We start from the raw sequence: 71,695 nt of genomic DNA on the forward strand, positions 1-71,695 counted from the left end.
TAAAAAATCCAAGTTTCTACATTAAGAAGCTACAGAAAGAAGAGCAATTTAAGCCTAAATGCAAGCAGAAAAAAAGAAATAATTAAAATTAGAGAGGTGATTGAGAAATTGGAAACAGAAAATTATAGTGAATACCTATCATCTATCTATTTATTATCTATCTACCTAGCTATCAGGCTGATTGTTTGAAAAGAACAACATAATTGATAAACCTAGAGCCAGGCTAATCAAGAAAAAAAGAGAGAAGACACAAATTACCAATATCAGAAATAAAAGAGGAGTAACCACCACTGATCTATCCCATGGATATTCAAAGGATAATAAAGAAATACTATGATCAACTTTATGCCCATAAATTTGATAACTTTGATGAAATGGACCAATTCCTTGAAAGGCACAAACTACCGAAATTCATATAGGGAACAATAGATAACCTGAATAATCCCGCATCTAATAAATAAATGGCATCAATAATTAATAACCTTTCAAAAAGCAAAGCACCAATGCTAGATGGTTTCATTGGTGAACTCTAAAAGAAAAACATTTGAGGAAAATATAATACTAAATATCCAGAGTTTCTTCCAGAAAATAGAAGTAGAAGGAAGACTTCCTAACCCATTCAATAAGACCAGCATTATCTTAAAACCCAAACTACATAGAGACTTTACAAGAAAGTAAAACTACAACCCAATATCTCTTATAAACATAGATGCAAAAATCCTCAACAAAAAAAGTAACAAATAGAATGAATGCTTTCCCTCTAGTATCTGGATCAAGGCAAGGATGTCCTTCTCATCACTCCTATTCAACATTATACCGAAAGTCCTAGCTACTGCAATAAGAAAGAAAAAGAAAAGAAAAGAAATGCATGTTTAAACTGAAGAGACAAAACTGTTTTTAGGTGCAGATGACATGATTGTCTACCAAAAAAATCTCAAAGAATCTGCCAGAAGCAAAAACAAAAAAATTCCCAAACTAATAAGGGAGTACAATAAGGCAAATATACAAAAGATTGCTTTTATATATGCCAGCCATGTACAAATGAAATTTGAAATTAAAAATACTATTTATAATTGCAACAAAAATACTTAAGTATAAAAATCTAACAAAATATGTATAGGGTCTACATGTGGAAAAGTACAAAATACTGATGAACTAAGTCAAAGATGCTTTAAATAAATGGAGACCTATTCCCCACTCATGAATTAAAACAATAACAATCCAGGCACTGGCTTATGCCTGTAATCCCAGCTACTCAGGAGTCTGAAGTGGGAGGATTACTTCAGGCCAGGAGTTTGACACCAGCCTGGGTAACAGAGTGAGACCCCATGTCTAAGAAATTGAAAAATTAGCGGTGCGTGGTGGCTTATGCCTGGAGTCCCAACTATCCGTTGAGCCCAGGAGTTTGAGGCTGCAGTCAGCTATGATCATACTACAGCACTCCAGCTAGAGCAACAGAACAAGACCGTCTCTAAACCAAGAAAGAAGGCCTGGTGCAATGGCTCACGCCTGTAATCCCAACACTTTGGGAGGCCAAAGTGGAAGAATCGCTTGAAACCAGGAGTTGGAAACCAAGCTGTGAAACAATGTGAGACTCCATCTCCAAAGTTTGAAAAATTAGCCAACTATAGTTCCACCTATTCAGAAGGCTGAGGTGGGAGGATCACTTGAAGCCAAGAGTTCAAGGTTTCAGTGAACTATGATTGCACCAACCACTGCACTCCAGCCTGGACCTTGTATCTAAAGAAGAAAAAAGAAGGAAAGAAAGACTCAATATTACTAAAATATTAATTCTTCCCAACTTGAACTATAGATTCAAAGCAATCCCAATCAGAATCCCAGCAGGCTATTTTGTAGATATCAACAAATAGATTCTAAAGTTTATATGAAAGGTTCGAATAACCAACACAACACTGAAGAATAAATTTGAAGTAGTACTACTACCAATTTCAAGACTTACAATGAAGCTACAGTAATCAAGACAGTGTGATAGTAGTTAAATAAACGTATAAGTCACACAAATATGGTCAACTGATCTTTGACAAATGCACAAAGGCCATTCATTGGAGAAAGGATGATCTTTTCAACAAATAGTGGTAAACAATTTGATGCACAGATGTAAAAAATGAAACTAGATATATACCTTGCACCTTTCACAAAAGTTAACTCAAAATGAATCATATACCTAGTTGTGAAACAATCTGGCTTCTCCCTGTGGCCCTTTATTTTCTTCATAGTACTTACCACACTCTGGACTTATTTTCATACAGTACTTCAAATTTATTAGCTCTATTGCTTATTATTTCTCTTTCCAGCAGCTCTGTAAGCTCCACAGGGATGGCAGTGTCTGGTAAGTGCTCAATAAATAACCATTATTATTTTCAGGTTGCCCCTTGGCTTACTTAGACTTTCTTTGCATAATTATCAAGAAATATGGAGTTCAAAGGAGGGGTGATTTATACAAGATTAAGTGCTAAGTAAACCCCCATAAAAAAACACAAAAAGGAAAAATTTCTGCAGGTTGTGGAAGATCTGATTGTCTAGGCTGACTCTGTATAAGCAGAAACATGGACCTGACCTCAGAATCCCTGCTGTAAGTTCTGCCACAATTAATAACTATCCGTTTCAAATGGTAGTTACAAGGGGCTGGGATGGGAGTGGAAGTTGGGAAAATGTTGGTCAACAGATAGAAAATTTCAGTCAGATTGGAGGAATAAGTTCAGAGATCTGTTGTACAACATGGCGACTATAAAAACAATGTATTGTATACTTGAAAATGGTTAACATTTTTCATGTGAGTGCCACAAAAAATAAGTATGTTAGGTAATGCATATGTTGATTGAGCATGTTGTTTTATATATATATATATATATATATATATATATATATATATATAAAGAATAGTACATACATATTCTTTTTGTTTTATATGTATATATGTGTATATATTTTTATATGTATATATGTCTTTATTTTTATGTAAAATAATATATATATTCTTTTTATTTTATATGGGATTCATAATCTTTATAAAAAACTTTGTGATACAGAAAAGCATGACAAAATACAAATTCAATAGTAATCCTATCACTCAAATGACCACACACACACACACACACACACACACACACACAGTTTTTGGCCAGGGGCGATGTCTCATTCCCGTAATTGCAGCATTTTGGGAAGCTGAGGCAGGTGGATCATCTGAGGTCAGGAGTTCGAGACCAACCTGGCCAAAGCAGTGAAACCCCCATCTCTACTAAAAATACAAAAATTAGTCAGGCATGGTGGCAGGCGCCTGTAATCCCTGCTACTCAGGAGGTTGAGGGAGGAGAATGGCTTGAACCCAAGAGGTGGAGATTGCGGTAAGCCAAGATCGCGCCATTGTACTCCAGCCAGGGCGAAACTGTCTTAAAACTAAAACAAACAAAACAAAACAAAAACAAAATGAAAGACTTAGCTATTTCAGATGAAAGTTTGTGAAGTGCTGGTGCCACCACATGGCTATGGGAGGAAAACCAGCTGGGGCTTTTGTTAATGCAGAGAAAAAAACAGTAGAGGTGGCAGGAAATTGCCCCTTAGCAGCAACAGCTACAACTTTAAAATTACACAGGTCTAGCACAGCAACAATTATGACAGCAGCAGCAGCCGCCAACGCTGATGCCATTGGGGGTCCCTGTGTCCCAGGCACATTAATTCTAGGTGCTCTCTGTGAATTTCCTCATTTAAGTGTCACAGGGAGTAGTGGAAGTTGGGGGTGGATGTTGACGGGTGGGATAACCAGAGACTAACTTCGTGAGTTTGAGATGCGAGAAGGTCTATGCCTGGAAGGAAAGTCAGAAGCATTTAGCTAATGAGTGGTAATAATATCAGTGATCATAATATAGCCATGAGCAATGGCAATGGCAATTACAATAATGATCCAGAGGGCAATTTTGTGACAAGAGAACAGTTTCAGTGGATTGTCCTTCTTGCATTCGAATAGAGTAATAGTTTATTAGGATTATATTCAGATAGATAATCATATAAACTGAAGAATATGGTGGTGTCTCTCATTTCCCTCCAGGAGACTGACTTCCCCACCAAATTGCAGATAGCGAAGTGGCAAATGTGAGCCTCACAAAATACAAGCAGGTTTAAGAGACCAAAGGGAAGGAAAAAAAACCCAAAAGTGTTACATATAATACATTTAGTCTGCCCAGCATGTGAATGCAACCCCAAGAGGAGCAGTCACCTAACAATCTAAACAGAGTGGTCAATTTTCCTCCTAGCCGGAGGACAGGTGGAGAAAACAAGCAGAGTTCCCTCCACTACTCTTCCATCCTGGAGGCTGGCAAGAAAGAATCCCGTTGAAACACAAAAACTATTGGATGGGAATCTAGCACACCATGTAACAGTCACGATGAAAGACAGAGTAACAAATGTACAATTCCTACTTTTAAAAATGAAGAAGTTGAGCTGCCCAGATCCATATTGATAAGTTTTGCTTAAAAAATTAGTTTTTCCCAAATGAAAAACATCTTTATTTCTTTTTATTTTATATGGGATTCATGATCTTTATAAAAAAACTTTGTGATACAGAAAAGCATGACAAAATACAAATTCAATAGTAATCCTATCACTCAAATGACCATCTTTCCTGATAGTTCTCGGTGGATAGACACACCCATACACACATAAACATACTTACCATGATGTTATACATTTGTATCTTTCTACATTATTGCTTTTAATGGATACATAATGGCCACAGTGGAACATATCCGTGATGAATCCCAGTAATGTCTTTTGTTCCATCTACCTATCTATCTGATTTGTATAAGAAATTAAACACAGACATATCTCATTATATTGTGTTTTGCAGATATTGCATTTTGTTTAAATATTAAAGATCTCACCAGGCACGGTGGCTCATGGCTGTAATCCTAGCACTTTGGGAGATTTAGGCGGGCAGATTGCCTGAGCTCAGAAGTTCGAGACCAGCCTGGGCAACATGGCAAAACCCCGTCTCTACTAAAAATACAAAAAATTAGCTGGGTGTAGTGGTGCATGCCTGTAATCCCAGCTACTCCCCAGGCTGAGGCAGAAGAATCTCTTGAACCCGAGAGATGGAAACTGCAGTGAGCTGAGATCGTGCCACTACACTCCAGCCTGGGCAACACAGAGAGACTCTGTCTTAAAAAAAAAAAAAAGTAGCCAGGTGTGGTGATGCACACGCCTGTAATCCCAGCTACTTGGGAGGCTGAGGTACAAGAATCGCTTGAACCTGTGAGGCAGAGGTTGCAGTGAGCCGAGATGGTGCCACTGCATTCAAGCCTGGGTGACAGAGTGAGACTCCACCTCAAAAATAAATAAATAAATGTATGTTAAAGATCTGTGGCAACCTGTGTTGTGCAAGTCTATTGATGCCATTTTTTTTTTCCAACAGCATGTGCTTACTTTGTGTCTCTGTGTCATATTTTGGTAATTCTCACAATATTTCAGACTCATTCACTATTATTATATCTGTTATAGTGATCTGCAATCAGTGATCTCTGATGTTACTTTGTAATTATCTACAATTACCACTCACTTAGGACGGTGAACTCAATCAATAAATACTCGGTGTGTTCTCACTGCTCCGCCCACACACCATTCCCTCATCTCTCCCTCTCCTCCTATTCCCCAAGACACACAGTATTGAAATCAGGCCAATTAATAACTGTACAATGGCCTCTAAATGTTCAAGTGAAGAGTCACAAATCTCTCACTTTAAATCAAGAACTAGTAAGGGGCAGGGCACAGTGGTTCATGCTTGCAATCTTAGCACTTTGAGAGGCTGAGGTGGGCAGATCACTTGAAGCCAGAAGTTTAGACTAGCCTGACCAACATGGTGAAACCCTGTCACTACTAAACAAACAAAAATTAGCTGGACATGGTGGTGTTTGCCTGTAGTCCCAGCTACTCCGGAGACTGAGGCACAAGAATTGCTCAAACCTGGGAGGTGGAGGTTGTGGTGAGCTGAGTTCGCACCACTGCACTCTAGCCTGGGCCACAGAAAGAAACTCGGTCTCAAAAAAAAAAAAAAAAAAGTAATGTTTAGGCTTAGTGAGGAAGGCATGTCAAAAGCCAAGAGAGGCTGAAAGCTAAGCATCTTGTGCTAAACAGACAAGTTGTGCATGCAAAGGAAAGGTTCTTGAAGCAAATTAAAAGTGCTGCTCCAGTGAACATGCAAATTATAAGAAAGCAAAATAACCTTATTGCTGACATGGAGAAAGTTTTAGTGGTCTGGATAGAAGATGAAATCATTCCCTTAAGCCAAAGCCTAATACAAAGCAAGTCTCTACCTCTCTTCAATTCTATAAAGGCTGAGAGATGAAGAAGCTGCAGAAGAAATGTTTGAAGCTAGCAGAGTCTGGTTTACGGAAAGAGGCCATCTCTGTAACATAAAAGTGCAGGGTGAAGCAGCACGTGCTGATGTAGAAGCTGCAACAAGTCATTCAGAAAACAAGTGAAAATAATTATCCTAGGATAAGTGATGATGGTTGCTACACTAAACAACAGGTTTTCAATGTAGATGAAATAACCTTCTGTTGGAAGAAGATGCTATCCAAGACTTTCATAGCTTGAGAGGAGAAGTCGATGCCTGGCTTCAAAGCTTCAAAGTACAGGCTGACTCTCTTGAGCATCTCTCTAATGCATCTGGCGACTGTAAGTTGAAGCCAACATTCATTTATTATTCTGAAAATCCTAGAGGCCTTAAGAAGGATGCTAGATCTACTCTGCCTGTGCACTATCAATGGAGCAACAAAGCCTGGATGATAGCACATCTGTTTATAGCATAGTTTGCTGAACATCTTAAGCCCACTGGTTTTTTTTTAGAAATGGAGTTTTGCTCTTGTTACCCAGGCTGGAGTGCAATGGCACAATCTCGGCTCACCGCAACCTCCGCCTCCTGGGTTCAAGCAATTCTCCTGCCTCAGCCTCCCGAGTAGCTGGGACTACAGGCGTGCGCCACCATGCCCAGCTAATTTTTGTATTTTCAGTAGAGATGGGATTTCACCATGTTGACCAGGATGGTCTCGATCTCTTGACCTCATGATCCACCTGCCTCGGCCTCCCAAAGAAGCCCACTGTTAAAACATACTGCTCAGACAAAAAGGTTTCTTTTTTTTTTTTCTTTTGAAGTGGAGTTTTGCTATTGTTGCCCAGGCTGGAGTGCAATGGCGCCGTGTTGGCTCACTGCAACCTCTGCCTCCCTGGTTCAAGCGATTCTTCTGCCTCAGCCTCCCAAGTAGCTGGGATTATAGGCATGTGCCACCGCGCCAGGATAATTTTTTTGTATTTTTATTAGAGACGGGATTTCACCATGTTGGTCAGGCTGGTCTTGAACTCCCAACCTCAGGTGATCCACCCACCTCAGCCTCCCAAAGTGCTGGGATTACATGCATGAGCCACTGCACCCAGCCAAAAAGATTTCTTTCAAAATATTACTACTCCTTGACAATGCTTCTTGTCACCTGAGCACTCTGGTGAAAATGTACAAGGAGGTAAATGTTGTTATTATGCTTATTAACACAATGTCCATTATGTAGCCCATGGATCAAGGAGTAATTTTGACTTTTAAGTCTTATGATTTAAGAAATACATATTGTAAGGCTATAGCTTCCATAGATAGGGATTCCTCTGATAGAGCCAGACAAAGTAAATGAAAAACCTCTAAAGGTTTCACCATTCCTCATGCCATCCAGAACATTCACGATTCATGAACATTGTGAGCATTGTTGAAATGACAAAGATTTACACTATTCCACAAACTTAGTTGATAAAGCAGTGGCAGTGTGAAAGGATAGGCTCCAATTCTGAAAGAAGTTCTACTGTGGATGAAATGTGGCAAACTTCACTGTTGTCTTATTTAAGCAATTGCCACAGCCACCCCAGCCTTTAGCAGCCACCACCCTGATCAGTTAGCAATCATCAACTCTAAGGCAAGACCCACCACCAGCAAAGAGTTACAATTTGGTGAAGGCTCACATGATTATTAGCATTTTTAAGCAAAAAAGAATTTTTAAATTACATATGCACATTGTTTTTTAACGACATAATGCTATTGCACACTTAATAGCATTAATAGCACACTGCAATATAGTATACATGTAATTTTTACATGTACTGGGAAACCAAAAACTGCGTGACTGGCTTTTTGCCGTATTCACTTCATTGTGGTGAAATTGCAGTATCTCCGAGGTGTGACTGCACCAAATCAAAATATTCTTTTTGTAGTCAGCCCTCAAAATTGTCAGTCCATGTTTGTGTGTTTCTGTTTTTGTTCTGTGAGGTTGTTTTAGGAAATACTCAGATCTTTGTTTTAAGAAAGGTCAGATGCTAAGCAGATTGGAACCTGGAGTAGAAAACCACAGGATTCTGAAGTTCATTCTGCCAGTGATATAAAAGGAAACCCTTAGAGGCAATGTCAGCAGGCAGGGCTTATTAAAGTTCACTGAACCTGGAGCTCCTCCCCTGCACATCTGCCCCTCATCTCTCTGATACTCCTCCCTGGCGGTGAGCAACGGTGGTTGAGATTGGTCTCAGCAACCTCCTGGTATGTCAGTGTTTTCCTTCTCCCTTAGGTACTTAAAGGGTACTATTTAGGCAGGGGCAAATATATCTTTAAAAAGAGAAGCTTGCTTTCTAGTCATGTACTTGTTGAGTCTAATAAAATAGTTTTGTTTTTCTACTTTGTATTTTTTTATTTTTTTGAGACAGTCTTGCTCTGTCACCAGGCTGGAGTGCAGTGGCACAATTTTGGCTCACTGCAACCTCTGCCTCCCAGGTTTAAGTGATTCTCCTGCCTCAGCCTCCCAAGTAGCTGGGACTATAGGTGTGCACCACCAGGCCCAGCTAATTGTTGTATTTTTTGTAGAAATGGGGTTTCACCGTGTTGGCCAGGTTGGTTTCAAACGCCTGACCTCAGGTGATTCTCCTGCCTTGGCTTCTCAAAGTGCTGGGATTACAAGCGTGAGCCACTGCATCCAGTGCATCAGTTTTTTGATTCTTGTTTTGTCTCCATTCTTCATTGAGTGAAGGGGCTACACCTTCTCATTTATCCCTTAGATAGCCTTGTTGTCATCTGCTGTTTTGTCTGGAGTTTCTAAAGTATTTGATGCATATTTAGGCCTGACCGTTTGTTATATTTTTGAATGACAATCTGTTGAAAAATCGCTCCTTAGATAGTTTTGCCATCATTCTCATGTCTAAAGGATATTATTAGTTAGGTGTGGTGGTGTGCACCTGCAGTCCTCAGCTACGTGGGGGTCTGAGGTGGGGAGATCACTTGAGCCTAAGAGGTTGAGGCTGCAGTAAGCCTTGACCACCCACTGCACTCCAGCCTGTCTCTAAAAAAAATTACATCTATCAAGAATATCATTTCCCTATAGTGAAAAAATTAGTTACCTATAGAATAACCACTTTCACGAAGGAATTTGGTTTAAATTCCAGGCAGAGCAACTAAATTTTTATTAACAGCCTCCAGAGCACTTGTCTCTTGTGATGAAACTTGTGAAGTGTGGCTAGATTACTTGATTCCTTCTCCGTGGTACCTGTTCACTGGCTTCAACTCCAACATCTACCTCTCAGAAACATAATTTAGTAAACTTTTTCTCTCAGCTGCCATCTTGTCTCTTAAGGCAGAAATGCTTTGGTAACTTCATTCCTTTTTAAAGGAAAGTCTTTGGGATCAGCCTTGGCTCATCCTGACTGACCTCATTCTTTGACGCTATGGTTTTCATTTTTGTTTGCTGAGATATATCATCTTTGCTAATCTTAGTCTGGAGTTATCTTTGCGAAAACTTCTGAAATGATAATTTTTGAAGCACTAAAGGTAAGCAAATTAAACTCGAAGTGGAGGGATATCAAAGAAAGACTTCCTTCAAAAGCTGTAGCTTGGGTAACACTGAGTGGAGTTCAGTGTTACAATGACATCTGTGGGGATACTTGGCCTGGATTTACTTTACCTTGCTTATCTGTTTTTCCTGAAAAGAGATTAATTGCAATAATATAGCTTGCCTCTGGAGAGGTCATTTCTGCCAGAGAGAAAATGCAGCGCTGGTCTTCCTGATGGGCTGCAGGCATGTGGCATTATAAACTCAGTGTCTGCTCAGCCTTGCTCCAAACTGCTCCTGATTTCAAAGACATTTTGTCTTGGCTGTCTTTCTCTAAAGGTTTTCTTCATTTGGATAGCGTCTGCCAAGGAACTTCACTGAGTTGCATCTTCTCCATAGATTTTCTGACAGCATTTGCTGGGGAGAATTGCCCTGGCTCAAAGTGTTCATTACTTATTCCTCTCCTAAATGATTGCTTGGAAGATTTTTATACTGATGAATCTTATACTTGAAACTTTGTGTCTCCAGATGGCATTATTTGACTAGATATAGATACTATTATTTCTGGTGACATATGCTGAGAATTTTGTTCTTTATTTAGGAGCTTTACCCACGGCAATGAAGATTCTTTGGACATTTTATTTTGAAGGGATCTGGCAATGGATACCAACATGACTGAAGACGTGTTCTTCGGAATAGTATCCTATGGAATCGCTCTGGTAGGCTTGGCTATCCCTGAAGAGTAATCCTAAACTGCACCCTGGGGCTTGCCCTTACACAGTGGTTTAATTCCTCCTCATTTCAAGATTTGCTTAGTTTCATCGCTTCTCATTGAGCCAACATCCTTCAGAATTTGCTTCATTTGAGGTTTTGTTCTGAACATCTTGATCCTTGGTCATTATTTTTCTGCATGAACATCTGCTCTGGCCAATGCAATTGGTGGAAGTTTCTTTTTCTAAGGCCGTTTTCTCAGTAACTACGTTCTAAATGTGGCAATGGAGATGTTTCTTCCAGACCAGAGTTTTTGCGAATTTTCTGTCTGGATTTCTGTCAATTTGACTCATATGTTCCTGAAGAGATTAGTAGGGAACCATGTCTTGTTCAACCCCTCCTTTCTACATAGTAACCCCCTGAAGGGGCTGCTTGGGAAATTGGGTCCCAGTCACATTTGGCTATTGATAGGAAGTCCACTGATGTCACCTAGGGAAATGTTCCCCAATCATCTTTTTAAAAATGAGCTTCAAGGCCGGGCATGGTGGCTCACGTGTGTAATCCCAGCACTTTGGGAGGCTTAGGTGGGTGGATCCTTTGAGGTCAGGAAGTCAAGACCAGCCTGACTAACATAGTGAAACCCTGTCAGTACTAAAAATGCAAAAAAATAAGCTGGGCATGGTGATGAATGTCTGTAGTCCAAGCTACTCAGGAGGCTGAGGCAGGAGAATCACTTCAACCTGGGAGGCAGAGGTTGCAGTGAGCTGAGATTGTGCCATTGTATTCCAGCCTGGGTGACAGGTAGAGACTCCATCTCAAAAGAAATAAATAAAATAAAAATGAGCTATATAAAAAAAGCATTTCTTTTTAAAGAGCCTTGTCTTCAATAGCTTTATCTAAGGATCTTAGACTTCCAAGAGACCCTCCTGGGCTAATTATTTCGTAGCCAATTTTATTCATGGAATCTCTTTCTTCAGCAATTTATTTATTTATATTTGGAGACAGAGTCAAGCTCTGTTGGGTGTGATATCGGCTCACTGCAACCTCCGCCTCCTGGGTTCAAGCAATTCTTGTGCCTCAGCCTCGGAGTAGCTGGGTTACAGGTTTGCACCACCATGTCCAGATGATTTTTGTATTTTAGTAGAGATAGGGTTTCACCATGTTGCCCAGGCTGGTCTCCTGAGCTCAGGCAATCTGCCCACCTTGGCTTCCCGAAGTGCTAGGATTACAGGTATGAGCCACCACTCCCAGCCAGCAATTTATTTTTGAGGGATTTCATGAACACTAATTTTATTCACTGATTGTGACACTTATCAACACAGAGGAATTTTTTCCTGGCTAACATTTCTTATGAAATTGATTTCAATTCTTTAATAAGTAACTTGGCAAACTAAAAAGAAACAAAAACAAATCTTAATTTTGTTTTTTACGACAGAGTCTTGCTCTGTCGCCTAGGCTGGAGTGCAGTGGCACAATGTAAGCTCACTGAAACCTCTGCCTCCTGGATTCAAGCAGTTCTCTGCCTCTGCCTCAGCCTCCAAAGTAGCTGGAACTATAGGGGCATGCCATCATGCCTGGCTAATGTTTGCATTTTTTGTAGAGACAGGGTTTTGCTATGTTGGCCAGGCTGGTCTCAAACTTTTGATCTCCAGTGATCCATCCACCTCAGCCTTCCAAAGTTCTGGATTACAGGTGTGAGCCACCAGGCCCAGCCAAATAACTTAATTTCTATTGGCCATTGCTATGGTCCCCTAAAAATTTGTATGTTGAAACTCAATCCCCAGTGCAATAGTATTAAGAAGTGGGGCCTTTGGGAGGGGATTTAGGCAGGAGGGTTCTGCCTCATGAATGGGATTAGCGCCCCAATTAAAGAGGGTTGAGCGATCCTGTTTGTCTCTTTCACCATGTGAGAACAAACTGAAGACACCATCTATGAGGAAGGCCCTCATCAGACCCTGAATCGGCCTGCACTTTGATCTTAGGCCTCTCAGTCTCCAGACCTGTGAGAAATAAACTTCTGTTTAAAAATTACCCATGCTAAGGTATTCTGTTATAGCAGTCTGGATTGACTGGGATCGCACTCATTATGAGGCTTTTATGTTGGCCAGGCTCACCTATAGAATTTATGTCTCCCGGGATAATGTTTGCAAAGTCTCTCTTCAGCTAGTTGCATCCATGTAGTTAGTTTCTTCAGACACATGATCTGAAAGTGTTTCATCCTGAACCACTGAGGTCCTGGAATGTGTCCCCATAGTGACTTACTGTTGTTGTTGGAATAATTGCAGTCTGGATGATAGTAGCTATGGGTTGCCTCATTAGTGGCCATGACTCCTCATTAATTTATCTCTTCTTGGCATTATAGGTGAACACTTTCTTTTCTGGTGCCTCTTGTGGAACGATTTTTTTTTTTTTTTTTTTTTGGCCTCAACAACCCTTGTCTGTGAACTATATTTCTGCTGATACTTTTTATTGTTTTATTTCATGTTGGATAGATAAACGTATCTACAAGTGAGCCTTTTTTAGACAATGCTACCTCTGCATCCTGTAATTTTATTCCTGGAGATATTTTTTCAACAGTGGTAACTGAGAAATTTTTTCCTTTCTAATGATACTTTGGAATCAATATCTTCTGACCATGAGTCTAAAGGACAGCAGACCTAAGACATCTATGAAGTGCCAGCCTGACTTCTGAACACAGCTCCCAAAGTTCTGCTTTCTGGGAACCTTACTGGAACTCTCTTCCCTCTGTGACATTTGGACTTGCCTTTTGTTGAAAGACACTAAGGTAGTTTCTTCTTGACAACTGAATCTCAAACATCAAAGCGGAAAGACCCAGAGAGCCTTCCCTTAGCCATTGTGACATGCAGTATGCCTCAGCAGTAAGCCACCCTGAAAAACTGTCAGCCGAGCATCCAGCTGTCTTCATACAAATTACAAATTTTCATCCTTCCAGGAAAATTCACCATCATTTCTCTCCTGACGACATCTTCTTATAACCACATTTTCAGTTGATTTAAGCTATTCATTCTCTCTTATATTCTGAAAATGTCAGTTTGTAATATCATGACTTTTGCATTTGTTCCCCCCAAAGTTGTTCTTTATATTCCTTTTCTTTTCTTTTTTTTGAGACAGAGTCTTGCTCTGTTGCCAGCTGTCAGGCTGGAGTACAGTGGTGCAATCCGTACAGTGGGAGGCTCACTGCAATCTCCGCCTCCCAGGTTCAAGCAATTCTCCTGCCTCAGTCTCCCTAGTAGCTGGGATTACAGATGCACGCCACCACGCCCAGCTAATCTTTGTATTTTTTAGTCTAGGCGGTGTTTCACCATGTTGACCAGGATGGTCTCGATCTCTTGACCTCGTGATCCACCCGCCTCGGCCTCCCAAAGTGCTGGGATTATAGGCATGAGCCATCCCACCCAGCCTCTTTTTATTCCTTTTCTTAAGGTAGAAAGGGGTATTTGTTTTTTTCATAGCATATTATTCAACCATTTGAAAATAGATTTGTAATCTGCATAAAAATATAACATGATATCATTCAGTACTAAATAGTCAAAAGGATCTTGTCACAGGGAAATAGTATTCTATCACTGGGAAGAACTTTATAAACTTTATCACTTATATTGTTGTAACAGTGTGTCTAAAGTATCTAATACAAATTTTTGAAGTTTCTTGTTTGGGGCTGTCAATTCTTAGGGAGTTGGTTAATTCTGGCTGGTAATCAAGACAAATAAAATATGCATGAGAAAGCCTAAATGCTTCTGGATAACAATGGTTATTTGAAAGCTCTGTGAATATTTCATTTCAGCTAAGAGGTAAGAAAAAGACTGAAATCAACTTGCAGCAAAATGCCTGTGAACAGGGAAAAAGACTTCCTTTGTCAGAGTGTGTTAATCAGGACAGCCCAGCAGCCAAGTGTGTGGGCCCCTGACAGGCAGACGTCAGTACCACCTGCTGGTGTCTGCCCTTGGCCCAGCCTTTAATCTCTCTGAACCTTAACTGTTTCCTTATCCATAACATGGGGGATGATAAAAGTGTCCAACTCATGGACTGCTGTGAGAATTAAATGAGATAATGCAATTAAGCACTTAGCATAGTGCTTGGTACACATTAAACAGCAAATATGTCAGCTACCATTGCAAACTAAGATAATCTTTTTCTTTTGAGAGACAGAGTCTTCCTCTGTTGCCCAGACTGGAGCAGTGGTGCAATCATGGCTCACTGCAGCCTCGACCTCCTGGGCTCAAGCCATCCTCCCACTTCAGCCTCCTAAGTAGCTGGGACCACAGGTGCATGTCACCACGCCCATCTAATTTTTAAATTTTTTATAGAGACAGGATTTCACTATGTTGCCAAGGCTGGTCTTGAACTCCTGGCCTCAAGTGATCCTCTCACACTGGCCTTTCAAAGTGTTGGGATTACAGGCGTGAGCCACCTTCTAGCTTAAAATAATCCTTTATAATAATGTCTTTTCTTTTCTTTTAATTTCTTTTCTTTTTAAGACGGAGTCTATCCCTGTCTCCCAGTCTGGAGTGCAGTAACACCATCTCAGCACTTAGCATAGTGACCTCTGCCTCCCAGGTTCAAGAGATTCTCCTGCCTCAGCCTCCCCAGTAGCTGGGACTATAGGCATACGCCACCACACCCCGCTAAGTTTTGAATTTTTAGTGATGGGGTTTCACCATGTTGGCCAGGCTGGTCTCAAACTCTTGACGTTAGATGATCTGCCCACCTTGGCCTCAAAAAGTGCTGGGATTACAGGCACTGCGCCCGGCTAATGTCTGTCTCTTTTCCAAAACACATGCAGACAAATCAGCTTCAGTGGCAAGAAGGGGAATTTTCATAATCCCTTTAGAAAAGTATGGCACGTCTGAGGAACATGCACCCTTTGGGGGAAGATGCATTCCAACCAAGACCCTAGCTCTTTGAGAATGGCCTTGATGTTAAACTCATTTCAAAAGCAGCCATTATTTGGGGGCTAAATTTACTTGCTTCTTCAATTTGTCCCTAAACAAATGAAAGCTAGGAGGCATTCTAGACTTCTCCCTCCCCTTGCTATGGATTCTGTGTCTCCAGCACCTCTCAAATCCAGCCCTTCCCCTGCACCTGGAGCCTCTGGGGCAGTTTCTCCACACACCCTGCTTACCGTGCAGTGGTACTTTCTCCTGCCTCTGTGCCTCTGTGCACTCTCCTCCCCACTCTGAAATATTCTTTGTGGTGTGTCACCTGCCTTCTTTTAGGTCATCTCTCCCTGCACAGGGCTCTTTCATGGCCACTGAGGGTACTCCCACACACTCAGTGTTGGGTCTCTTACTTCTCCTGCCCATCACAGCTGCCCTGAAAGGTAGACAGGATTGATAAAGAGGGCTGCCCACCACAGGTATTAGGAGGTGAGGAAAGTAAGATAGTGTCTTTTCAGTTTACCTGGGAGAGCAGTGTAAGCCATGCTAGAGCAGAGGCTCATAATGACACCTTACCAAGAGAGGTGAGAAAGGCTATCATGGGCATTCGTTTCCCTTTAGAAAGAATGTGTCTATTAGAAAGGAACAGTACAAGCATTGCCAGTGACCTCTAAGCACTTCCTGGAGGGGATGGGGAACTGGGCCATTTTTCTTCTCGATTTTCAGTCCTCTGGGCAACACTATCCTTTAGTAGAGTTCTGCTGTTACCATCTTGAAATTCTTTATAGGTTTTGAACAGAGGGGCTCTGTATTTTCATACTACACTGGGCCCTACAAATTATTCAACTATCCTGCTCAATGCTCAAAAAATGGTTGCTAACAAAATGGACACAATGCTCAAAAAATGGTTGCTAACAAAATGGACACAATGCTCAAAAAATGGTTGCTAACAAAAATGATAGAGTATGTCCAACAGAACTGAAGGAAGGGCCGGGTGTGGTGGCTCATGCCTGTAATCCCAGCACTTTGGGAGGCTGAGGTAGGTGGATCACCTGAGGTCAGGGGTTTGAGACCAGCCTGGCCAACATGGTGAAGCCCTGCTTCTACTAAAAATATAAAAATTAGATGGATGTGGTGGTGCACACCTGCAATCCCAGCTACTCGGGAGGCTGAAGTAAGAGAATCGCTTGAAACCAGGAGGCTGAAGTTGCAGTGAGCTGAGATCCTGCCACTGCACTGCAGCCTGGATGACAGAGCGAGACTCTGTCTAAAAGAGAACTAAAGGAGGTACTAAGAAGCTAAGGAATATAAATACTAGGCTTCTGGCCTTGAGTTGAGAGACATTGAGACAGCTATAAGACTCAACCTTTTGATGTTTCTAAGTGGAAACATTCTAAAATCCAGTCTTTACTGAAGGTTTGCTTTCTTTTATTTCTTACATAAGTAATTCATGCTCATTGCAAAGATTGAATTATCAGAAAAATATATAACTGAAAGTCATTGTCTCCCATAATTCCTGCTACTGAGACAATACTGTGTGTGGAGATATATATATATATATATATATATATATATATATATATATAAACTTTTAAGCTCAGGGATGTGTGTGCAGGATGTGCAGGTTTGTTGTGTAGGTAAACCTGCGTCATGGGTGGAGATTATTTCATCACCCATGTATTAAGCCTAGTATCCATTAGTTATTTTTCCCGATCCTCTCCCCGCTCCCACCCACCACCCTCCAACAGGCCCCTGTGTGTGTTGTTCCCCACTGTGAGTCTGTGTGTTCTCATCATTTAGCTCTCACTTATAAGTGAGAACATGTGGTATTTGGTTTTCTGTTCCTGCGTTAGTTTGCTAAGGACAATGGCCTCCAGCTCCATCCATGTCCCTGTAAAGACATGATCTCATTCTTTTTTCTGGCTGCCTAGTATTCCATGGTATATGAGTACCACATTTTCTTTATCCAGTCTATCATTGATGTGCATTTAGGTTGATTCCATGACTTTAGTAATGTGAATAGTGCTGCATTGAACAAATGCCTGCATGTGTCTTTATGGTAGAAAAATGTATATTCCTTTTGATATATACCTAGTAATGGAATTGCTGGGTCTAATGGTATAATATTACTGGTTTTAAGTCTTTTAGGAATCACGATAGTGTCTTCCACAATGGTTGACCTAATTTACACTCCCATCAACAGTATATAAGTGTTCCTTTTCCTCCACAACCTCACCAGCAACTGTTATTTTTTGACTTTTTGATAATAGCCATTTTGGCTGGTGTGAGATGGTATCTCACTGTGGTTTATATTTGCATTTCTTTTTTTTTTGAGACTGAGTTTCGCTTGTTACCCAGGCTTGGAGTGCAATGGCGCCATCTTGGCTCACTGCAACCTCCGCCTCCTGGGTTCAGGTAATTCTCCTGCCTCAGCCTCCTGAGTAGCTGGGATTACAGGCACGTGCCACCATGCCCAGCTAATTTTTTGTATTTTTAGTAGAGACAGAGTTTCACCATGTTGACCAGGTTGGTCTTGATCTCTCGACCTCGTGATCCACCCACCTCGGCCTCCCAAAGTGCTGGGATTACAGGCTTGAGCCACCGCACCTGGCCTATATTTGCATTTCTCTAATGATCAGTGACGAGCTTTTGTCATATGACTGTTGGCCGCATGTATGTCTTCTTTTGAGAAGTGTCTGTTAATGTCCTTTGTCCCACTTCTTTTGGGAAGTGTCTGTTAATATCCCACTAATCTATTCTCCATCTCTATAACGGAGAATTTACTTTTTAATGGGGTTGTTTGAGTTTTTTTTCTTGTAAATTTGTTTAAGTTCCTTATAGATACTGGATATTAAACCTTTGTCAGATGCATAGAGAGGAAGCCTGTCCTGCTCTTCCACAAAAGCCTATTAAAGAATAAACCTCTTTGTGTGTGACCCTGACGCGCTCCCTAATAAGTTAATACCCGAGGCCCACTGAGATTTATTCCTGTAACTTATTCCTGACCTAAAATTTAATACATTTTTACTAGAAACCCAGCAGGTCTGATTTTTTTTAAAATGTGCTTGCATCTCAGGCAGAAAATAAAACAAATTGCTCTTCTATTATCATAATCACACCTGAAGCGAGTTAAAATTTAAACTGAAAGACTGGTTCAGGCCATGAAAAGAAGTTGGGGGAGAAGGGCGGGGCGTGTCAGACATGCCTCATGATACTTCTCTCATTAACGTCAACACAGACTTTAAGTTGGATAAAAAACTTTTTTTTTTTTTTTTCATTTAAGAACAACCGTGCTGGAGGAAAGTCAAACCTTCTAACATGGGTTAATTAGAAACCATTTCTTAAATGGAGTCAATTTGTCATCAAAGTAGGGTGACTAACTGTCAGGGTCTGCCCAAGACCCTCCGGGTTTTAGAACTGTAAGGTCTTTTAGGCTGACTGATGGCACCACAGGTGTTATGACGACCCCCGTGACCCGAGCTGTCACCTCTGGAGGGCCATCCAGAATTAGAAAGCCTGAAGTAGCTGGAAGATCATGAAAAACGATCAACCCCTGCAGTGCCTAACCTGAGACATTCTTCTATTGTTTCTCATTCCAGCCTCAATTGACAAGGCCATTGGACTTTGTAACCAACCTTGGTCAACCTCATGACTCCAGACCCTGTGAGTCTCTCCCAGCTTGCAAAAAAATGCCCTAAACTGTAACTTCTGTAACTTACCATTCCTGGTATTAGGTTTCCAGGACAGTCCATTGCAGCCTGTTCAGTCTATAATGTCTGTGAATGGTGTTTGGGACTCCTTTAGCTCTCTGAGGTTCTGAGGTAAGCTCGTTCCATGTCCCTGACCATGTAGTCTGTGATGGGGTAGCCATCTATACCTATGAGACAAAGAGGGGACACCACAGTAGCAGTGAGTTCCAAAGTTTTGAGTGTTTTCCTTCAGCATGGCTCATGTTGGGCCCTGCATGTGCTAGCCTTGGATGAATTTCTGTATGAGTGTATACTGGGGAAGACCAGTGGAAGATCTGGCCTATCTTTGAGAGCACTGTGGTATGAACTTCAATGTACTTAAGCCGCCCATCCTAAGGCCTGACCTTATAGTTAGGAGGACTTGTGCTATCACAGATCCTGCAGACGGGAAGCAGTTCTGACTGGAGCAGGATAGACGTCATGAGTCTGTGACTTGTAGAGTCCCACAGGGCCCATATGAGGAAGGGCAACATTTTAGTCCATTTGTGCTGCTAAAAGGGAATAACTGAGATGGGATAATTTACAAAGAGAAAAAGTGTATTGGGCTCACAATTCTGCTGACTGGAAGACTGGACATTTGGTGAAAACCTCAGGCTGACCCACTTACAGCAGAAGGTGAAGGGGAGCTGGTATGGTGAGAGAGGGAGCAAGAGAGATGGGAGGGATGCTAGGCCTCTTTTTATCAACCAGCTCTTGGCAAACTCTCATGGGAACTAATAGAGTGAGAACTCACTCCCTCCTCTTCCTCACCCAGGGACATCAATAATCTGTTAATGAGGATTCTGCTCCTATGACCCAAATACTCCCATCAGGCCCCACCTTTAACGCTGGTATCAAATTTCAACAAGAGGCTTGGGAGAGACAAACATCCAACTTATAGCAGGGGGCACATTTGGTTTAATGTTCTGCTGTCACCATCTTGAAATGCCTAATCATTTTGAGTAAGTCAGGTAGCATTTTCATTTTGCACTGTGTTACGTAGCTGGTCTTGGACTGGAGGAAGGGGTGAGCAAGCTAGAATTGCAAACCAATCCTGTGCCAATCAAAACTGGCTAGCTTGCCATTTTTACACCTGTTATGACTTAACAGCCTTGGTATAGGTTCAACTGATTTATTTATTCATTTGGCAAATATTTATTTGGTATCTTCTGTGTACCAGGCACTGTTTTAGGTGCTGGGGTTATAAAAGTGTTAAACAGACAAAATTCCTGCCCTTGCAGAGTTCCCATTTTAATGAAGGAGATTGACTGGGAAGAGGGGCAGGAAATTTTGTGGATGGCAGTGTCAAGTCTAGATACTGTGACCAAAAAAGGCCTCACTGGAAAGGTGACTTTTGAGTAAAGACCTGAGGAAGAAAGAATCTGCAGAAATAGGGGAATGTGGGGAGGAGGGAACATTCCAAGCAGAGAGAGGGGAAAGTGAAAGTTCTGATATGGGACCATGTCTGGTGTGTTTGAAGAACATCAGCATGGCTGAAGTGGGGAGAACAACATGGAGAGTAAAGGTGAGGGGAATCAGATCCTAGAGTCCAGTACGTCATAACAAGGGCGTTGGCTGTTTCTGCAACAGAGTGGGGAGCTGCTTATCACACTTGATCTGGCTTATGTCTTACCAAGACACCCTGGCCTTAATATTGAGGACGGACTAGAGAAAGTCAAGGATAGGAGAAGACTAGTTAACAGGCCACTGCAATCACCTAAAGAAAGTTGAGTGTGGTTTGGGCATTCAAGTGGTTGAATTCTGGCTTTATTTAAATAGAAAGCCAACAAACCAGATGTAGGGTGACAAAAAAGGGTGGAGTCAAAGGAGACACCAAGAGTTTTGGCCTGAGCAAATGGAAGAATGGAGAGAAACTGCTTCACAGAAACTATCAGGGAAAGTCCACTGGGGCAAGTTAAGTTCGAAGTGTCCATTGGTCCTCCAAGTGGAGACATCAAGCAGTCAAGCTCAGGGAATTTTGATCAAAGACATAAATCTGAAGTCCTTAGCATACAGATCATATTTGAATGAATGTAGATAGAAAGTAATTAAAAACATTTTTTTCAAACTTTTAAGGTTTACTGCTATTTAACCTGTTTCAAAATGCCTGTCATCATTACCAACACAGTGAAAAGGCAACATTTCATTTGTGTACAGCATGGGAGAAAATATTTGCAAATAATATATTTGATAGAGGATTAACATCCAGAATATATGTAAAACTTATAAAACTCAAAAGCAAGAAAACCCCAAAAAGTGCAATGAAAAAATGGGCAAAGGACTTGAATAGACATTTTTCCAAAAAAGATATACAAATGGCCAATAAGGACATACCCAACATCACTAATTATAAGGGAAATGCAAATCAAAACTACAATGAGATACCACCTCACAGCCATTAGGATGGTTACTATCAAAACAACAACAAAATATCAAGTGTTGGTGAGGATGTGAAGAAACCGGAACCCTGTGCACTATTGGTGGGAATGTAACATTGTACAGCTGCTACGGAAAACAGAATGGCAGCTTCCCAAAAAATTAAAAACAATTTCCACATGATCCAGCAATTCTACTTCTGGGTACATACTCAAAAGAATTGAAAACAGGGTCTTCAAGAGATATTTGCAGAGTCATGTTCACAGCAGCATTATTCACAATCACTAAAATGTGAAAGTGTCCATTGATAAATGGATGCCCATTCATGGACAATGAATGAATGGATATGCAAAACGTCATATAAACATATAAAAAATATTATTCTACCTTATAAAGGAAGGAAATTCTGACACATGCTACAATATGAATGAATGTCGAGGACATTATGCTAAGTGAAATAAGCCAGTCATAGAAAAGACAAATATATGAGTCTATTGATATGACATAATTATGGAGTACTCTAAATCACAGGCACAGAAAGGAGAATGGTGATTGCCAGGGCCTGGGGAGAGGGAGAAATGGCAAGTTATTTTTTAATGGGTTTAGAGTTTCAGTTTTGCAAGATCAAAGAGTTTTAGAGCTGGGTGGTGGTGATGGTGGCACAAGAATATGAATCTACTTAATATCACTGACCTGTACACTTAAAAATGGTTAAGATGGTAAGTCTTATATGTGTTTTACCACAATTAACAAAAATTGGAAAAAGGTATTTTAAAAATTGGTAATGTAAAACGTTGAAGAAAAATGCCTGCTATCAGTGACATAGGTAGACTCTAGGATATGTGTAAAAAATACCTAAGAACCTGACTGTGAAGTGAAGCAAAAGCTAAGACATGAACACATGAGACAGATGTGTTTTCACTGTGTAGTCTCCAAGACATTGATAAAACAAGAGGGAAAAGTTACACCCATTTAGTTACTTATTTTAAATCATTACTCTGAGTTTAGTTTATCCTAAAACTAGTTCAAATTTTCACATGATTAAGGGTTTTCAGAACAGGAGTAGGCTGGAGAGTCCCTGTAGAACTCTTCTTTCACAGCCCCTTAAATCTTGATTCTAGCTGGCCATTTTCTTGGCTTCCAGCTTTGAGAGAAATAAATCAGAAGCATCTACTTTCTGTTAACCTAATAAGGAGATTTGGAGCCAGAAGGCATTTCATGAGCAACTTCATGCTGAAAAGCCTCCTGGTAATTTATGTCTTCTAACATTTTGAAGTTCCAGTCAATCTGGCCAGCAGACTCTGAAGGAGGAACCTGTTGAGGCATTCCTGGAATCATACTGGAAGGCCTTGTATGGAATTCCTGCTTCAAAGCCGCCTTCTCAAGGGAATCTGTGTCCTCCTGCATGAATATATTCTTCTTCGTGGAAACAGTTTCTGAAGTCAGTTCCTAAACAGAAAACAAAACAGCAAAAAAGTTATTAGAGACTGAGGCACACAAGATGTATGGCAAGAACACAGCATTGCTATTTTCATGCCAGAGACTAAGAACCAAACTGAAATAGACCTGCTTTAACAAAGCATAAAACCAAACCTACAGGATAAGTTGATTCACCAATAATTTAACTGCCTGCCTGAACAAAACCCAACATCTTTTAATGGGAAACAACACAATCTAGACTCCCTATAAAATGTCCTCTACAATGTCCCGAACACAAGTAATAATTACTAGACATGTAAAAAAGTAGAACTATAATCTAGAGGAAAAGTATTCAATAGAAAAAGACCCCAAAATGACACAGATGATGGAATTAACAGACAAGGACTAAAAACAGCCATTATAAATATTTTCACAAATCGAAGGCGGAAGATGGACATAATGTGAAAATTAAGATGTATTAGCAGAGAAAGTGGAAATTATATTTTAGAAACTAAACAGAAATTCTAGAACTGAAAAGTACAATATCTGAAGTGAAAATTTTCACAGAATTCCCAGATAGGCTATTGGGCGTTGCAGAAGAAATGGTCAGTAAACATGAAGATAGATCAGTAGAAATTATCCAAACTGAAGCACACAGGGAGAAAATGATCAGAGCCTCAGTGACCCATGAGACAATATTGAGCAGTGTAATATCCACGTCTCTGGCTGAGGTAGGAATCCTTGGAGATTAGGGTCAACTGACCCCCCCCACTCCAATCTTTGCCTGGAAGGTCCATTCTACGATGAGCCCTATGGGGGGCTCTGCAGGGAGGTTTATGAAATCCTTGTCCACATGGTTTCTGAGACCCTTCTAAACTTCAAAGTATTGGGTCTATGCAGCGAGTATCTGTTGATTCTATAAAGATGTGTTTCTAAAACATTTGTATAGTTTAGATCTTTATAAACAATAGGAGTTTTCTTCTTACTCAGAAAAAAAATTATGGTTTACTTAAAGCTGCGTCTGCTTAATGAAGAGACATCTGTACAAGGATAACCTTTGCCTGATTCAAATTCTACCTCCTCTATGGATAATTTTTTATTCTGATAATTGCATATGATCCCTACCATACATACCAATATGTTTCTATTCCTCTTTTGGCACATCTACTAGATAAGCAGTATTCAATCTGGGGGTACTCAAAGACTTACTAAGGTCTATCCAAGTCACACTGGTTTTTTTTTTTTTAAGCAACTAAGGAAAAAACTGCAAAGCTTTGAGTGTATGCTTATCAGTTCATCAGGTAAACTAGCAGGCCTGCTGAAGTTCCATTCAACCCATCCTGGGTCAGTTTGAAATTGGGTTTCCCAGCACTAGTCACACAAAGTGTGAAAGTGACCAATAGCAAGGAACAGTTTGTAATCCACATGAGTCAGTCAGAAGCCAGAACTTGGAATTGGAATCTTGTCTTTTTGATATACCTCTACCTCTTTGCCCTTTATTTAGCCTTGTTAACGTTTGCTTGGAGAGTAACTCACACCTTAATGTTGTTGCTCTCTCTGGCCAGGTAAACTATTAACCTGGCTTATTTTAGATGGCCCTTGGGTTCTCTTTATTTCCTTCTAACATAGGGAATCAGTTTCCATAAACACAACCTACACATGAGCTCCTTCCTAAGACTGTGAACTTGCACATAGTCTAGGCATTGTACTGGCTGTCATTTCCCATCCTCCCTTACAGTTGCCTACATCGCACACTTGGCAAAAGAATGACATACCATTTGCTTATGTAAATCTTGTTAAGGAATATTGCTGCAGGCTGCAAAACCTCCTCAGTGAAACACAAAAAGTCAATTCAAAATATTGACGTGAGCAAAGTTTTCCTTAACAAAGATACCATAAAACTAGGGTGGAGTTTTGGGAGTCTTCCTTACATATTGTTATTGCCTTATATAGTTCTATTTCTATTAACAGTAAAGCATGGTGTTACAAATAGATTAGCGGTGGGCAGCAAGGTGATGACACATTTTGCTGAATGAGCCTCACCTTTCCCATCTTCAAACAATTGCTTAAAGAATGAATCTTTCCTGAGGGAGAGTTCCCTTAGACTATTGTCAAGCAATAGAATTAAACTATCTTTTGATTTAATTTATTTACAAGACATCCAGACTTTAAAAAGCAAACATAGGGCCTGGCATGGTAGCTCATGCCTATAATCCCAGCACTTTGGGAGGCTGAGGCGGGTGGATCGCGAGGTCAAAAGATCGAGACCATCCTGGTCAACATGGTGAAACCTTGTCTCTACTAAAAATACAAAAATTAGCTGGGCATGGTGGTGCGTGCCTGTAGTCCCAGCTACTCAGGAGACTGAGGCAGGAGAATTGCTTGAACCCAGGAGGTGGAGGCTGTGGTGAGCAGAGATCGTGCCATTGCACTCCAGCCTGGGTAACAAGAGGGAAACTCTGTCTCAAAAAAAAAAAAAAAAAGCAAACATATTATTATGAGGACATTGAGTATATTAGTACAAGTGTAAGTAAGCTTAATATTTTCATATCTTCAAAGTCGGCTTTGGAAGCTAGCAAATGCTAGTGAATTGTAATGGACTGCATTAAAGACTTTAATGCACAGGGTACAGTGACAGTTAAAAAGATGTCAGATGTCAAACCCTACACTGCAATTGAGATAATACTCTATCCAGGTATCTACCACTTTGTAGAAAGCATGGAATGGCATAAGGCATTTTTCAGGAGATTGTGAAAAGAACTGTGGGAGGTAAAAGATATGCTTGTCAGACGGATGAATGCAGAGTTGTCTTCAACTCTTCCAAGTTAACAACTTTCATCTAATATTATACCATCACAGAGGAGGCACCTGAAGTTTCACATAAAAGCAAATAGAATATAATAAATCAAATCCTAAATACTCAGTTAAATATCTGAAGTATGTACTGATAACCATATTTGGTTTCTGAAAAATATTGAATACTACTTAAAAAAGGGCTCAAAGGAGCTTATATAAGAAAATATTTGTTCCAAGTGAATAGATTTTCTTAAAAGTCAGATTTTTAAAACCAGTAACACCAGAGTATTTCCTCAAATCCAGACAAATTTGTCTTTTAACATCTCCTTTTTTCCATTAACAAAGGTTGTCAATAACATAGGTTTATATACAAATACGTGAATATGGAGTGAAAAGTAGGCTACAGGGACCCTTATTGTGCCTTACATTGGGGTTGGGCTAACTTGTGGCCTTCCTGGATTCCATCTTCGGGATGTTTGTGGCTACCCAAAGCTGAGTCCCTTTTCCCTACCTTGTGACACTTTTCACACTTCTGTTGAATCTGATACTCTTCTTGTTTCAGCATTTCTGTCATTTCCATTTCCTTAAGGCTACTGTCATATTCCTCCTGCAGCTGGATCTTCTCTTGCCTATTCTGGGGTGAGGTGACAGAGTCAAATAGGTCAGCACCTGGGGAAGCCTTATAAATGCTGCCCCCCTCACTGGGGACTGACTTGGGTCATGGGTCCTTTGGGTCCGCTGAGTTTCCTCCTGTAACTAGCCTTACTTAGCCTGCTAGTAGCAACAAACCCTTCAACCCCACAGCTCCTCTGAGTTGAAGCCCCACTTCTCTGAGTTAGCCTCCAGGATCCCCACATTTAAGGGATATCTTGCCCTAAGAGCAAGTCAAATAAACCAAGGAACTCCCCGGGCCAGCTCCAGAAACCTGCCTTGTGTCTGGCTTTCAAGGTACTCTGGGAAAGCTGGGCCCTCCCTAAGTCCCAGTGCACATACACACCTCTTCTTTTGCTTTCACTGTTTTCCCATAATGATAAAGCCAGTGAGCCAGGTATTCTATTGGGTCACTTGGCCGAACCTTTGCCACCTCTGCCAGTGCCTGGGCCAGGCAATTTCCAAAGCACCTCTTTAGGTAGTTAGTTTCCATCCTGGGAGCCTGGAAAACATCGAAACAAAGTCACACTATTTTACAAACTTAATCTGATATTAAAAATAGATACATTCTAACCAATTCAGATTTATTTCAGGACAAATATGAGATGTTTCTGGATCATATCATTCCCAAAAGAACCAACAAACACTTACTTGTCAATAGCTCATACATTCAAATGGACTTTTTTTTAAAGCTCTCCAGCTGCACTAGGTCAGACAGTGTGGGTCCTAGGGTTTACCGGGCTTGGGAGGAGTTTGGTACCTTGGTGGTAAGGGTGGCTAAGGCCTCCATTGAACCACACATTTCTGCCCTTGAATAGAGAGAAAATAAATGAGCAGGCAGGAGGTCCAGGGGAGGGGCCCTGAGTACCCAGCAGGCTGTGCTATTATGAGGTTGGAAGCTATAGTCATCTATGACATAGATAAGATAGGCTCATTTATTTCACAGGGGACCATGGAAATGCCCTGGGGAGAAGAGGGAGGGAATATGTTGGCCCTGCAGCTACTACTTGTCAGGAGCTCTGCCAGCACCTGACATGATATTCTATTCTCTATGACTTAAGGATTTGCTATTCATCATATTTCAAGAGCTGGAGGCAAGGTAGCCCAACTCGAGAGTGGCAGGGAATTGTGGCAGTAGGAATGCACATTAAGATAGACCAAGTTCCAGTCCTGATTCTGCCAGTTATTAGCTGTGTGTTCTTCAGCAAGTCATTCAGTCTCTCTTAGCCTTGGTTTCCTCAACTGTAAAACAGAAGTAACAAAAGTATGTAGCTCACAATCATTAGATTAGAGGAGATAATAAACACACATCAGGCACTTAGCCAGGCACAGAGTAAGTGCTTATTACATTATTCTGTGGAGGATTGTGCCATGAAATGACCTAGCACCTGGCCTCCTCCTGGTAAATCCCATATTCCTGAAGTTGACACATTTTAATTCCAAAAGATCCCACCCAGTAATAAAAGCTCAGATCTAGCCTTAAAATTTTCTGGAGGCATTTTTCAATTTGTCTCCTCTAATCCCCATTTCTTAGCTTAAGGAAGAAAAAAACATGTAGACAGATATCCATATCGATGTTATCTGTTCATATCTATCATATGGTTATAGACAAAATATTTCCTAGCTCTCTCCACTGCAAGGGCATAGAAACCAAAACACTTCAGTAGCAATGAGCACACTAAGCATATAAACCTTGCTTGTAAATAGTCTTTGTCACTTAAGAGGAATCAGGACTCCTTGGAGGAATGGCTGATTCCAAGGCTGGGGCAGGACAAGTCTAATGAGCCTGGAACATTTTGTTGTGCCAGAAAGTTAGAACATTCTAAAAAATATAATGGTTGTGGACAGAGGAACCAGCTTAAAGGGCCTCCTATAATCAAATCTGGGGCAGTTTGACCATTAAAATAAATAGCGACTGTAATGGATTATAACTTATGGAAAAAATAAGAATACATGAGTCCATATGAGAATATGTAAGTAGAATAAGAAGGGAGAAGGCAAAGGTCTTTGCTGAAGTAGAATGCCAACTAACAAATGTGGGGAAAATAATGGAGTTTTAAAAAACTGCCATTTCTGGAGGAGGACTCAAGATGGCGCTGTGAGAACAACCCAGGATTGAAGCTCTCGCTGGATGCGCAGAGAGGGTGAGTTGGGGACGCATTTCCAGATGGATCTTAGTTGCCCACAGAACGGGGAAATTCCCAGGTATAAAAGAGACGCGGGACACCAGGCAGAGGCCTAGGCTGGTGTAGCTGGCAGCCGGTGCGGCTGCGGCCCATGCCGGAGCGCAGAGGCGCTCCACAACACTCCATACAAAAGCGCACTGTTACGGGTGCCCTGTTGAACCGGCAAACTGAGACCTGAGAGGGCTGAACTTGAGACTGAACGGGACTTGGACAGTGGGCCAGCCCAGGAAATCCCAGGGAAACAGCGTTTGGGGTAGCGCAGTGCGACAAACAAAACGGCGATTCCAAACGCTCCCAGTGAGGAGGTTTTCTTAAAGCGCAGCTCCGTGGGGGAGGGGCGTCCGCCATTACCAAGGCAATCAGCCCCTACTGAGGTACACGCCCATTGCTGACGCAGCCTGCTGTTGCCGAGGCAACCCGGTACAACAGAGAGACTCCGCCACAGGGCATAGCCCGTGGCAACAAGGCGGAGACCGAAGCAGAAGGGCAGAGCCTGCAGCAACAGGGCAAACCTCACACCAGCAGGGCGGAGCCTCGGCAGGCAAAAAGTGACTAGACTGCCTCCTAGCTGGGCAGGACAGCGAGGCGGACACTCACAAGGAAAGCCCCAACCCCCCCCCAGACAGAGCATCTGAGAAAAAAAGGGTTTTTTTATGAGTTATGTTGCAGCAGAATTAAACATAGCAGCCTAACAGCCCTGAATGAACAACAGAGCTCACAGCTCAGCACTTGAGCTCCTACAAAGGATAGACTGTCTCCTCAAGCAGCTCCCTGACCCCTCTATATCCAAAAGACTGACATTTGGCAGGCATCATTCTTGGACAAAGATAGCAGAAAAAGAAACTGGTAGCATCCCTCACTGTTCCGCAGCTGCTATAGATGTACCCCAGACAAGCAGGGCCTGGAGTGGACCTCAGCAGTCGTACAGCGAAGGGGCTAGACTGGTAGAAGGAAAACCAAGTAACAGAAATAATTCATCATCAACAATCTGGGTGTCCACTCAGAGACCCAATCGAAAAGTCAGCAACTACACAGACGACAGGTGGATAAATCCACAAAGATGGGAAGAAACCAGCGCAAAAAGGAGGAAAACACCCGAAACCAGAACACCTCGCCTCCTAGAAAGGACCAAAACTCCTCACGAGCAAGGGAACAAAGATGGATGGAGAATGACTGTGACGAAATGACGGAATTAGACTTCAGAAGGTGGATAATGAGAAACTTTTGTGAGCTAAAAGAACATGTTTTAAATCAACGTAAAGAAACTAAGAACCTTGAAGAAAGATTTGAGGAAATGATAACAAGCATGGATACCTTAGAGAGGAATATGAATGAATTAAAGGAGCTGAAAAACACAATATGAGAACTTCGTGAAGCATGCACAAGTTTCAATAGCCGAATTGACCAAGCAGAAGAAAGAATATCAGAAGTCGAAGATCAACTCAATGAAATAAAACGAGAAACCATGATCAGAGAAAAAAGCGCAAAAAGGAATGAACAAAGTCTCCAAGAAATGTGGGACTATGTGAAGAGACCTAACCTACGTTTGATAGGCGTACCGGAAAGGGACGAAGAGAATGAATCCAAGCTGGAAAATACTCTTCAGGACATTATCCAGGAAAATTTCCCCCACCTAGCAAGACAGGCCAACACGCAATTGCAGGAAATACAGAGAACACCACAAAGATATTTGGCAAGAAGAGCAACCCCAAGGCACATAATCGTCAGATTCGACAAAGTTGAAATAAAGGAGAAAATTCTAAGGGCAGCCAGAGAGAAAGGTCGGGTCACCCACAAAGGGAAGCCCATCAGACTCACAGCAGATCTCTCGGCAGAAACTCTACAAGCCAGAAGAGAGTGGGGGCCAATATTCAACATCCTTAAAGAAAAGAACTTTCAACCCAGAATTTCATATCCAGCCAAACTGAGCTTCAGAAGTGAAGGAAAAATAAAATCCTTTGCAAACAAGCAAGTACTCAGAGATTTTGTCACCACCAGGCCTGCTTTACAAGAGCTCCTGAAAGAGGCACTACACATAGAAAGGAACAACCAGTACCAGCCATTCCAAAATCACACTAAATGCTAAAGAGCATCAACATAATGAAGAATCTACAACAACTAACAGGCAAAACAGCCAGCTAGCATCAAAATGGCAGTATCAAATTCACACATAACAATATTAACCCTAAATGTAAATGGACTAAATGCACCAATCAAAAGCCACAGACTGGCAAATTGGATAAAAAGCCAAAACCCATCAGTGTGCTGTATCCAGGAAACCCATCTCACATGCAAGGATACACAAAGGCTCAAAATACAGGGATGGAGGAAGATTTACCAAGCAAATGGAGAGCAAAAGAAAGCAGGAGTTGCAATTCTCATCTCTGATAAAATAGACTTTAAAGCAACAAAGATCAAAAGAGACAAAGAAGGCCATTACATAATGGTAAAAGGATCGATACAACAAGAAGAGCTAACGATCCTAAACATATATGGACCCTATACAGGAGCACCCAGATACATAAGGCAAGTTCTTAACGACTTGCAAAGAGACTTAGACTCCCACACAATAATAGTGGGAGACTTTAACACTCCACTGTCAATATTAGACAGATCAACCAGACAGAAAATCAACAAGGATATCCAGGGCTTGAACTCAGACCTGGAGCAAGCAAACCTGATAGACATTTACAGAACTCTCCACCCCAAATCCACAGAATATACATTCTTCTCAGCACCACATCACACCTACTCAAAAATTGACCACATAATTGGAAGTAAAGCACTGCTCAGCAAATGCAAAACAACTGAAATCATAACAAACAGCCTCTCAGACCATAGTGCAAGCAAGTTAGACTCAGAATTCAGAAACCGACACAGAACCACACAGCTTCATGGAAACTGAACAACTGGCTCTTGAATGTTGACTGGATAAACAAGGAAATGAAAGCAGAAATAAAGAAGTTCTTCGAAACCAATGAGAACGAAGACACAACATGCCAGAATCTCTGGGACACATTTAAAGCAGTCTCTAGAGGAAAGTATATAGCAATAAGTGCCCATATGAGAAGAATGGAGAGATCCAAAATTGACACCCTATCGTCAAAATTGAAAGAGCTAGAGGAGCAAGATAAAAAAAAACTCAAAACCCAGCAGAAGACAAGAAATAACTAAGATCAGAGCTGAACTGAAGGAGATTGAGACACGAAAAACCCTCCAAAAAATCAATAAATCCAAGAGCTGGTTTTTTGAAAAGATCAACAAAATAGACAAACCACTAGCCAGATTGATTAAAAAGAAAAGAGAGAACAACCAAATAGAGGCAATAAAACATGATAAAGGGGAAATCACCACAGATTCCACAGAAATTCAAACCATCATCAGAGAATATTACAAACAACTCTATGCACATAAACTAGTAAACTTGGAAGAAATGAATAAATTCCTGGACTCCTGTGTCCTCCCAAGCCTAAACCAGGAGGAAGCTGAAACTATGAATAGACCAATAACAAGGGCAGAAGTTGAGGCAGCAATTAAGAGCCTACCACACAAAAAAAGCCCAGGTCCAGACGGGTTCACAGCCGAATTCTACCAGACACACAAAGAGGAGCTGGTACCATTTCTTCTGAAACTATTCCAAATAATCCAAAAAGAGGGAATCCTTCCCAAATCATTCTATGAGACCAATATCATCCTGATACCAAAACCCGGCAGAGACCCAACAAGAAAAGAAAACTTCAGGCCAATATCCATGATGAACATAGATGCAAAAATCTTCAATAAAATATTGGCAAGCCGATTGCAACAGCAAATCAAAAAACTTATTCATCATGATCAAGTAGGATTCATCCCGGGGATGCAAGGCTGGTTCAACATACGCAAGTCTATAAACGTAATTTACCACATAAACAGAACCAAAAACAAAAACCACATGATTATCTCAATTGATGCAGAGAAGGCATTTGACAAAATTCAACAGCCCTTTATGCTAAAAACCCTCAATAAACTCGGTATCGATGGAATGTATCTCAAAGTAATAAAAACTATTTATGACAAACCAACAGCCAATATCATACTGAATGGGCAAAAACTGGAAGCATTCCCTTTGAAAGCCGGCACTAAACAAGGATGCCCTGTGTCACCACTCCTATTCAATATAGTACTGGAAGTTCTAGACACAGCAATCAGGCAAGAAAAAGAAATAAAGGGTATTCAAATAGGAAAGGTGGAAGCCAAATTGTCTCTATTTGCAGACGACATGATAGTATACCTACAAGACCCCATCGCCTCAGCCCCAAAACTCCTGAAACTGATAAGCAACTTCAGCAAAGTCTCAGGATATAAAATCAATGTGCAAAAATCACAAGCATTCCTCTACACCAATAACAGACTTAAAGAGAACCAAATCAAGAACGAACTGCCATTCACAATTGCTACAAAAAGAATAAAATACCTTGGAATACAACTCACAAGGAACGTAAGGGACCTCTTCAAGGAAAACTACAAACCACTGCTCAACGAAATCAGAGAGGACACAAACAGATGGAGAAACATTCCACGTTCATGGTTAGGAAGAAATATCGTAAAAATGGCTATACTGCCCAAAGTAATTTACAGAATCAATGCTATACCCATCAAACTACCATTGACTTTCTTCACAGAACTGGAAAAAACCACCTTGAACTTCATATGGAACCAAAAGAGAGCCCGCATAGCCAAGTCAATTCTAAGCAAAAAGAACACAGCGGGGGGCATCACACTACCGGATTTCAAACTATACTATAAGGCTACAGTAATCAAAACAGCATGGTACTGGTACCAAAACAGAGATATAGACCAATAGAACAGAACAGAGGCATCAGAGGCAACACAACATAGCTACAACCATACAATCTTTGATAAACCTGACAAAAACAAGCAATGGGGAAAGGATTCCCTGTTCAACAAATGGTGCTGGGAAAACTGGCTAGCCATGTGCAGAAAGCAGAAACTGGACCCCTTCCTGACACCTTACACTAAAATTAACTCCAGATGGATTAAAGACTTAGACATAAGACCTGGCACCATAAAAACCCTAGAAGGAAATCTAGGCAAAACCATCCAGGACATAGGAGTAGGCAAGGACTTCGTGAACAAAACACCAAAAGCATTGGCAACAAAAGCCAAAATAGACAAATGGGACCTAATCAAACTCCACAGCTTCTGCACAGCAAAAGAAACAGTCTCTAGTGTGAATCGGCAACCAACAGAATGGGAAAAAAATTTTGCAGTTTACCCATCTGACAAAGGGCTGATATCCAGAATTTACAAAGAACTCAAACAGATTTACAGGAAAAAAACAACCAAGCCCATTCAAAATTGGGCAAAGGATATGAACAGACACTTTACGAAAGAAGACATATATGAGGCCAACAATCATATGAAAAAATGCTCATCGTCACTGGTCATCAGAGAGATGCAAATCAAAACCACATTGAGATAGCATCTCACGCCAGTTAGAATGGCGATCATTAAAAATATCTGGAGACAACAGATGCTGGAGAGGATGTGGAGAAAAAGGAACACTTTTACACTGTTGGTGGGAGTGTAAATTAGTCCAACGATTGTGGAAGACAGTGTGGCGATTCCTCAAGGCCTTAGAAATAGAAATTCCATTTGACCCAGCAATCCCATTACTGGGTATATATCCAAAGGACTATAAATCGTTCTACTGTAAGGACACATGCACACGAATGTTCATTGCAGCTCTGTTTACAATAGCAAAGACCTGGAATCAACCCAAATGCCCATTGATGATAGACTGGATTGGGAAAATGTGGCACATATACACCATGGAATATTATGCAGCAATCAGAAATGATGAGTTCGTGTCGTTTGTAGGGACATGGATGAATCTGGAGAACATCATTCTCAGCAAACTGACACAAGAACAGAAAATGAAATACCGCATATTCTCACTCATAGGCAGGTGATGAAAAATGAGAACACATGGACACAGGGAGGGGAGTACTGAACACTGGGGTCTATTGGGGGGAAAAGGGGAGGGCCAGTGGGAGGGGGCGGTGGGGAGGGATAGCCTGGGGAGAAATGCCAAATGTGGGTGAAGGGGAGAAAGCAAACAAAACACACTGCCATGTGTGTACCTATGCAACTGTATTGCATGCTCTGCACATGTACCCCAAAACCTAAAATGCAATTAAAAAAAAAACTGCCATTTCCTCATTACCATAGTATAATTGAATCAAGGTGTGAGTCATTGAGTGCTAAACCTCGGTGAACATTTGACAAGGAATAAGATATATGTATAGTCTCAGAGTTTCTTCTCACAAATTAAGTATTTATTCCAAAGGAAATACAGAAATTTTACAGTGGCACAACCTGGCCAACACAACCTTAAACAAGTAATCCAAATAAACATCCAATAAAGGGACAAAGTGACATCAAGTGCCTCCTGATGTGATGCACTTCTTACGGTACATAAAACATTTCTGTGGATTTCTGCCTAAAATGCAGTATTTGAATCTAATTGAGGAAACATCAAATAAATCCAAAGCAAGAGACAGTCTGCAACTACCTTGTACTCTTAAAAATGTTGAGGTTATTTAAAAAAGAGTTAACTGTTATAGATCAAAGGAGAGTGAACAGCTATAATAACTACATGCAACACATGACTCTAGATTGTATCTTGACAAGAAAAAAGAATTTGGCTGGGCATGGTGGTGCACGCATGTAATCCCAGCACTTTGGGAGGCTGAGGCAGGAGGATCACTTGAGCTCAGGGTTTGAGACCAGCCTGGACAACATGGCAAAACCCTGTCTCCACAAAAAATACAAAAATTAGCAAGGCATGATGGTACACACCTGTAGTACTTAGGGGGACTGTACTTAGCAGGGCTGAGGTGAGAGGATAACAAGCCCAGGAGGCTGAGGCTGCAGTGAGTCAAGATCTCGCCACCGCACACCAACCGGTGACAGAGTGAGGCACTGTCTGAAAAAAAAAAGAAAGAAAGAAGGAAAGAAAAGAAAAAAGAATTCTATAAAGGTCATTGTTAGGAAAATTACATGAATTGAATGTGAATTGTAGATTATGTGATATAATTTATCCACATTAAATTTCTTGATTTTGAATAATGGAAATATAAGTAAGAGAATGTCCTTGTTCTAGGGCTGAATAATGGCTCCCAGATGTGTCCATGTCCGAATACCTGGAACCTATGAATATTTCACTTTAAATGGCAAAAGGGACTTTGTAAATGTGATTAAATTATAAGGATCTTGAGGTAGGGGGATTATCTGAGTAGGAACAATGTTATCACAGGCGTCTCTAAGAGGGACACAGTACGGTCAGACAGGGAAGGTGATGACAGAGTCAAGGGAGAAAAGGCGATGTGATTCAGGGCCTTGAGCCAAGGATATCCTCTAGAAGCTGGAAGAGGCAAGAAAACAGATTCTCCCCAGAGCCTCCTGAGGAACTAGCTCTGCTGGCACTTTGGTTTTAGCCCAGTAAGATTCACTTTGGAATTCTGACTCCAAGATCTGTAAGGGAATAAAACAAAAAAGCTGAGTGGGGTAGTGAACGAGGGTGGGGACAGAGGTGGGTGGTGTCTCCTGCCAATCTATGCAGCCCACTTGAACCAATGCACTTGGATAGACAACCTTCTACACTCCTCCTCTTACGCAAACCTGGTCTGATGAGATGACCAGCAGCATTCCATCACCTGGGGACTTGTGGAGATGCAGAATCTCAGGTCCCACCCCACCTCACAGATTTAGAGCCTACATGTTAATAAAATCCCCAAGTGACTTGTAGTTACCGATCTACTTTGCCTGGATCACTGTAGAACTGTCCTTCCCAGAAGGCAGAATCACCAGCTCTGCATTCTCTGGTCATCGGGTGGCTCCCAAAAATGTCACTGCTTGCATGTGGCAAGCCGTATTGGCATACCTACACCTGCTCTAAATTGCCCATTTTCAACAATGATCTGAATGAAATGTGTTGGTCAAACAGTTACTAAGATATGGTGCAGACAGTAGAGCAAGGATACAGCCACAATGTGAGGGCTGGTGGGGAAGAAGTCAAGAGGATGCTTTTTATTTATTTTTTCAAATTTTTGAGACAGAGCCTTGCTCTGTCACCGAGGTTGGTGTGCAGTGGCGCAGTCTTGGCTCACTGTAATCTCTGCCTCCTGGGTTCAAGCGATTCCAAGGAGCTGGAATTACTGTCTTAGCCTCCCAAGGAGCTGGGATTACAGGTGTGTGCTACCACACCCAGCTAATTTTTGTATTTTTAGTAGAGAAGGGGTTTCGCCATGTTGGCCAGGCTTGTCTCGGATTCCTGACCTCAGGTGATCCACTCGCCTCGGCCTACCAAAGTGCTAGGATTACAGGGGTGAGCCTCCGCGCCTGGCCAAAGGGGTGCCTATTAAAGCCCACTCAGACCAACTTAGGGTACACTCACCAGTAGGGGGAGAGGTTATTTTTCTGTGTTTCCCAGAGCTCCCCTGAGAGTGTGCTTACACTGTTCCTGACCTTGCACTCAGTAGGCAAGGTAATAAGGATGGGGTTGTCTTTGTTCACTCTACACCGCTGGTGCTTGGCACACTAGGAGCTCAGTAAATACTTCTTGGCTTCTTCATTAGGGTTCTGACGCCTGTGCTCATGCTTCCCTTTGATTTTTCAGCGTCCACTCTGGCACTTACTATCTCAACTAACGTCTAAGACCTCTCTTGCCTGGCACTGCCCTGCCCATAAGTTGAAACAGAGCACGGGAAAGGTTAGTACATGCACAGACGACTAGGCCAGGGAAGATTGCAAGGGCTTGGACCTGGCGAAGTTTGGACAACATCCCGGAGGTGGGGGGCCCGAGTTGGTTCTGAAAGGAACCCAACAGAGGTCACCAGCAAGAGCAAAGGTACGCCGTTGTGAAACTGCCAGGCTATTAGCAGCTTGCAGTGACGGTCTTCCGGCGACTCTGGAAGGCCCTTCTCCTATTGACTGCCCTTCCTGGCACCTCCTCAAAGCCTCCCCACCCCTTCGTCTCTCCCAGAGCCTGCCGACCAGGGTCCCTTGCTCTTTTCTGCACCCCAACTCCTCCAGGTTTCTGTCTTGCAAATCTCCTCGGCTCACCCACATGCGCGCTGCCGCAAACGCCTTTCCTAGACCCTCGCGCGCACACCCCGCTCCAGCGTCCCCACTTCTCTCTCCTACGCGCCCCCTCCTCCCTGGCCCTGCCTCCTCGAGCAAGCCGCTTCCCTCTGCAGTGCTCCCTTCTTGCATTCCACCTCCTCTCTGCCTGCTGCCCCCTCGTGGGCGCTCTCCCTCCTGCACACCCACTCTTCTCTGCCGCAGGCCACTCTCCTGCACGGCCCCTCCTCTCTGCTGCGCGCCCCCACTCCTGAACACCCGTCCTCTCTGGCCCCCATCCCCTCGCGCGCGCCCCTGCTTCACAACCCCTTCACTCTGCCGCGCGCCCCCCGCACGCCCTGTCCACTCTGCCCCGCGCCCCGACTCCTGCTCGCCCCCTCCTCTCTGCAGCGCGACCCCCCACCCCCAGCCCCCTTCTCTCTGCAGTGCGTTCCCCCTTCTCCGCCCATGCGCGCCCTCAGCTCACCGGTCCGCGCGCCCCTCTCACTTTGCGGCGCCTACCAGGGTTCCTGCGGCACGCGCTCTCGTTGCCCGGCAACGGGACGCGGCTCTCGGGTGGCTAGCAGGCGCGTGCGTCCGGTGCGTGCACCGGGAAGGCACCAACCACTTTTGAGATTTGTTCTCTGGCTTCGCTGGGTCCGGCGGGCAGAGGCGGTTCTGACCGTTGGGACTTGGGCGTCGAGCTGGAGTCACCCGAGGCGGAGAGAGGCAGCTTCGCGCCTGGAGCTCCCGAAAGCGGACGGCTCTCCTCCTCCTGTTCCTGAGTAGGAAGGGCTGCGGCTCCTGAGGGCTGCGGGAGACCCCTTCCACACTCCGGGGTGGGAAAACCCCACTGAGCGCCCCGGGAGGTTCCCAGATACAGTACTGGACTGCATGCCCAGGTAACTGAATTTCAGATAAACGAGCTACTTTTCAGTCCAAATACAGTATCATGCAAAGTTATTCGTTGTTTATCTGAAATTCAGAGTTTCCTGCACGAGCTGGGTTTTGAGTTGAGAAGTCTAACATAGCATCCCTACCCAGGTGCTCCTGCCCAGTCGGCTGGCCGGCTCTCTCCCAGGTGTGGGTAAGGTACCTCGTTACATCTCTGTGACACTTTCTTCAGGCTGGAGGCAGCTGTTTCTTTGGGAAAGAGCTTTCTTATGTTGAGCCAAGATGCCTATTAGTATATCTGAAAAATAACACAGCTTTCAACGAGAGATGGGTATTATCTTCGTTTCACAGACAGGAACCATGCTAAAGGAGTTGACAGGCCTTGCCTGGGTCCCACTGATATGCCCAGAAATCCTAGACAGAGCCTTCCCTGACTTGGCCTGACTGTTAGGCCAGAATTTTTCTCTTTAGGAATAATGGTGCCGTTCCCACTTTCCCACGTTTTATTTTTCCGGAGCAGCAACAGGAGTCTGTTCCCATTTTTATATAACTTCACTTCAAATGACTTTGGGAGGTCTATATAACATTTTGGTCTTTCAAGTCCATCCTACTGAAGAAATACTGTGCAGATACTGTGTTCCAATGTCAGTTGTAATAACTCTTTTCTCTGTGTGGTTAGGACACCAATATCAACCTGATTTGGATTTAGGTTCATTTGTGCCAGTTTTCAGCTTTTTGAGTTTTTATGACTATATTTATGTATATACACATACACATTCCTTTCTCCACCGCTGTTGCTATACAAAAGATGACAGACCAGATACAATTTCTGCACCTCATTTTCTTTATTTTATGTCTTAGAGATCACTCTCTAGTTTCTTCTTTCTCTTGTACATCTGCATAATAACCCATTGTGTTGCTCTTTCTCATTAATCCCCAATTGGATAAACATTTAGGTGGTGCTTCAGTGTGACTGTTGTAAACAATGCTCCAAATAATCATGTGCATATGCCATTTCATGTTTTTTCTTTGAGAGAGGATCCAGGAAGCAAGACTGATGAGTCAAAGAGTGAATGCATATGTGATTTTCTAGATTTTGCCAAATTCTCCTCCATAGAAGTTTTGCCGTTTTGCTCTCCCGTCACTGTGGTATGGCATATGCACATGGTTATGTATACAATTTCAGAGACACTGACATCTTGGGGTCTATCCATGAATAAAGATTGGGGGTTATGGATGAGCCCCAGGATGTCAGTGCCTCTGAAATTTTATGCAAAATGCTGGGTGCATTTGTCTAGGGAAAAGTTTAGACATGGTGGCATTTTATCCCCTGTAATTTGCTCATTCCTATATCAGGGCCTTTCCTCATACCTAGAAGACTCTTGCTTCTCTCCTTTGCCATGTTAATTTTACTTTTTTTTTCTTTCTGGTAATTGTAAGCTTAGCTCAAATGTCACCCTTCAGAGAAGCTTTTTTTGACCTCCCTGACTTGGTGAAACTCTTCGTCCTGTCTGGTCTTTATATTACTTATTTTAACTTCAATTTCATACTTAGCGATTTAAATATGTGGCTAATATTTTTCTTCCCTACTCATCTATAGGCTCCGCGAAGGCAGAGACTGTTTTTGTTTTAGTTTGGGCTGCTGTAGCAAATTACTAAGACTGGGTGGCTTAAAAACATGTGCACATTCTGGAGGCTGGAAAGTTCAAAGTGAAGGCATTGGCATTTCTGGTATATGGTGAGGACCCTCTGCCTGGTTTGCAGGTGGCTGTCTTCTAGTTTTATTCTCAGATGGCAGGCAGCAGAGAGTTAACGCAAGCTCTCTTTTTATAAGGGCAGTAATCCCATGCATGAGGGCTCCACACTTCCCAAAGGCTCTGCCTCCTAATACCATCATATTGGGAGTTGGAATTTCAACATAGGGATTTTTGGGGGACCCAGACATTCAATCCACAATAGTTTTGTATTCCCAGTACCCATCATGGTGGCTGTCCTATAATAGGTATCCTTTTTTTTTTTTTTTTGAGATGAAGTTTCACTCTTGTTGCCCAGGCTGGAGTGCAATGGCACAATCTCAGCTCACTGCAAACTCCACCTCCTGGGTTCAAGTGATTCTCCTGCTTCAGCCTCCCAAGTAGCTGGGATTACAGGCATGTGCCACCATGCCTGGCTAATTTTGTATTTTTAGTAAAGACAGCATTTCACCATTATGGCCAGGCTGATCTCGAACTCCTGACCTCAGGTGATCCACCCGTCTTGGCCTCCCAAAGTGCTAGGATTATAGGTATGAGCCATTGTGCCCAACCAATATTCATTACATATTTGTTCAACAAAGATTACATTTCATCAGATCCTCAGAAAAGTCTGGATTTCTTAAAATATTAAGAGTAACCTGAGGGTGGTCATTTTTTCCAAAGCACTGAAAGAGACTGGTTGCTGCATTTTTCCTTTTCTGTTTTAAAAACAATCCAGTCTATGATTATTCCTGTTTATTTTCATAACTGGAAAGAGTAGGACATAATTGGGAGAGTGGAGCAATTCATTCCCTTGTTACCATGGAGAGACAGCTGTGTCAGCCCTGTGATTAAAACACTCTTCAAGCAGCTAGAGGAGTTTGTCTTCTCGTGGGAGGACAGAAACACACACACGGAGATACTGTAATTTTCAGGTAGTGGGCAAATGCTGTGTAAGCTGCTTGGAGCAAGAAGAACTTCTTTGGGTTGCCTGGGAAGCTTAGGGAATGAGAAATGATTCTCTACCTGGCAGGGGAGGAGATCTTTTCTGAGAGAGAAAGAGTGACAGAGAGAGAGAGGAGAGAGAGTGAGGGGTCATCATGTACAAGAGTCATGGAGATGGAAATGTGCAAGGCGTCATCATCAGAATGGCAGGATGTCCACGGAGTTAGAGAGGCCAGGGTGTGCTGGAGAGATGATGTCTGGAGTTGAACCTCAAAAGAAAATTGGGGCCAGATTGTGAGGAGCTTCATACGTTATTATTTGGAGGTTGAGTTTTTCTTCTTTGGCCTCGGAAAATTAATGGATTTTTTTTTTCAAAAGGTGGACTATTGTGATGCTTTGTAAAAATGGCTCTCATGGTTTAGAAGGAACATTTTAGTATAGTCTTTAGGGTTAGGGTTTTGGAATCAAGAGGTGGGTACAAACCCTATCTCCTTCATCTGCCAGCTGTGTGATCCTGAACTGTGCTCTGATGCTCTTTGTGCCTGGGCTTGCTCATCTTCCCATTGAGATCGTGATACCCACTTTTCAGGTATGTTGCGAGGATTAAATGAGACTCACATTACTTGGCATCAAGTATTCCTGAAATCAATAGTAATAATATCTCTTTTCTGACTCTTGGACTTGAGAGTCCTTCAGGATTTTGAAACCATTTTAGTTGTAGTGACTTCTGTGGAGCCCTTTTGGAAACTACTAGAAGTTTCCTGGGACCAGCTTGCTTTTGGCACCCACAGTGGGAGGGGTCCATGACTGAGGGTAGGGTGTCATGCTTTGTTCACCTCACCGAACTTTAGTCATATAGTGACTTTATTGAAGATACTGCGGTAATGCAAAAACACTTACTTTTTAGGAGTTTTTATTTAGGAGTTAGAAATGGAGTCAATATATCTTCAAAAGCACTTTGGGACGTGTTTAACTCAAGGTCTTGCAGAAGTGGCAAAAGTTCACCCAGCGGATCCAATAGAATATTTGGCATTGTGGATTTACAAGTTTAAGGAAAATGTGACCATGGAACAACTGGTAAGTAGGAATCTCCTTCTAGGAAATTAGAAGCGAAAAATAACTGGTCCAACTTGTCTGCTTCTTAAAAAGTTTAATATTTTTATTTTTCTGTTATAAAAATAATGTTTATTATATGAAAACTCGAACAACATGAAAAGTAGGAAGGAGAAAACAGTACCCAAAGAAGCCTTCTATTTAGATTTTTAGGTAATTCCTTTCATGGGAAGTCTTTTTCTATAGATTTATAGATTTATGTTTATGTACTTGTGATAATACACAATGTGTGGCTGGGCGCGGTGGCTCACGCCTGTAATCCCAGCACTTTGGGAGGCCGAGGCGGGTGGATCACAAGGTCGAGAGATCGAGACCATCCTGGTCAACATGGTGAAACCCCGTCTCTACTAAAAATACAAAAAATTAGCTGGGCATGGTGGTGCGTGCCTGTGATCCCAGCTACTCGGGAGGCTGAGGCAGGAGAATTGCCTGAAACCAGGAGGTGGAGGTTGCAGTGAGCCAATCGCACCATTGCACTCCAGCCTGGGTAACAAGAGCGAAACTCCATCTCAAAAAAAAAAAAAAAAATACACAATGTGTAACTTTAATGTTGTGCTCATTATTCAGATAAAATATTTTCCCAAATTATTATTTAGTTTCAAAAGGGATGGGCTATAATTTGCTTAACCCTTTCCCTAATTGTCCCTATTAAGTGCTTTCAAGATTGCTTTTCTCTCTAAGAAGTCACGTGCTGTTGTTTTTAAACAATGCTAGAGACAAAAGGAAATGGCTGAGCTGGAGTGTGAAAGAGAATTAGCTCTGATGGAGCAGGAAATGATGGAGAGGCTCAAAGCAGAGGAGCTCTTATTTCAGCAGGTGAGGCAAGTAGGAGAGTTCAGAGGGGAGTGGAATTACGATGCCAACCTCAGCATGTCACAACCCAAATGCTGATAAACTTCCCAGCTCCAGTTACTTAAATATGGCTTCCTAATATCTTTATCTTTATGGATGTGTGTGTCTTCTTTGCTGGAGAAGTAGCAGCCCTGAGTTTTTCTGACTGTATTCATGTATACACACATACACATTCCTTTCCACACTGCTGTTGCTGATACAAAAGATGGCATACCTCCAGGTAAGAAGAGAATACAGAGAATGCACTGTCACAGAAGGCAAAGAGAAAGAGTGTTTTTGTGACATCTGAGTGGTCAACCATATCTATTGCTGAATGGGAAAGTGTTCATTACAGGCCACTGTAATTTGGCAGGAACAGTGTGAATGGAGTGGTTGGGGTGGGTGGAGTTAGGCAGGGGAGATGAAACATGTAGGCAATGCTTTCAAGGAGATTTTGAGAGCAAGGAGGGATGTTTTTGTGTTTGTTTTGATTTAAGAGCACAGTAGTGGAGTGAGTGGGTGACATTAGGAAATAGAGTGGATGATTCGTAGGGTCAGCTTGTCATGGAGATGAGAGGAAATGGGGCCTGGAACATAGATTAGGCAGGCAGAAGGCACTTCTTTGATTATAATTGAGGGAAAGAGGAGAGAATGGTGTTGGTGGAAGCATCTTCTATGTACAGCTGTTTCTATCTTCTTTATGAAGTAGGCACCGTGATCATCTGCTAAGAATGAGGTTGTAAGGTAGGAGGTGTGGACAGAGTGGTAAAGGTTAGAAATGGCAGCTTTGGAGAATGAGAGTTGAGGGATAAAATTTAGCAGTGGGCAGGCATGGTGGCTCATGCCTGTAATCCCAGCACTTTGGGAGGCTGAGAGGGATCACGAGGTCAGGAGTTCGAGACCAGCCTGACCAACATAGTGAAACCCATCTCTATTAAAAATACAAAATCCAAAATTAGGGTGTGGCAGCCCTCTCCTGTAGTCCCAGCTACTAGGGAAGCTGAGGCAGGAGGATTGCTTGAACTCGGGAGGTGGAGGTTGCAGTGAGCTGAGATTGCACCACTGCACTCCAGCCTGGCAACCAGACAAGACTTCAGCTCAAAAAACAAACAAAAAACCAAAAAGAAATTTGGCATTACTTGGTGGCAGTTGGAGACCAAGCACTGATAATCATGCCATTTGGTTTGATTATGTGATTATGTGATTCTTTTCATTTAGGCCCAGATGTCTGAGTGAAGAAGTGGAAGCAGGCAGACCTTTTGAGTGAAGCAGGATTGGGGTAGTGTGATTAGGGAGCTGAAGATATTGGTTAGGGAATTGCTGAAGGAACGGTTCGTGTAGTACAGGCTGGAGAGAGGAAAGTTCCAGAGTGGCTTATAGACTGATTTAATTTATAGAGAGCTTCTAAGTGAAATTTAAGCCACTTCTATAGTTCTACCAGATAATACTTAACTCCAGAGTCTTAACTCAAATTTACATATTTAAAAAGGGGAAAGAAGCCTATTGTTTGCGTATGTGGGTAAAAAGAAAAATACAGACTTGGCAAATAGCTTCTCTAACTTCCTATTCCTGATATTGAGGTAGAAAACTGCAGGCACCTTAGAAGGATAGGGCTGTTGAAAACTGTCCGGCATCTGAGTCTTCATTTTCAGTCATTTGGCTTATTCTTGAGGGGAGGTTAAAAAGTGTTGAGTTGGGTGTCAAACTGTCATCCAAACAGGCCAGGTGCTTCCTGCAGCAGCCACAGCTGTGGATGAGGAGCTATCCTTCCTCTTATACAGCTCCTATAACTGGTGTCTGTCCCTGTCTATCAAAATAAGAGAATTCCCAGCCGTTCTCCTTCCCTAAGGCAATTACATCAGAAGTGGGAGATACTTAACTCTCTTTGACTCACCTATTTTATCTGACTTATGTATAATTCAGTAACACTAGCAATAAAAACTTTCTCTAGCCATGTTATGTTGACCAGTATGAACTAATCCACTGTACATTGAACCCTAAGTATTGTATTAGAGTGGAAGATAAAATAATATTATGCAGGACATTTTATGGCCAGTTAAAGAAGTGGATTGGTTGCAGAAATAGGAAAGATCAGTCAACAGAGAAAGGCTTAGGAGAGAGTGTGGCTGAGATGAAGAAAAACAGAGAGGCCTCTTGGTGCCTTCTGAGTCACATGAGCTGGAGGTTGGGAACTCTGGTTATTTCCTTGCTGGTGGCAAAAGCAGTTGTCCTCATAGTCAGTACTGCCGACCTGAAATTCCTTGACGTTTTAGGTACTCTGTAACAAGCCTGGTTTTTTGTGAACAGGGAAGTATTTTTATTGTCATTTTCTGTGTAAGAGCTTATTTTTGGAGTAAGAGCTTTTTTGGTTTTTATTTGTTTTGAGTGGTTTTGCTCATGTGTGAAGAAAGGGATTAGATTTTGGAAGTTTCTTGAAAATGTCAAGAAGCTGGTTATTTTGATCAATCTGATTGTTATTTAGCAAGCACACTTTGCATTATTATTGAGAGACTGGAGTTATTTAACTTCCTCTACCAATGTCTGAAAGTTGATTGAAATTTTTTGTAGATTTCAGCTACCATCACTTTTATCTTAGTGGGGGTAATATAGGAATGCCAAGAAATTACCTTTAAAAGCCTTTTGTAAATAAAATATTAATCACATATATATCTTTATTTGTAAAAATGTATTATTTTAGAATGCATTGTCAGATAGTAGACATTTTATGCTTTGCAGGCCAAGAGGCAAATTTGAGGATATTAAGAAGGCATTATGGAATATTATGTAGGAATAACAAGAGAGAAAGTGAATTTCCACAAATGTTTTATTGATTATTATTTGAAGTTCAAATAATAATCATTGAATATAAATTTTTTGTTAAACAGCTTTACTATTGAGAATTTAAAAACTTTTTTGAAAGATAACATTTCACCTAGTTGGAGTTCAGAGTTAGTGTTCTCTATCATCAAAATCTATTTAAAATATTTATCTACTAATGTTGATATGTAATGAGGTTTTATGTATTTCATCCTTGAAAATGTCTTTTCACGTAGATACTGTCAAAAATTGGTATCAGTCTATGTGTGTGAAATTTAAATTCAGCGTATTCATTCCTTAGAAGGTATTTCTAGAATTCTGTTAGATTTTTTTCTTGCTGTTTGCCTTTAAGCATGCATTACTTGGTAGATTCGTTACTTCCAATTGAAGGTTGATGGAAGCTTCTTAATTGCATAGTTAAATGGATTTTGAAATATGGAAATTCCTTTGCATTGCACTGAAGCCTAACAAACACTCTGGAATTGTAGTTTGAGGCTGGAAAATAAATCCACTGCCACTTTGTGTGGAAACGGAGATCTAATATCTTGTTCTAGTTTTGACAGCACTGGAAGTGTATAAAGCAGCTTTGTATTACTTGTGATTCAAACAACGTGAGTTGTTGAAGTGAGTTTACTGCAGTGTAAGTTTTACATATGAGTGATGTTTTGCCTTATAGTTTTAGAATGAATTAAGAAACATTGTCAGGTCTGCAGCCAAAGCTAATTTCCAAGCCATTTAATGTTTCATAATGGTGGTTGAGAGTATTTCTTCTCATTAAGAAGAATTTAAATATTGTATACCAATAATAATTTATTCAAAAAAGAAACCAAGAAAACAATCTTAAATAACTTCAAAAAGAATAATATACTGAGGAGTAAATTTAACCAAGGAGGTCAAAGATCTGTACGCTGAAAACTGTAAAACACTAATGCAAAAAACTGAGGAAGACACAAATAAATAAAAAGATATCTTGTGTTCATATACCAGGAGAGTTACAGTTAGAATTGTTAAAATGTCTATATTACCTAAAGTAATCTGCAGATTCATCTCAGTCCCTATCAAAATTCCAATGACATTCTTCACAGAAATAGAAAAACCCAATTCCAAAATGTGTATGGAAGTACAAAAGACCGTGAAGAGCTAAAGCAATCTTAAGAAAGAAAAATGAAGTTGGAAGTATGAAATTACTTGACCCAAAATTATATTACAAAGCCATAGTAATTTCAACTATGGTATTGGCATAAAAACAGACACACAGACCAGTTGAACAGAATAGATAACCTGGGAATAAGCCTAAGTATACACAGTCAACTAATTTTTGACCAACCCTGCAAGAAAACACAAAGGAAAAAGGATAGTCTCTTCAATAAATGTGTCGGGACAACTGGATAACCACATGCAAAAGAATGAAACTGAATCCTTGTCTTCCACCACACACAAAAATCAGTTCAAAATAGATTAAAGACCTGAATGTAAGACTTGAAACCATAAAACTCCCAGAAGAAAACATAGTGTGGAAAAAGCTCCTTCACACTGGTCTTGGCAATGATTTTTTGGATATGACACCAAAAGCGCAGGCAATAAAAGCAAACCTAAACAAATGGGACTAGATCAAACCAAAATGTTCCTGCACAGCAAACAATCGGCAAAACAAAAAGACAGCCTATGGATTGGGAGAAAATATTTGTGAACCATATATCTGATAAGGAGTTAATCTCCAAAAAAATATAAGGAATGCAAACTCAATAGGAAAAAAAAAAAGTAACCCAGTTAAAAAATGGGCAAAGGACCTGAATAGACATGTCTCCAAAGAAGACATAAGACATAAAAGTGACCAACAGGTATACTAAAAATGACTAGTGATGCTCAACACAATTAGTTATCAGGAAAGCACAAATCAAAATCACTGTGAGATAGCACTTCACCCCATTTAGGATGGCCGGGTATATATATATTTTAAACAGTCTCTTTTACCCAGGCTGGAGTGAAATGGTTTGATCTTGGTTCACTGCAACTTCCGCTCTCTCCATTCAAGCAATTCTCCTGCCTCAGCCTTCTGAGTAGTTGGGAGTCCCTACTGGGGCACTGCCTAGTGGAGTTGTGAGAAGAGGGCCACCGTCCTCTTGACCCCAGAATGGTAGATTCACTGACAGCTTGCATCATGTGCCTGGAAAAGCTACAGACACTCAATGCCAGCCTGTGAAAGCAGCCAGGAGGGAGGCTGTACCCTGCTGCCCAAGACCATGGGAACCCACCTCTTGCATCAGCATGAACTGGATGTGAAACCTGGAGTCAAAGGAGATTATTTTGGAGCTTTAAAATTTGACTGCCTCACTGGGTTTCAGACTTGCATGGGCCCTGTAACCCCTCTATTTTGGCCAATTTCTCCCATATGGAATGGCTATATTTTCCCAATGCCCATACCCCCACTGTTTCTAGGAAGTAACTAACTTGCTTTGATTTTACGGCTCATAGACAGAAGGGGCTTGCCTTTTCTCAGATGAGACTTCAGACTGTGGACTTTTTGGTTAATGCTGAAATGAGTTAAGACTTTGGGGGGGCTCCTGGGAAGGTATGATTGGTTCTGAAATGTGAGGACATGATATTTGCAGGGGCCAGGGGTGAAATGATATGGTTTGTCTGTGTCCCCATTCATATCTCAACTTGAATTGTATCCCTCAGAATTCCCACATGTTGTGGGAGGGACCCCAGGAGAGGTATTTGAATCATGAGAGCTGGGCTTCTCCTTATGATAGTGAATATGTCTCATGAGATCTGATGGGTTTATCAGGGGTTTCTGCTTTTGCTTCTTCCTCATTGTCTCTTGCTGCCACCATGTAAGAAGTGCCTTTCACCTCCCACCATGATTCTGAGGCCTCCCTGGCCATATGGAACTTAAGTCCAATTAAACCTCTTTTTCTTCCCAGTCTTGGGTATGTCTTTATCAGCAGCATGAAACGGACTAATATAGGCTTCATGGAACAATGACAGGCAAGAGTATTTTCAAAGGCATGTAGAAACACTGATTCAATACAACCTGCAATGAAATCCGCTAAGATGTATTAGAGCTGACAGTGATAAAAATATGTGTGGAATAGAAAAAGGCTGAGCTGAACAAATTTGCAAAGATGGTGAGAAAATAGTGTTTAAAGCCAGTAAGTGTTCTTCATATTACTCAACAGCAGCTACTCCATGAAAGTATTTGAATTTATCATGTGTTATTGAGCCAGTGGTGTCAACAGTGACCTTCATTCACTCTTGTAAACTAGAACTTTTCTGACAAAAGTTCACAGAACATAAGCTGAATATATCCTGCTGTCCTGCCACACAACAATTCCATGACTTAACAGTTATGAATTTTTTAGCTCAGGGCCAAGATTTAACTTTTTATTGTATAAATTGAAGGTGCACATAATGTTTTGATATTACATAGTGAATGTTAGCACAGGTAAGAAATTTCAATATCCATCATCTTAGACAGTTACTTTTTTATGGTAAGAGCACCTAAAATCTACTGTCTTAAAAGATTTCCAGTACACAATACAATCTTAATGGCTATGGTCCTCATTCTATGCTTTAGATCTCTATATTTATTCATCCTACATAATTGCAATTTTGTACCTTTTGACGTACATCTCCTCATTCTTCTCCTTCCAGGCCTACCCCAACTCCACCTCTTGGGAACCACTATTCTATTCTCTGTTTTTATATATTCAACTTTATTTTTTTTTAGATTTCCACATAGACAGCATGTGCTCTGCCCCTACATTTCCCTTCCACACTGCCCTAGCAGAGGTTCTCCATGAAGGCCCTGACCCTGCAGCAAACTTTTGCTTGGGCATCCAGGTGTTTCCATACATTTGAAATCCAGGCAGAGGTTCCCAAACCTCAATTCTTGACTTCTGTGTACCCAGAGGCTCAACACCATGTGGAAGCTGCCAAGGCTTGGGGCTTCCACCCTCTGAAGTCACAGCCCAAGCTGTACATTGACCCCTTTCAACCATGGCTGAAGTGGCTTGGACACAGGGCACCAAGTACCTAGGCTGAACACAGTATGGAACTCTGTGCCCAGCCCACGAAACCACTTTTTCTTCCTGGGCCTCCAGGCCTGTGATGGGAGGGGCTATTCTGAAGGTCTCTGATATGGCCTGAAGACATTTTCCCCATGGTCTTGGGGATTAACATTAAGCTCCTTGTTACTTACACAAATTCCTGTGGCTGGCTTGAATTTCTCCTCAAAAAATGTATTTTTCTTTTTTTACTTCATCATCAGGCTGCAAATTTTCTGAACTTTTATGCTTTATTTCCCTTTTAAAATGAAATGCTTTTAATAGAACCCAAGTCACCTCTTGAATGCTTTTCTGCTTAGGAATTTCTTCTCTCAGATACCCTAAATAATTTCTCTCAAGTTCAAAGTTCCACAGATCTCTAGGGCAGGAAATGCTACCAGTCTGTTTGCTAAAATATAACAAGTCACCTTTGCTCCAGTTCCCAAAAAGTTTCTCATCTCCATCTGAGACCACCTCAGCCTGAACCTTATTGTTCATATCACTATCAGCATTTTTGTCAAAGCCATTCAACAAATCTCTAGGAGGTTCCAAACTTTCCCACATTTTCTTGTCTTCTTCTGAACCCTCTAAATGGTTCCAACTTCTGCCTGTTACCCAGTTCCAAAGTTGCTTTCACATTTTCAGTTATCTTTGCAGCAACATTCCACTCTACTGGTACCAATTTACTGTATTAGTCCGTTTTCATGCTGCTGATAAAGACATACACAAGACTGGGAAGAAAAAGAGGTTTAATTGGACTTACAGTTCCACATGGCTGGGAGGTCTCAGAATCATGTTGGGAGGCAGAAGACACTTCTTACATGGTGGTAGCAAGAGAAAATGAGGAAGAAGCAAAAGCAGAAACCCCTGATAAATCCATCGGATCTCATGAGACTTAATCACTATCACAAGAATAGCAAGGGGAAGACCGGCCCCATGATTCGATTACCTCATCCTGGATCCCTCCCACAACACATGGGAATTCTGGGGGATACAATTCAAGTTGAGATTTGAATGGGAACACAGCCAAACTGTATCAACGACTATTCATAGAGGTTTGGTTTTTCAATCACTTCAAACTCAACATTGACCCTTTCCATAAACAACAACTGAGCAGTGTGGAGAACATCTGTCTACTTATCAGGAGCCAAGAAAAGCCACTCAGAATCTTGTGCCTTGTCTTTAGTTGACTATTGATGTTGCTCCCAGTGTCAACTCTGAGCAGCTGTTCTTACCAAAAGGCTAAAATCTTAGAGAAATGTATTTTTTCCTGGACACATTTTTTTGGCCACTGAAAAATGTTTTAATTTACTCACCATTGGTGAATATCTTTCCTTGTTTGCATAAAAAATGAGCCACTTGGAACCTTACTTTTGTTGCAGACTTATTTTCATTTTTAATTTTTGTAAAGAAATTCTGCTATAATAATCTATTTATTTATTTAGTGACAGAGTCTTGCTCTGTCACCCAGGCTGGAGTGCAGTGGCATGATCTTCGCTCACTGCAACTTCTGCTTCCCCAAGCGATTCTCTTGCCTCAGCCTCCCAAGTGGCTGAGACTACAGGTACCTGCCAACAAGCCCAGCTAATTTTTTTTTGTATTTTGTAGGGACAGGGTTTCACCATGTTGGCCAGGCTGGTCTTGAACTCCTGACCTCAGGTGATCCACCTGCAGGCCTCCCAAGGTGCTAGGATTACAGGCATGAGCCACCATGCTCGACCAATTCTGTTTTAAATTTTCTAATTTTTCTGATATTTGTGCTCAGTGAGCTGGGACTATTGTGATGAGTGTTTAGTCTAGTAATCTTGATATTTATTATTCTTTTAGTACAGTGACACTACATAATAAGAAACATATTTTGCCTTATAATTCGATGACAACATAATACACACTCTAGTGTGCCTTAGAAGTGCGGCATTCAAAGTTCACTTGTGTTCTTTTCCTTTCTCAAAATTTTGTTTAGAGATGGGGATCTCACTGTGTTGCCCAGGCTGGTCTTGAACTCCTGGCTTCAAAATCCTCCTGCTTCACTCCTGAGTAGCAGGATTACAGGAATGAACCACCCATGCCTGGCTTTCTTGTTTTGACATAATGGATATAATTTTTAAAAATGTCACAGTATAGTGATACCATGGCACTCCAAACACTGTTATTACAATGATGTTACGTGGTTTGTAGTGTGCTGAGCAGCCAGGCACAGTGGTGAGTGCACCACATGTGGTCTCTGTTACAATTACTGCAGTCTGCTGTGGCAGCACAAAAGCGTTAATAGACAATATGTAAGCAAATGAGCATGGCTATGTTTCAATAAAGCTTTATTTAAGGATGCTGAAATTTAAATTTCATACAGTTTTCTTATGTCATGAAATATTGTTTCTTTTAAAGTTTTTCCATTTAAAAGTGTAAAAGCTATTCATAGTTTGTAGGCTGTAAAAAACAAGGGTTGGGCTGGCTTTGGCCCATAGGCTTTATTGCTGAACTCTATTCTAGTGTCAAAGATATGCTGAGTTGGGACCAAATATATCGTTGGTTATTTATGATTTCAGATGATACTCTTTTTTCTGATACTTCTGGCTGGACTACAATGGCACAGTCTTGGCTCACTGCACCCTCCGCCTCCTGGGTTCAAGCGATTCTCCTGCCTCAGCCTCTGGAGTAGCTGAGGTTACAGGCATGTGCCACCATGCCTGGCTACTTTTTGTATTTTCTTTTTCTTTTTTGAGATGGAGTCTGGCTCTGTCACCAGGCTGGAGCACAGTGGCGCAGTCTCGGCTCACTGCAACCTCTGCCTCACGCGTTCAAGCCATTCTTCTGCCTCAGCCTCCCAAGTAGCTGGGACTACAGGCACATGCCACACACCTGGCTAATTTTAGTAGTTTTAGTAGAGACGAGGTTACACCATGTTGGCCAGGATGGTCTCGGTCTCTTGACCTCATGATCCACCTGCCTCAGCCGCCCAAAGTGCTGGGATAACAGGCATGAGCCATCAGATGATATTCTTAAGAATTTCTCGGCCAGGCGCGGTGGCTCACGCCTGTAATCCCAGCACTTTGGGAGGCCGAGGCGGGTGGATCATGGGGTCAAGAGATCGAGACCATCCTGGTCAACATGGTGAAACCCTGTCTCTACTAAAAATACAAAAAATTAGCTGGGCATGGTGGCGTGTGCCTGTAATCCCAGCTACTCAGGAGGCTGAGGCAGGAGAATTGCCTGAACCCAGGAGGCGGAGGTTGCAGTGAGCCGAGATCGTGCCATTGCACTCCAGCCTGGGTAACGAGCGAAACTCCGTCTCAAAAAAAAAAAAAGAATTTCTCACCCACTCTTCCACAACCAACGTGTAGTTATTTGAAGACCAATCTATCCTTAAAGAAATTTATCTGGAAAATGAGTGGGATCTCATTTGTTACTTTAAGAAGAAATGAGAAAATGATTTTGTACAAATTGTACTTTCTATAATTTGCAATTAAGGAAGATTAAAATCTTTTAAAAAATTTTTATGCTTCAGAAAACATTTGTAGAAGCTAAAGTATTAATTGGATATTACCATTTATTATAAGTTTCTGAAATGAAGGTGGGTATAAACTTAATTATCTTTCAATTAATCTAACTGAAATATGACATGTATTTCTGAATATTCAGCAACAGCTGGCATTGCAGCTGGAGTTGGAAATGCAAGAAAAAGAGAGGCAGAGAATAGAAGAACTACAGAGAGCTCAAGAACAATTAGAAAAGGTAATTTGAAGCTTTACAAATGTCAGTTTTAATAAAACCCTTTAGAATCTTCAGACTGTTTCTTTCAGAAGGACCATGGGATTTGTAGTCTGAAGACATGCCACATACTAGCTGTGTAAGCTAAACAAGTCTCATAACCTTTTTCAGTCTCTTTACCTGTTCCAAAGCTAGACCTAGCAGTATAATACTATTAGCAATGTCTCACTGGATTCGTATACAATCAAATACAATCTTTGTGAAACTTCTCTGTGAGCAGTAGAGTTCTCTAGTAGTGATAAACTCAACATTTTAGTCAAGTGCTAGCTATTCCTAGTTATAGTAGCTGATGTTGAATATTGAGGGTATTCTGATCTTGGAGGCAGTAGTGTATGTCTTTATGTTAATGTATTAAAAACAAGAATTTGCATTTTAAAATATGTTCATACATGGACTTTCATGCCTTTTATTAAAATAAACTATACAGTAACTTCTTTCTCTCTCTCTCTTTTTTTTTGACACAGTCTCTCTGTTGCCCAGGCTGGAGTGCAGTGGCACAGTCTCACTGCAACCTCCAGCTCCCAGGTTCAAGTGATTCTTGTGCCTCAGCCTCCCGAGCAGCTGGGATTACAGGCATGGACCACCACACCTGGTCTGGCTAAGTTTTTGTATTTTTAGTAGAGACAGAGTTTTGCCACATCCAGGTTGATCTCGAACTCCTAAGCTCAGGCAATCTGCCTGCCTTGTCCTCCCAAAGTGTTAGGATTACGGGCATAAGCCACTGCACCCAACCTGCAGTAACTTATTTCAAAAAAGCCCATTATTCCTTGGTTGTGTCTGCATCATGTTAGGTCTCTAGTTTGACCCATATTTCCTGCATCCAAAAGATATTTGTCATATAGATCAATATTTTAGATAACCAAGTTTATAGCTACTATCTCTTAATCAAATATTGCTCCCCCTTTTTATTCCATAATTAAAATTGAAAAAAGAAGCAGGCTTTATAGAATGTGTTCATTGTTTATTAATGCTTAGATGAGAGAATCATTTATTAAAGCTATATTTTCAAAATATGAATAGTAAATTAAATTAAAAGTGAGATTTTTTTAAAGGATGAAAGTCCTATACATAGTTTAAAAAAGTACAGATGCTGATGCTGTCTTAGGCTGAGTGTAGTATGAGCACAGGGATATACCTGTATGCACACATACACAAGCATCCGTTTCTCGTTAAGATTCACAAAGTAACAATGTTTAAGGTGATGGATATCTCAATTACCCTGATTTGATCATTACACATTGTTTGCTTGTATCAAAATATCATATATACATCATAAACATATACAACTGTTATATACTGCTAAAAATTTTAAGAATTTTTGAAAAAGATTCACAGATCTAAACTGAAAGAGAAAATGCAGTAACATATCAAGAAGACAGTGATCAAAATAAAGGAATTTAAAGTATTTTTTAATCAAAGTAACCTGATAGCTACATTAAGGTGCTTGAAAGTCTATAGTAAGGATTGGTCTCTGTTTCGTGGCTCCAGAGGGCCACACTCATGTTATTTTACTATCTCCAGGCATTGTCAGCTTGCGTGACCAGAGCCACAATAACTTTAATAATTCATATTCCTACTGGCTTATCATCTCTCACCATAGTATAGGTACTCCCCTGCAAAGTACTGTTCCCTTGCCCATTGCTCAGAAATGAATCCATTCATGTCTTTCCCCTGGCCTTATGGCTGCAGACTCGCAATGTAAACTGTCATGTGCACAGGGAAATTTGCTGGAAGGATTCTTGGTTTAAGGGTTTAGCACCTAAACTGTGAAGGACTCTGATGTCACTGGGCCTTTCAGACTTAGGGAGCAAGAGAATCAGATGCTACCAGGGCTCTCACTTCTGCTATTCCCTGGTTAGTTTCATTCTTTCTCTATGGGCTGCTGTGCTGCACATGGGTGGGGAATATGGCCCTTAATGGCTTCTGAGTCTTAGAATGTTGTGGCTTCTAACCATCTAAGAGGAATGGATTCCTTCTTTTAGTTTCAATTAAGAAAAGAATCTTGGAGAAGGATTCTGACTGGCTTAATTTGTGTCAGATATCCATCCCTGTGGCAGGGGAACATGGTCCTATAAGAATATGAATGTCCCTAGTATAGCCTTGTGGATGCTGGATAAGAAGTTACCAGGAAAGGGCCGGCCGTGGTGGCTCAAGCCTGTAATCCCAGCACTTTGGGAGGCCATGGCGGGTGGATCATGAGGTCAAGAGATCGAGACCATCCTGGTCAACATGGTGAAACCCTGTCTCTACTAAAAATACAAAAAATTAGCTGGGCATGGTGGCGTGTGCCTGTAATCCCAGCTACTCAGGAGGCTGAGGCAGGAGAATTGCCTGAACCCAGGAGGCGGAGGTTGCAGTGAGCCGAGATCGCACCATTGCACTCCAGCCTGGGTAACTAGAGTGAAACTCTGTCTCAAAAAAAAAAAAAAAAAAAAAGAAGTTACCAGGAAAATGGAGTGATCTTGGGAAAATAGTGCCATTTATGTCCCTATCATTAGGGTAACCATAAAGAAATCACTCATCTTCTAGCAGCCAAAATGAATCAACTCAGGGGCAGTTAGGCCACCCTGCTGCTTGAGAATGAAAAGATGGGTGCCATAGCAAGGTTTGGCAGGCTAGAAGAATGTTTTCACATTCAGAAAGAGGCCTCCCATGTTGGGCAGTACATTCCCACTGCAGTGCTGTTTATTAAAGAGGGCATTACTTAACTGCTGTGGGAGGACTTGTGCATTGGGCCAGATAATTCCTTTAGAATGTTTACTTCTTTCTCATTGTGTGCAAAACTCTACTTAAGTTAATTTCTCTTTAAGATCTCTTGTTCTAAGATTTTATTAGTATTTTTATTTTGTCACTTTCCATATTGGTAGATAATTTGACTTCAGTTTGAATGTTTCAGTCCATTTCATTTTCTAAAAAGTTTTATTTAATTATGTATAAAACATAGTGGCCTTCTGTTGGTATAGAGTATTTAATAAGATCGTGATCTGCAGTTTTGTAATGCGTAATCAGATCAGTCTCTTTCAGAGTGACAGCGTTTTTGCTTTAAATTGATTAAAAACATTGTGTAAAAATAAAAATGCCAAAAATTAAACATGAAATCAAAATTAAGTATATTCAAAGTATTTTCATAATTTTTATATATTATAGGAGATGAGAATGAATATAGAAAATTTAGTTAGGAGTGAAGATACTCTACGTTCGGAGGTGAGAAGAAAAAGTCACTCTATGTTATGTGAATTGAATTGAGTATCCTAGAATGTAAAGCTTAATTTCGATGTACAAGTAGCTAAATTTTTAGCAAGTGTATAAAACTGAGAGGCCATATATATTTTCCAGTAATAGCAAGTCACAAATAATGTGCTTTGAAGCAAAATGTCACTGTGGGTAAAAATTGGACATTCAGTTTGTGTTTGCAGTTTAAAAACTATCTGTTTTTAAAAACTATCTATCCTGAGATATTGAAACTACTGACCACATAATTACTTATAATTATTTTAAATTTCTGCCGGTATTTTTAAAATAAGTTTTATCAGTTATTACCAAAATTCTCTTGCCATTAACAGAAATTGGTTAATTCCATTAATTAATAATGTTGAATTTTGATGTTATAATCAGAAGTTTTAAAATCATAATTGAAAGAAAAGTAATGTATTAATTTTGAAATCATTTAAATGTAAACATGAATTTTATGATTGTAGGAAGCAACACTAGACTCAGGCAAAACACTAGCTGAAACCAGTGGTCGTTTTGGAGCACCTAACTTGAGCAGAGTGGAAGAACTTGATGAGCCAATGTTTTCTGATGTCAGTATCAGCCTGCTTTTCAAAAACTCTTTTTCGTTTTTTTGTTTTTTCACTTAGGTAATAAAGCCTAGGGAAAACAAGGCTAGGCTAGGATTGGTTGGCAAATGGTCCTTTTGCTTCAGAGAAAGAAAACCAGTTCCCTGGTGGCCAATTACATTCCTAATTGGCATTCTGCCCTTTTGTGAAGTGTGTCACTGGTCTATCTATATCTCTCTATTTGTAGCTGTGACCTCAAAACCTCTTCAAAATATTTTTTAAAATTATTTTGTGAAATACATAATCTTTAAACTTGGTGTGGGGGGCACCATTTTGGTTCTCAGTAGCAAACCCTGGAACCAAATGAATGTCCTAATGAGAGTGCATGTTTCTCCAGTATGTAAGTACATTTGTTTATTTAACAAACATACCATGTCTTCCATATGTCGGGCACTGGGCCTGATGCTGTGGTGAATAAAGCAGATGGCTCTGACCTTGTGGAGTTTACTGTCAGGGGGAGAAACAGACAATTAGATGAGCATTTAAAAGCCATCGTTACTGGGACCACGTAATTCATTGTCCAAGTTAGTATGCTGGTAATTTATTGTCCAAACCAGAATGATGGTCGTATCAGCACATGTAAGCCAGGACTGTCCTGGCAGAAGGGTACAACTGGTCACTTTAATTGGTGTACACTGAGAATGGGGGGACAGCCAGTACAGTTGAGGAACCTCAGTCAGGGAAGGAAACTAATGATTTGCTACTCAGTGGTGGCGTGGGAAGCTGAGGACACTGCTCTGAGCAGAGAACACAGAAAGTGTGAAGAAGACCCAGCTAGGAGACAGTGTAGAGAGAGTGAGCAGGAAAGGGTGAGAGATGAGGCCAGGGAGAAAGCAGGGGCCAGACCATGAAAGCACTTGTCATTTCTGCTCAGAGGCTTAGATTTTATCCTGAAGGCAGTGAAGGCTCATATAATGAGAACTGCATTTTGTAAAGAGCATCTGGCAACAATATGGGTAAGAAAATGGAGAAGTAGGTGGCAGGAGATGGCTTAGGAGGTTGTAATCTACAAGTTGTTGATGGCCTGAAATAAATGTTATTTTTGAGAGCTGTTCAGAAAGTGGAGCTGCACAGACTCAGTGCTAATTGTTTAAAGTTTTATTAAATGTCAGCTATGATTTGGCACTACGTAGGAAGCTGGAAAATGCCAATGAATGAAAAGGACCGGGCTTCTGCCCTTTGGGGACCATGGGCCAATGGGAAAAGTTCTTTGAGGGACAGAGTAGGAAGAGACCTGATCTGGGCTGGACAAGTCTTCCTGAGGAGGTGAAGTTGAAGAAATTAGCCTGAGATAAGCCCAGAAGAAAGAGACAGCAAGATGCTTTCAAGGGACTGAAGTCGTCCAGCTAAGGTGTATGGAGCTGGGAAAATGGTGTGATTTTAAGCTGGAGAGGTGGATAAAGGCCAGAGCACACAGGGTCCTGTATGTTATCTTAGGGATTTTGGACTTACATGCAGTGGGAGTTATTGAAAGGACTTAAAGCTTCAATGTGTGTTTTTATAAGGTGGAGAGAGGATTGGAGTGGAGCAGGAGTGGAAAAAAGGAGACCACTTTGGAAGTTGTTGCACTGATCCAGATGTAAGATGATTAGGGTTAGACAGCAGAGATGGAGGGGACTGAGTGAATTTGAGATTGGCTCTCAGGATCAGTGCGGGAGCGGGGTCAGGATGAAGCCTAAATGTCTTCCTTGGGCAACCGAGTTAAGAGTGTTACCACCTGATGAGTTGATGAACATAAGAGAAATCAGGTTTTTTTAAAATGATGGCTTTGGTTGCAGAGATGTTGATTTTCAGGTGGCTCTGAGATATGCAGGTGAAAATAGCCAAAGAACAGTTGATGTTAGGAAAGGGGCCCAGGCCGGAGATGTAAATTCAGCAGTCATGGGCATATGTGCTGAACGAAGCAAGGGGAATGAGGAAGGTACTAGGAGAGCGTGCAGTGTGTGAAGGCCTGCGGGCTCAGGGAGGAACCATTAGCAATTTCAACACTTAAGGGATGGCTACAGGAAGTAGACCCTACAAGAAGGATGAGAACGCATGGTAAGAAGTACAAGAGATGATGGGACAGTAACTACCCTGAGAACATAATCTATGGTTATATTCTATTTGAATATCATTTGAAATCATCTGAAACTCCCCAAAAGCTTCATTCATGTGACTGCTTAGTCACATATAAGTTACCTAAACTTTATTTCCTTGGCTTGTGCCTTTTCACAGTTCTAATTGTATTGAAGCATACTTACTTTTTTGTTTTGCTTTCAGGTTGCATTAAACATGGATCAAGATTTGTAAGATCAACCAACCTAAGAGCAATAAATGCTTTTGTTGGTTTCAAATTTCAAATCATGAGGTTCCCAATTTGTATTTCTTTTTCCTTCAAACTTGAACTCTACTTTTTTTTTTTCCTCTGAGGACAGCTTATGAATGAGCTTCAAGAGTAGCCTCAAAGTGCTATTTTAGATCTGTCAATTCAACTGGTTATTTATATGATTCCATTGGAAAAAAAGGAGAGTTTGCTGAAGCAACCAAATGAGGCAAATGTGAGGTGAGCTGAAATAACATGTGCATCTATGCAAAAGCAAGACTGCCTGAAAAGAAAGTTGCTGTCCGGGCTCAGTGGCTCACGCCTGTAATCCCTCTCAGCACTTTCGGAGGCCGAGGCAGCTGGATCACTTGAGGTCAGGAGTTTGAGACCAACCTGGCCAACATGGTGAAACCCCATCTCTACTAAAAATACAAAAGAAAATCAGTCAGGTGTGGTGGTGGGCATCTGTAATTCCAGCTACTCAGGAGGCTGATGCAGGAGAATTGCTTGAACCCAGGAGGCAGAGGTTGCAGTGAGCTGAGATCATGCCACTGCACTACAGCCTGGGCAGCAGAGTGAGACTTCCATCTTAAGAAAAAAAAAAAGAAAGTTGCTGGTCTGGGAGAAGTGAGTGAGGCTGCCACTGTGCAGGGCTCAGGAGGGTGTGCAACATGCTCTAGATATGACATCTCCTCCTGGGAGTGAACTGCAGAGCTCTCCCCAGTTTGCTGGGAGCTGATGTTTCATAAAACCACTTATCAGCCACACTTATATGATAGGGTTGGGATGGGGGAAGGAGTGTTTCATTACTGTCCTGGTGGGGAGTTTCCTCCAGCTTAGCCTGTTCCTCCACACCCAGGAATAGATATGAGGGACTTCCTCTTCCTCACCTCTCTGCCCAGCTGGGTGTCCAGATTCCTGTCTTTGGGATTTATAAAGTCCAGGGATATTGCAGGATTTGTTCACATACAGTAAATTGAATGGGATGAAACAAAGTTCTGGGGTACAAAGAAGTATCATGTGTGCTGGCTCAATCGGTAAGCTCAAATATTGGGGCAACTGTTGGTAAGAAGATCTGACTGGATACAGGCCACAAACTCCTGGCCCCTTTGATGTTTCAGGTCTATTCTTAGACTCTGGAGAGAACCTTATTTCCTTTACAAAATTCTTCCAAATCTATGATATGAGTCCTTTGTGTTCTTAAGGACATAGGTGTGAAAACACAAATGCCAAGAGAGACTCCTTTAAAAAAAAAATCTATTTTGGCTTATAATGTACTTTTCCTGAGGTAATGAGTACAGAATGCCCTATTTGCTTAAATGATGCTGTGGTTTGAATGTGTCCCCCTCCCTTCCAAAATACAACTGTGTTGAGAGGTGAGACCTTTAAGAGGCGATTAGATCATGAAGGCTCTGCTACCGTACATGGATGAATGCCACTGCCACATAAGTGGGTCAGTTACGGTAAGAGTGGGCTTTTATACAAGTAAGTTTGGCCGCCTCTTGCTTTCTTGCATTCTCTTGCCCTTCCACCTTCAGCCATGGGGTGACACAGCAAGAAGGCCTTCACCAGCTGCAGGGCCCTTGACTTGGACTTCCCAGCCTCCAAAACTGTAAGCAATCAGTGTATTGCCTTTATTACCATTCTGTTATAGAAATACAAAATGGACTAAGACAAATAGGTAGAAATAAAAAGGTAAATTATGTGAAAAATATTGGTTTCATTAAATATGTTATTCTGTCATACCAGTTCTATACATTTTTGAGAAAAAACTTCCAGGTCTCCTGGAGAGATAGATGACTTCTGTGTGAATTCAGTTGCCAGGCACTGTGCCCCCAGCATGGATGCCTACATTCACATCTACCCAGGCAAGAGTATCCAAGGGAAACAAGGAGCAGAGTGTCCTTCCAGGCCCTGGTTCATCCCAAAGGGCACCATCACGGAGGCCTGTGAGTAAAAGACATGCTCAAAGAGTTTTGGGCTCAGCACAGCCTATGACAGTTTCCAGGGGGTGTGGCTTGATGAATGACTTTTTTTTTTAATGTGTTTTTGAATTCAGTTTGCAAGTATTTTCTTGAAGATTTTTGCATCAATATTCATCAGTGATATTGGCCTGTTGTTTTCTTTTCTTGATGTGTCTTTTTCTGGTTTTGGTATCCAGGTAATACTGGCTTAGTAGAATGAGTTTGGAAGTATTCCTTCCTCCTCGATTTTTTAGAATAGTTTGAGTAGGACTGGTATTAGTTCTTCCTTAAATGATTGCTGGAATTCAGCAGTGAAACCTTCGGGTCCTAGGCTTTTCTTTGCTGGGAGACTTTTTATTATGGGTTCAACCTCGTTACCTGTTATTGATCTGTTCAGGTTTTAGATTTCTGCATAGTTCAATCTTGGTAGGTTGCATGTTTCTAGGAATTTATCCATTTCTTCCACATTTTCCAATTTATTGGCATGTAGTTGCTCATAGTAGCCACTAATGATCCTTTGAGATGGCTGATTGCTAACAGCTTGGGATTGTAGCTCCCAGTGAAAGTGCAGAGAATGAGAGGATGCCACACTTTCAGATGAATTTTTGTCGCTCACGGACCAGAAGATTCCCAGCAGAGGAGCCCCACAGGTCACCAGCGTGACTCTTGTGGCCAGCATGGCGGCTCTTGGTGCAGAGTAAACGGGACTGGTTCCCCTTCTGACCGATGTTTGGAGCTCCGGGAAGGCAGAGTCACCTATTACAGACTCAAGAAGAAAGCCAGACGGGAGATTCCCAGGCAGAAGAGCACCATCAGTCTTAATGCCGCTGTTTTGGCCAGCGCAGTGGGTTGCTCAGATTCCGGCACTGGGAATCAATAAATTGGACATCCACTCAGAAACCTAATTAGAAAGGCGGTAATTGTAAAGAGGACAGATGGATAAATTTATAACGAAGGGAAGAAACCAGCCTAAAAAGGCTGAGAATACCCAAAATCAGAACGCCTCTCCCTCTATAGGGGATTATAGTTCCTCATCAGCAACGGAACAAGGCCTGATGGAGAAGGACTGTGTTCCATTAACAGAAGTAGGCTTCAGAAGGTGGATGATAAGAAACTTCTGGGAGTTAAAAGAACTTGTTCTAACCCAATGTAAAGAAAGTAAGAACTTTGAAAAAAGGTTTGACGAAATGCTAACAAGAATAGACAATATAGAGAGGAATATAAATGAATTAATGGAGTTAAAAAACACAAGAACTTCGTGAAATATGCACAAGTTTTAATAGCCCAATTGATCAAGCAGAAGAAAGGATATCAGAGCTCAAAGACCAGCTTAATGAAATAAAACGAGAAGACAAGAATAGAGAAAAAAGGATAAAAAGGAATGAGCAAAGTCTCCAAGAAATATGGGACTATGTGAAAAGAACTAATTTACGTTTGATAGGTGTACCTGAATATGACGAAGAGAATGAATCCAAGCTGGAAAATACTCTTCAGGATATTATTCAGGAAAAATTTCCCAAGCTAGCAAAGCAGGACAATATTCAACTCCAGGTAATACAGAGAACACCACAAAGATATTCCTCAAGAAGAGCAACTCCAAGGCACATAATCGTTAGATTCACCAGGGTTGAAATGAAGGAGAAAATACTAAGGGCAGCCACAGAGAAAGGTTGGGTTACCCACAAAGGGAAGCCTATCAGACTTACAGCAGATCTCTCTGCAGAAACCCTACAAGCCAGAAGAGAGTGGGGGCCAATATTCAACATCCTTAAAGAAAAGAACTTTCAGCCCAGAATTTCATATCCAGCCAAACTAAGCTTCACAACTGAAGGAAAAATAAAATATTTTATGAACAAGCAAGTACTCAGAGATTTTATTACCACCAGGCCTGCTTTACAAGAGCTTCTGAAAGAAGCATTACACATAGAAAGGAACAACCAGTATTAGCCTTTCTAAAAATATACCAAAAAGTAAAGAGCATCAACATAATGAAGAATTTACATCAATGAATGGACAAAACAGCCAGTTAACATCAAATGGCAGTAATCCTAAATTTAATTAGACTAAATCCCCCAATCAAATGATACAGCCAAAACCCAACAGTATGCTACATCCAGACCCATTTCACATGCAAGGATACACAAGGACTCAAAACAAAGGGATGGAGAAAGATTTACCAACCAAATGGAGAGCATAAATAAATAAATAAATAAATAAAAAGCAGGAGTTGCAATTCTCGCCTCTGATAAAATAGATTTTAAAGCAACAAAGATATAGTGGTAAAAGGATCAATGCAACAAGAAGAGCTAACGATCCTAACACCCAGATACATAAGACCTTTAAAGAGATGTAGACTCCCTAGACTCCCACACAATAATAGTGGGAGACTTCAACACCAATATTAGATAGATCAATGAGACAGAAAATTAATAAGGATATCCAGGACTTGAACTCAGATCCGGAACAAGTAAACTTAATAAACATTTATAGAGCTCTCCACTTTAAATACATAAAATATACATTTTTGTCAGTACCACATTGCACCTACTCATAGATTTAAATGAAATATTGATCCGCCATTATTAAGCACGATTATTGGCATAAAAGAGGTTTTCAATACCCATTTTTAGAATAAAGCAACATTCCCGTTCTCTCTCCCTCTTTTTCTTCCTCTTTCTTCCTCTCCTTCACTCCTTTTTTTCTTTCTTTCCTTCTCTCCTAAAAAAAAAAAAGAAAAAGAAAATGATCCTTTGAATTTCTGCAGTGTTGGTTGTAATGTACCCTTTGTAAGATCTGATTTTATTTATTTGGGTCTTCTCTCCTTTTTCTTAGTCTGGCTAAAAGTTTGTCCATTTTTATCTTGTCAAAAAAAACAACTTTTTAGTTCATTGATCTTTTGTATTTTTTTCCTCAGGTCAAATTCATTTATCTCTGCTCTGATGTTTATTATTTCCTTTTTTCTATTTCACTAATTTTGGGTTGGCTTTGTTCTTGCTTTTCTAGTCCTTTAAGATGCATAATTAGGTTATTTGAAGTTTTTATTCTTTTTTTGATGTAGGCACTTTTATTCTTTCTTTGAATTTCTTTGTCCTTAAAGCAGGTATTTTGAATTACCAGTCTAAAAGATCAATATCTCTGTTTCTCCAGGATGGGTCCTAGGTGCTTTATTTAGTTTGGTCAGGTTGTGTTTTCCTGGATGGTCTTGATGCTTGTAGATGTTTGTTTGTGTCTGGGCACTGAAGAATTGGGTATTTATTGTAATCTTTGCAACCTGTGCTTGTTTGTACCTGTCCTTCTTGGGAAGATTTTGTAGGTATTTGAGAGTACTTCTGTGTTGTGATCTATGCCGTATCTGCACTAGGGGGCACCACAGGCCCATAATGTTGTGGTTCTTGCAGATTGATAAACATAAAACCTTGGTAGTCTTGAACAAGATCTACTAGAATTCTCTGGATTACCAGGCAGAAACACTAGTTCTCTTCCCTTACTGTCTCCCAAACAAATGGAGTATCTCTCTCTTTGGTGAGCCACCTGGGGCTGGGGGTGGGGTAACAAAAGCACCCCTGTGGCCACCACTGGGACTGCACTGGGTCAGACATGAAGACAACATAGCACTGGGTCTCGCCCAGGACCCGCTGTAACCATTACCTGGCTACGTCCTATGTTTGCTCAAGACCCTAGGGCTCTACAATCAGGTGATGAAGCTGGCCAGGCTTGTGTCCTTCCTTCAGGGCAGCAAGTTACCCCAGGCCATGGGTAGGTCCAGAAATGCTGTCTAGGGAATAGGTACTGGAGTAAAAATTCTTAGATGTATACTTGGTATTCTATTCTACTGTGTCTGAGCTGGCACTCAAACCACAAGACACAGTCCTTCCCACTCTCCTCTCCCCTTTCCACAGTCAGAGGAGCCTCACCCATGGGCACTCCCACCACAGGCCCACAGGGAGTACTGCTATATATTGAAGAAACATTAAATTAATAAAATACCATGAGTCTGTAATAACAATCAATTAAAAGAAATCCAGAAAAGAATCATCCCTATTAATAGTTACTTTTAAAAAATGTATCTGATAGAATTCAAATTTAGGCTATTTTCTCAATATTCTTTTTGCTCCTTTTTTTCTTCTACAACTTTGTTATGCATATGTTGGTACATCTGATGTCCCACAGGTCTCTGGGGCTCTGTTCTTTTATCTTTATTTATATTTTTGTCTCTCAAAAGAGATATTCTCATTTGACCTAACTTTAAAGTCACTGATACATTCTTCTGACAGCTCAGATCTGCTGTTGAGTCTCTCTTATAAAATATTTATTCCAGTTGTTGTACTTTTCAGTTCTAGATATTCTATGTTTCTTTATGATTTCTATCTATTAACTTTTTTTTTAAAAAACATCATTCATGTATTTTCCTTTACTTCTTTAGACATGGTTTCATATGCATGTGAAATCTCTGGAGATGTGAAGGATTCTGGCAAAACAGAGGAGTAGAGAGACTGTTAGGAGCCAGATCATGAAGGATCTGGACACCATCTTTGTGGGGGATCAGAGTGGTAAAAGAAGCTATATGGAAAGAAGCAGGCCTTTTGAAAGGTCAGAAGGCTTTGCAAAGCATTGGGGGAGAATAAGCTGAAGGCAGCTGTGCTCTTACCCTGAGACAGAGGGAGAGAAGAAGGTCCAGGGAAAAGTAGGAGAATGTATCTAAATAGGGTTGTTAACTTATATTGTCTGGAAACTGACCTTCCACACAAGACTGCTCCATGCAAAGAGGGGAGGCAGGGAGGGCAACAATGTTAATTACCCATAGATTGTGTTGGCCTCAGGCTTTCAACAATATGTCTGTACTGAATAAAAGCAAGCAGCTCCAGCTGATCAAGACTGCTGCTGACTCTTCCTTGCAGTCCCCTAGCTGCCCTTTCACTGCATACCTGTGTCTGAGTACTCCTTTCATCCCTTGCTCGGCCAGGGTCTGTGGGCAGACCCAGCACAGCTTCACAAGTCTGGACTTCAGTTAAGGCAAGTTGGGTGGCACTGAAGGCTTTTGACCATGAGATCAAATTGATTTTGTAGGAAGACCTAATCTCAGGAAGTGAATAGATGGACAGATGGGTCAGAGACTTAGAAATAGGTTAAGGAATCTTCTTTATTTTTCCATCCAACAAAGGATTTTTGAAGTGGCCGTGCAAATGGAAAGGAACAGTCAGATGACATGGTCTTATAAAGTATGGATAGTCAGGATTTGGTGACTCAATGAGGAGGCCCAGAAAAGCAATCATTGCTGACGTTTAGGCTTGGAAACATGGTGACTTCAAGAAGAGCAAAGACATATTGAGTAAACAAAAAATGTATGGAGTAGTTGCCCCATGGCAGGCACTGTGCTTGTCGTGGCAAACAAGACAGACATGGTTCATAAACATATGGCACATACAGTCCAAAGGAAGCAAGTGAACAAAGCACATTGCAATGGAGCAATGAGGGAAATTAAGCAGGGTGCTGAGACAGAGAGTAGTCAGAAGGACTCATTTTAGATGAAGGATGTCAGTAAAAAATGGGAAGTGAGGTCATGTTTGGGGCTAAAGGTTCAGTTGTAGACGTACTGTTTGCTGAAGCAGGCTGATGTATGTGTAAAATCATTTCATAGACTGTTGAAAAGGCAGAATGAAACCAAGGAGAAAAGTTGAGAATGGACACAAAGATTTGGGATTGCTGGCATGGATCTCTGAGGGAGATTATGCCCATTTGAATTAGGGGTGGGGTGAGGCAGCAACGCGATAAAGAGTAGTTAGCGGGATCAGAGAAGGCTCAAGTGGATAGACAGAAGCAGAAGCTCATCCTCACCATCTAAGGGAGTTTCCAGGAAAATGGCAAATATTGTGGAGCAAAAAAGATGACAGTGATGTGCAGGAGGACCTGTAATGGCCTTTAAGGATTTTCCCGTTTTTATTAAGGATATGGGGGTGAAATTCAGCTCCTGTGGTTAAGGGTGTGAATTTTGGTAGGCAGGAAAGAGCTTGGTGAAGCCACTCTTTGGAGAAGTTTGGTGATGAAGAGAGAGTGACTTGAAGATGTAGCAGGGCTGGGGAGGGATTCTCCTGTGGGGAGAAATGGAGTTTTGTTTGTGTCTAGGCATAGGAAAGTGGCAAGTTGACTGAAGGTGTAGCTTAGAGAATTAGAGCAGGGTTCCAGAAGAACTGGAGAGGGACAGATCAGAGGAAGAAAAGTACTTTGGAAGTCACCTTTTCCTACACTCCAGGAGGGGAAAATACAGAGGCAGACATTCTGAGGTACAGAGGATGCATGTTTGGAAGGACTTAGTGGTACACTGCAGAATTTACGTTATATACCTCTGAACCTCTTGGTAAAGAAGGAAAGAATGGGAGAGGTTGGTCAGGTATGTGGGTGAGGATGAATTTTACAATGTCTTCTGGGGCAATGGAGGAATAAAGTGATTGATGGACAAGGCTGTGGACCCACTTGAAGTTTATCCATTAAAAAAATTGTATGAATGCCTGCTCTACCTCAACTTCCTTATTCGTATACTAAGTAAAGTAATAGTGCTGACCTCTTTAGGATTGTGAGAAGGATTAAATGAGTTAATTCATGGGAAGCTTTTACAACAGTGCCTGGCACTTAGTTAGCACTCAACAAGTAGTTACCACTGCTATTCCATGCTAGGTGCTGTGCGAGGTAAATAGAGAGCTCATCAGTTATTATATTATCCAGTAGCTCATAACAAACAGAGGTAGAACAGAGTCAGTGAGTAATGGAGGTGCACTGGAACTGAGGATTGGGAGACTGTCACAGGACCATGGGGGTTTAGAGTCAGGTGGCAGCGGCCTTGGAGTGCATGGCTCCCTTGCTTGCTCTCAGGTAGGTGTCAGTACTGCGGCTGAAGTCAAGGAGGTGGTGACCTTGCTGAAAGCAGATTCCTGGCTAGGAACTGAGCAATGGTGAGAGAAAGGGGAGGTCAAGGTAGCAGAGGAGACAGTGAGGGGCACAGCTCATTGGAAAGGATTTTGTAAGGATTTGGTCCAGCCAAGTGGTCAGTGTTGAGGAGGGGCTGTGGTCCTACCAAAAGGCTTGCCTATAAATTAGAACCACGGTTGATGCTCATTGTCTAGCTTAGACACATACTGTGAGGACTGGGACAAGACAGGCGGGGGCTGTGTCTGGGTGGGAAGGGGTCAGGCATGAAGTTGGTGAAGAAGAGGGCTAGCATAGAGCACTTACTAATGCCAACAGCTCCCCTGGTGGTTTATAGAGTTGATATGAGCTTGTGTTTGAAAGTATGGGGAAATGAAGTCTCAAAAACTAGCCTTCAGCATTATACCACTGAGTGATGATACTGGTCATCATGCAAGTATGTTTGACATATAACTACTGAATATATTTGCACATTCCAAGAGCATTAAAAAGTACCTCTCTCTCTCAAACAGAGTTTATTTTACTTTTCCTAGAAGTTTTTTATTCTCTTGACTTTTTTTTTTTTTAAGAGATGGGGTCCTACCATGTTGCCCAGGCTGGTCTTGAACTCCTGGGCTCTAGTCATCCTCCTGAAGTGCTGGGATTACAAATGTGATCCAAAATGCCTGGCTTCCTCTTCACTTCTTTATTATAGTAACTGGCTTCATTATTGTCCAAATACCCCATTCATAGTGTGGGAGTCATCCTTAACTTTTCTGTGGTTGCCATGCTTCTAGACCAATACAGTGAGCCTAAAACTCACTTCTCTTTCTCTCCTGTTCTGAAGCTGCAGGTAATCAGTTTCTTAACTAGTCATTTTCCTGCTGTCAATGTCTTCAGCCCCTTGTCAAAATATAAAAGATCAGCTTAACACATTATTTAGAATCACATGGGGCCTTCACAGCCACCTTCCAGATGCAAGGCTTTAAAAGGGGTTATACCTATTGCAATCAATGGCCATCTACTCTTTATTTAGTTTTTCTCATTTCAACACATCTCTTTTAGTTGTTTCCCCTCTGAGGACTTAGCTAGATTCTGAGTGCACAAACTGGTATGAGAGGCGGTCAGTGTCACTGAGACGCATACATCCCGATGGTGAAGTAAGGGCACAGGAAAGAAGACAAATAATGATGCAAGGTTCAACAGATTCCTTTGGCAGCTAGTGCAATTAACTCTACATGGAGAGAAGTCACATTGAGCTACATGGAAGTAAGAGGCTAAACCCAACAAAACACAAAGGCATATAATTGATCGTGGGTGGTCAGGAGAAAAAAGGTGAGCAGAGAAATAACGCTGGGAAAGCCTGTAGGATGCTTGAAGAATAGCTGACCTGTATAGGGATGTAGTGAGAGAGAAGTTTATAAAGTTAATCTGGACTAGTTTTGAAGCCCATTAAATTCCAAGCTAAGATATTTAGATGGTATCTGCTGACAATGGGGATAGAGATGGGAATTATACATTGAAGACCCCTGTGGGGAGTGGGAGATGAGAAAGTGGTGCCATGTTGCAGAGATGTTTTAAGATGCTTCATTGGTGGTACTTAGGAATTTTTAGGATTAGTATGCTGTTAAGATAGTCTAGGCTTAAAGTCATGAAGGTTGTACCTAGGTTGTAGCAGTGGAAATTAATTTAGTGAACACTTACTGTGTACCTACTATGGATCAAGCATTGTACTGGGTTCTCATGGGGAACATATACACAAAACATGGTCTCTGCTTGCACGTCATTCACAATCTGTAGGAACTGTATAGGAAACAAGTGATGAGTGTGACGCTTTTCACAGGTGGGCTTGGCAGTTGATCGAATAGGGGTGGAGGACAAGGAAAAACCGGAATCCTGAACAATGGTGGGTCCTTGAGAGCTCAGGTCAGGCAGAGGTGCTGGTCTGGCTGCGAGGGACACTTGGCTGGCTGGTGTCTAATGTGGTGTAAAGGAGACGCTAAAAGTTCTTCCATGGCTCTCACTGAGCCAGAGAGGGGGCTGGCAGGGATACCACCTGTTTCAGGGACACTAGAATTAACATAATTGATACTGTTTTTTAAGGAAACCGTCAGCTGAGCCACATAATTAATGTATACAAGATAATAATAACCTTACTCCAAAGTTCCGTCCCCATTAAAAATATTCTGGTATAGAACACTGAAAACAGCAAATAATAAATGCACAAGCTTTTGAAAACTGAATTAAATTTTTGTGAAAGTCAAATTGAGGAAGGAGACCCAGGCATCTGGGATTCCCTCCCCCTTCTGTCATCCACAGTGCATCTCAATAGAAGAGAGAGCAGGCCAGCTGGTGCCTCCTGAATCTCCTTCCCGTAGGTGGCAAGCTTCGTCTTGGGGAAACTCTCTGGAAGACACTGTTTTTACTTAAAACAATATCAAGCCAGACACCTTTTCACATGTGAGTCCTAAGACTAAACCGAAACTGTTTCATATGTGATGCCTGAAGCTGAAAACTGAAACCCTTTTCATATGTGATTTCTAAGACTGTAAACCCAAGAATCTTTCACATGTAGTATCTAAAGTATAAGCCTATATAAAGGTGGAAACTTCCTTTGTTATATGAGCTGAGCTTTGGACAAATTATCGCTCAGGCTCCCTGGCTGAATAAACTTCTTCCTTCTCCATTCCATGTTCCAGAGACTGGTTGCCCGTGGCCACTCCTGCTGCAAAATTAAACCAACTGTTTTGAGATCAATACTTCATTGAATCAAGCTTATTTATAATTGT

General features: G+C 41.4%; 2 protein-coding genes and 1 long non-coding RNA gene across 8 annotated transcripts; 2 read left to right on the forward strand and 1 right to left on the reverse strand.

Moving 5' to 3' along the window:
• Window positions 1–8,493: 8,493 nt before the first annotated feature.
• LOC128929289 (uncharacterized) lies at window positions 8,494–13,038 on the forward strand. The gene is made up of 3 exons (XR_008475478.2): window positions 8,494–8,581; window positions 10,462–10,579; window positions 12,934–13,038. It is a non-coding gene; the product is annotated as an uncharacterized LOC128929289 (long non-coding RNA).
• A 7,290-nt stretch (window positions 13,039–20,328) lies between these two features.
• DYDC2 (DPY30 domain containing 2) lies at window positions 20,329–38,295 on the reverse strand. Of its 3 annotated transcripts, XM_035267840.3 has the most exons (5): window positions 38,236–38,295; window positions 35,487–35,613; window positions 26,786–26,941; window positions 26,300–26,422; window positions 20,329–23,022 (listed from the first exon to the last, which is right to left on the reverse strand). In XM_035267840.3, exons 3-5 carry the CDS (start codon window positions 26,930–26,932, stop codon window positions 22,759–22,761), a joined length of 534 nt encoding a protein of 177 aa, XP_035123731.1. In that variant the 5' UTR covers window positions 26,933–26,941; window positions 35,487–35,613; window positions 38,236–38,295; the 3' UTR covers window positions 20,329–22,758. The 3 variants fall into 3 exon arrangements, with proteins under 3 accessions (XP_035123731.1, XP_035123732.1, XP_035123733.1); XM_035267841.3 differs by lacking the exon at window positions 35,487–35,613; XM_035267842.3 differs by lacking the exons at window positions 35,487–35,613; window positions 38,236–38,295 and adding an exon at window positions 27,091–27,305.
• A 92-nt stretch (window positions 38,296–38,387) lies between these two features.
• Window positions 38,388–60,080, forward strand: DYDC1 (DPY30 domain containing 1). 4 transcript variants are annotated; one of them, XM_009009642.4, is made up of 8 exons: window positions 38,388–38,650; window positions 41,825–41,909; window positions 42,228–42,397; window positions 43,148–43,249; window positions 53,770–53,862; window positions 57,046–57,102; window positions 57,597–57,701; window positions 60,000–60,080. In XM_009009642.4, exons 3-8 carry the CDS (start codon window positions 42,251–42,253, stop codon window positions 60,027–60,029), a joined length of 534 nt encoding a protein of 177 aa, XP_009007890.1. In that variant the 5' UTR covers window positions 38,388–38,650; window positions 41,825–41,909; window positions 42,228–42,250; the 3' UTR covers window positions 60,030–60,080. The 4 variants fall into 4 exon arrangements, with proteins under 4 accessions (XP_009007890.1, XP_035123727.1, XP_035123726.1 ...); XM_035267836.3 differs by having other exon boundaries at window positions 38,388–38,533; XM_035267835.3 differs by lacking the exon at window positions 41,825–41,909.
• Window positions 60,081–71,695: the final 11,615 nt, after the last annotated feature.

Source organism: Callithrix jacchus, chromosome 12, assembly GCF_049354715.1.
Source record: "Callithrix jacchus isolate 240 chromosome 12, calJac240_pri, whole genome shotgun sequence".
NCBI classification, from domain to species: domain Eukaryota; kingdom Metazoa; phylum Chordata; class Mammalia; order Primates; family Cebidae; genus Callithrix; species Callithrix jacchus.

Coding starts and splice junctions, on each gene's coding strand:
- DYDC1 (XM_009009642.4), top strand. CDS start 42,251: ATGGAGTCAATATATCTTCAAAAGCACTTTGGGACGTGTTTAACTCAA. Junction 57,103..57,596: donor AAGATACTCTACGTTCGGAG/GTGAGAAGAAAA, acceptor TTATGATTGTAG/GAAGCAACACTAGACTCAGG. Junction 57,702..59,999: donor ATGAGCCAATGTTTTCTGAT/GTCAGTATCAGC, acceptor TTTTGCTTTCAG/GTTGCATTAAACATGGATCA.
- DYDC2 (XM_035267841.3), bottom strand. CDS start 26,932: ATGGAAACTAACTACCTAAAGAGGTGCTTTGGAAATTGCCTGGCCCAG. Junction 26,423..26,785: donor CAGTGAAAGCAAAAGAAGAG/GTGTGTATGTGC, acceptor ACCTCACCCCAG/AATAGGCAAGAGAAGATCCA. Junction 23,023..26,299: donor AGTGTGAAAAGTGTCACAAG/GTAGGGAAAAGG, acceptor TTTTCTGTTTAG/GAACTGACTTCAGAAACTGT.